This window comes from Musa acuminata, chromosome BXJ2-8 (genome assembly GCF_036884655.1).
Source record: "Musa acuminata AAA Group cultivar baxijiao chromosome BXJ2-8, Cavendish_Baxijiao_AAA, whole genome shotgun sequence".
NCBI lineage: Eukaryota > Viridiplantae > Streptophyta > Magnoliopsida > Zingiberales > Musaceae > Musa > Musa acuminata.
Genome location: NC_088345.1, coordinates 10205808 through 10276891, shown reverse-complemented (window position 1 = coordinate 10276891; position 71084 = coordinate 10205808). Strand labels below are relative to the sequence as shown.

The window sequence follows — 71084 nt, the reverse complement described above, 5'->3', positions numbered from 1 at the left end:
AGAAAGCAGATGCATGGCAAAATTAATCAAAAGTTGATATACGTTTTTCTGCCTAAAGTAAAAAGAAAATCATCCAAATTGTATAGTGTTTTAAAAATGTTGTATAGAGTTTTTGTTTTAAAATTACTGTATAGTGTTTTGCTTTCAAAAATACTATATATTATTTTTTATTTTGAAAACACTATATAGTGTTTTCAAAACAAAGACACTATATAGTATTTTTAAAAAAATAAATAGTGTTTTGTGGATATAAACTAGCCATCGTTCTCATGGTGATCCTTATTATGAAAGATTAAAAATAAGGATCACCATGAGAATGATGTTTGAATTCAATTCTAAGAAGCTATATAAATCTTACAACTTTTTGAGCTTGATGTTTTATTGTTGATTCCCTTAATTATTCCTTTGGTATAAAGTCACTGTTGGCACTTGATCTTGATAATATTCTGATAACTATTTGAAGTCAATATTCACTTCATGGAACATTTATATCAATGATGCCACACTCATATGTTGCATTTATATATGAACATGATAGATATCCATAAACACATTGTCACATGATGGATGGTTGTTGGCCACGTGGCCCATTTATTTAGCCTATGGTATGCTTTAATAATTCACAATCCATTTTAGTCATTTAACTAGTTCCCTATTAATCTAGACAGGAAAAACTACAAAAGGGTGGTTGGGAAAAATTGCAATGGTGGCTCTGGGTGTAGCTGAAAAAAAAAAAATCACAGCAATAATGATTAAGGGCAGAGGAACAAGAGAAGAAGAAAAAGGAAGAAGATGAGGGCAACCTAAAGGTTATTCTCAATTATCCCAGTAGTATTCTTACCTTAGGTTTGATTATATTTATAATGGATTCTTGCTGTAATCACTTGGAGAGAGATCGGATACGTGACATAATCCTTGTATCTCTATTATTCTATTATGATTGTCATTCGAATTTTAGGCAAGAGACTTTAAAATTTGTACATTCATTATTTCTAAAGTAGTTCTTTGGCTTACCTCGTGATTTTTTTCCTACGTCTTATGACTTACTCCTATTTGTAAAATACAAGTTTTTTTTATCCTATCAATGGATATAGCTAGAGATTGCCCATTAATGGGCCAAAAGGAGAGCAGTCCATGTTAAGAGTTCTTATTCCTTGGTTGATGATATCTACAACATGGTACTAGATTTGTAAGCTCGCGTGGATCAAGAATAAGATCGTGGATACAAGGACTTGGAACGAGAAAACATCGAGGCATATACAAGAACTGGACGACGAGATCTAAATATGCATGGATGGAAGTGGAACATGCAGTCTAATGAACTCAGGGGGTTGCTGATTGGATAGGTGAAGGCATGTAATGCCCACTGTTAGTGTTGATTAGCTACTCAATAGTTGACATGATAAGCCAGATCTAGAGATCACCAAATCCATCAGCAGCACAGAATCCTGAAACCTCTCCAAGTAGACACATCTAACAATCAACATCCAGATGCAAATTTTTGGTGAACTGATGCGCCATGGCTGATGAGTTAGCATGGCCTGGTCCATGGGTCGATGTCAGGAGTCTTTGATCGGTTGAGCTAGATGCCGAGGTCGGTCGGACCCTCGCGACGGGGTGTTGATCAGCATTTCTTGATCCGGGCGCCGTCGATATTGAGTAATGTCTCTCTGTCTCCAGGCTGGTTAACGGCTCACTTTGTGCACTGGATAACAACTCCCAGATCGGGACGCTCGTGGCTCAAGGGTGGTCGCTTTCCTGTAAGAATGACTTTCGTCGGGTGATTTCCGACTTTGGCCCCTCCGACGAGCAAGTCAATAGTTGTTTTTCTCTTTTTGTCCTCTACCCTTACCGGATGCCGACCATGGGCTTTTATACTACTATACGAGAGTCGGTCGTACGTGGGTTTGGCATGGTGGCCGATCCTCGAGGGATGACTTGGTATGGATTTTGACTTGGCGCATGGGGGTGCTCCCCTTGCTGACTCGGCTGTAGCGCTGCGTGGCATCGATTGTGACGTATCTTGGATCCAAAATATACCTTATCACTTCTCCCCCCTCCCCCCATCAAGGCATGCCGTGGTGTCACGGACTTAGCTGGTTTTGCCTAAGTTGTGCGGCACCCTTGCATGTCCATTCGCAAAGGTCAGCCTCCCCGAAGCCTCCCATAGTCCCTTAGAACTCACAAAAGATAGAATAGGATAGAGAAAACGTCTCACTCAGGATCCACAAGCAAACATCTCCGAAAAACACTTCATAGACAATGCAAATTACAAACAGATTTTACAAGCTCTGAACGGTTGCACAACGGGTAAAATGGTCCATTACAGACCGAAAATCTCTCACACGTGTCCACATGACACAACCTTTATTTACAAGCCTAAAGCGACCACCAACCCAACTAAAATGGGACTATTAAGCCTTCGGTCGTCCCTCTACATGTTGTACAAAGCATGAACATACCAAAAGACACGGACATACATAAGCATTACATCAAACATCCTGTTTAGAAGTTTATCCGTGACATTCTCCCCCACTTCTTCCTTCGACGTCCTCGTCGAAGCCTTTGTCGACACTGCAACTCCTCACCTTTGCCGAGTCTTCAATCTTCTGCTCCAACTGCAATGCATCTCTGGCCTCCCAGCTACTCTCCGCTGCTGTTTTTGAGTAGTCGAACTTTTGATCCGCCATGCTGCTTCAACTCACCAATGACTCTGACTCTGGTGTGGGGTTGGCTGAGTTGTGTTGATCCTTATTGATTCCTACGGATCCTCCAAATGAAGGAAAAGATCATCCTTACTGTGCTAGTCTCTCAAATGCCTCAAGCTGTTTGAACTAGGTGGATGCTTGTTGGAGTTTTTAACGAGCATCGTCTCGCAAACTTCTGAAGTTTTGGGTCCTTCCTACACAAAATTTGCTCATTGACTCTTCTTTCACTTAGTTGTTACATCCAAGTAGGTTCGCATCACTTCTGCTTTCAATTGGCATTTCGTTGGGAAATGAAGCGGACAATCTACTCTCAGTAACATTGATCACCATTGGTAAGGATTTGACAACTATTGTCTTCCATTATCTTCGAAAGGTCTTTGAACATATGCAGAGCTCCTCTGTTGGATAGATACGAGAATTGGGGTACTCGGTTTCGCCCATTCTCTTAAGAGTTGAGAAGGCAAAGGTTACTTTACTTCGCCCGCCTCCTCGAGGTTGTACTCCATGCATCGAGCTGGTTACTGGCCTTCACCTACTCTTTGCTCACACTACTGAAGCACTTGAAGTGTTTGCACTCCTTGCATTGAGTTAGCTATTGTGATTCACCTTCTCAATGTCATCGAACTTCTGGAACGCAGGAAGTTTTTACCCCAACTTGGAGTAATTCTCTAATAGATTTGGTCGCCTCTGGGATTGTACCGTCTTCTCCATCAACCCTATCGCCTACTCCCCTGAGTAGCGAAGATACAGCACCGCGTAGTGCCTACTTAGTTCCTTGGTCGTGCACTCTTGCATTCCCCGAAGTCCTTCACTTTCGGCTATCTTGATGAGAAACTCATTGACACCGATCTTACGAAGTTCCTTGGCCTCTGCCCTTCAGCCTTGTCTCGGTACTTGGAGTTTGCCTCTGCATGCTCCACCTCCTCGGCCCCTTTCACGACCAAGCACTCTCCCTCCATGAGAGCAAGGGATCAATGACTTTCACGGAAGTCCGACCTCTGCGGTACCATGGCACTGCCATGCCGATAGCACTACTATCCATCGCCTCGCATCTCCATCCCTTTTCTTCATAATCAGTAGATATGTCTCTGTGGTACTCCTCTGAGTCCACCTCCATTCTAACTGATGCTTGATTTTGGGTAGCTAAGTCCCTCTGGACTCGTCGTCGCTTCCTCGCCCCTTTCGACCCCCTTCTTCAACACCTCTGTGTTCTCCAAGTAGCTCCCTTTGGTCGATGGAAAGACAGACTGCAACTCTCATGCATGGCCTCTGCCATCACGTTGTAGGGTTTGCACCGATTCTGTTCTCCTTAGCTTCCTTGGTAGTAACGTTCGCTTACTCGACCTTGTCCTCTGACTTGTCGGGCTCCCTTAAGCGAATATGAGCTCTGGAGTAGTCCAACTCTCCAACTGCTTCGATCATACCGCTATATGATCAAGTCCCTCCCATGGGACTCACTAGTACTTGCATTCGAACTTTCCCTTGGTGGAACACAGCCCCCATATGCTGATGACCAAGGCTTTCATCTAATGCAAAATTCGATGCACGCACGGAAGACCCGCCTCTGCGGTACCATGGGCTTCACTCCTTAAATCTATAGCCCTTCTTGTCGTCGTATTGTTCACCGAAATGGAGCTTCTAATAGCTCCCGATCATACCTCTATATGATCTAGTCCCTCATGGGGCTAGGTTGTGTGTATCGCATTGCCACGAACTATTCCACCACGATCCGCTACACCGTGTTGCCTCCTGGTGACATCTCTATTGCATTCTGATCCTTGTGGGATGAACTCGAATTGTGTTCCCTTCATGTGTGGCCTCTGCCAATACATCGCAGGGTCTCTTCCACCTTCGATTTTATTTGCTCCTTTGGCAATCGACCTTCATCCACCCACTCTTGGGTCACACCTAGATGAAGCACCGCTCTAGGACAGTCCGTCACCTAGAAGCTCCCGAAGTCCCCTGACTTTGCTACAATTAGTGCACCATTGTCTGGATCCTAGGCCTCTACCCCTACCAGCACAATCGTCGCTGTGCACCGCTTCCTTTATAGTAACTTGAATGACAACACTGTGGCATATTCTTCAAGAGTACCTGCTTCTGCATCCTCTTGCCTTATGCTAAGGCCTTCTGAACCCAACTTCGCCTCCGCAAATTGAGTCGCCTTAGTTCCTCCATCAAATGCTCCTCCGAGATAAAGTGCATGTGCCCAGAAGCTCCCTTCGTCTTTGGCACCATGCAAGATGAGTCCGCTCCGTCAGAATCAATGACCCATGGAACAACATGATCCTGCTCTTGCCTCTGCAAGAGTTCATGTCCTTGACCTCTCTGTCCAAGGAAAGCACTATGCCTCCGCTCCATGTTCCATCTTCTATACTGGCTCCCTTCATGCGGCTTAGGTACTTCGCCAAGTTACACCCAATTTACTCCGCTCTTTGTTTTTGCATTGAGTTGATAGTGGCCCTTGCGCCCACCATTCACGGGTCAGCCCTCCCTTGAGTCTGATCTCCATATCGACTCCAAGTGTGCCTTCATTTGTGTTGCTTTGGGTCGCTCCCTCACTTGATCTCGCAATGCATCCACCAATGCATTCTCTCAAGCGAGATCATGCGACGAATCCTCGCCGCTTGCTTAGTCCATTGAGCTTCGTGGAGTTGTTGTTTGTTGAGGTACTCCTCCTCAACTTGTGAGGTCCGTCCCACATGATTCTCCCTCTGGAGAGCCGGGACTTATCCCTCTTGGATAACTGTCCCATTGGAGCAACATCTCTCTTCGTTTCGGAGACCACCATCCCCTTGGACTACTCTGATCTGTTGAACAAACTGTGCATTGTTCTGCCTCCTGCAAACACACTTGCTAGATTACGACTCCCCATCAATACAGCCCCCGCTGCACCACTCAAGGCCTAGCAACATGCTGAACTCGTTGCACACTTCAGCCTCCAACGGACGTATCCTTCCCATGCCAAAGAGAAAGTTTCAATGCTCCATGGCGCCGAGTTTCGGTCGCCTTGGGATGGCCACGAAGATTCCATCATCCGCATACAAGCCCATGTATGAGTAATGAATTCTTTGAGTTAGCAATTCCCCTCACCTCTGTGAGCTTTGCACAACTCTTTCGGTCGCTGAGTAACTCATTCCACCTTGGATGGTCTCATCCTTTACCAAGCGCCTCGCTTGCCTTGAGCACCATCAAGTATGGTTGTCAACATTGAGCCATAGCTCAAACTCAGCCATCCCAACCTTTGTGCGCTCCACATTCTACCAAGCTTGTCTGTTCTCGTGGTGCCTCTTGCGTGAAGGGTTGGCCATTCCTCTGAATGTCAATCTCATATGCCCACTCCTCCGAGCGACTCCTTTTCCCTACATCTCCATGCTCGTTTTCCCCCAAACGGTCGCGTGTGTGCTGACTGCCCTCAACACAGCCCCGCTAGGTCCCCCACGTATGCATGCTAAGTGTTTCTATGAGCGCTTGTCCCGCTCTGATACCATCTATCACGGACTTAGCTGGTTTTGCCTAAGTCGTATGGCACCCTTGTGTGTCCGTCCGTAAAGGTCAGCCTCCCCGAAGCCTCTCATGGTCCCTTAGGACCCACAAAAGAGAGAACGAGACAGAGAAAACGCCTCACTCGGGATCCACAAGCAAACATCTCCGAAAAACACTTTATAGACAATGCGAATTACAAATAGACTTTACAAGCTCTGAACAGTTGCACAACAACGGGTAAAATGGTCCATTACAGATCGAAAATCTCTCACACGTGTCCATATGACATAACCTTTATTTACAAGCCTAAAGCGGCCACCAACCCAACTAAAATGGGACTATTAAGCCTTTGGTCGTCCCTCTACATGTTGTACAAAGCATGAACATACCAAAAGACACGGACATACATAAGCATTACATCAAATATCCTATTTAGAAGTTTGTCTGTGACAGTGGGGTCCCTGCGAGGGGGTGAGAGGCATGCCCGGGTCAGAGTGCTACGGAGGTATTGGTTACTTATGAGGAAAAATTATATTGGCTCGTCGCGAGGCAGTTTGGAGGGGCGGTGTTCCGTGCCTCGAGAAAGGTTGGCTCCGTTGGCTGGGACCAGGTGAGATGAGACCGACGTGTCGTAAGTCGGATAATCGGTTTGGCATGGCTCAGAGTTAGGGTCGGCAAGTCGCAAGTCGAAGATCGAGCTGGAAACACTCGATAAGAGATTTGATGAGTCGCAAGTTGGAGATCGAGCTAGAGCGACTTGGTTAGAGATTTGACAAGTCGCAAGTCGAGGATCGAGCTATAGTAATTCGGTTAAAGATTTGGTGAGTCGCAAGTCGAGGATCGAGCTAGAGCGACTCGATTAGAGATTTGGTGAGTCGCAAGTCGAGGATCGAGCTATAGCGATTCAGTTAAAGATTTGGCGAGTCGCAAGTTAAGGATCGAGTTGGAACGACTTAGTTAGAGATTTGGCAAGTTGTAAGTCGAGGATCGAGCTGGAGCAACTCGGTCAAAGATTTGGCGAGTCGCAAGTCAAGGATTGAGCTAGAGTGACTCGGTTAAAGACTTGGCGAGTCGTAAGTCGAGGATCGAGATGGAGTGACTCGGTTAGAGATTTGGCGAGTTGCAAGTCAAGGATCAAGCTGTAGCGATTCGGTTACAGATTTGGCGAGTCGCAAGTCAAAGATCGAGCTGGAGCAACTCGGTTAGAGATTTGGCGAGTCACAAGTTGAAGATCGAGCTGGAGCGACTCGGTTAAAGACTTGGTGAGTCAGAAGTCGAGGATCAAACTAGAGCAACTTGGTTAGAGATTTGGCGAGTCGCAAGTCAACGATCGAGTTGGAGCGACTCGGTTAGAGATTTGGTGAGTCGTAAGTCAAGGATCGAGCTATAGCGATTCGATTAAAGATTTCGCGAGTTACAAGTTGAGGATCGAGCTAGAGTGACTCGGTTAGAGATTTAGCGAGTCACAAGTGAAGGATCAAGCTGGAGCGACTCGGTTAAAGACTTTGCGAGTTGCAAGTCGAGGATCGAGCTGGAGCGACTTGGTTAGAGATTTGACAAGTCGTAAGTCGGGGATCAAGTTGGAGCGACTTGGTTAGAGATTTGGCGAGTCGCAAGTCGGGAACCAATCTAGAGCGACCCAGGCGAGGTTTGGACCTATGGGCCAAATGACTGATCTCGAGCTCAAGTTTGGTGTCGACGAGTCACAAGTCGGGAACCGATCTGGAGCGACCCGGGCGAGGTTTGGACCTATGGGCCGAGTGACTGAACTCGGGCTCAGGTTTGGTGTCGACGAGTCACAAGTCGGGAACCGATCTGGAGCGACTCGGGCGAGGTTTGAACCTATGGGCCGAGTGACTGACCTCGGGCTCAGGTTTGGTGCCGGCAAGTCACAAGTCGGGAATCGATCTGGAGCGACCCAGGTAGGGGCTGGACCTGTGGGTCGAGTGAAGGCTAGGTGGCATCATTGGGCGATGCACCGGATTTGCCCGGACGCCATCGTGCCATGTGGCGAGCCAGGTGGAGCGGCGCGGGACCTGGCGGGAAACTTTTTGTTTCAAATGGCCTTCGGTGGGAGATTTCGGGTGACGATGCACCTCTGGCGAGAGCTTCGAGGCCGACGAATCTGGCGAATCCGAGGGGTTATGATGGGTTTTAAATGCTGCGATTATCTCTTTCCTCGGGAAGCCCAATCGTCATCTCATAGTGGAGTAGCCTGCCCTTTATAAGCCCCTTCCAGAGCAATTGCCATCACTTTTGCTTCAGTCCTTCATCCCGCGCCCCGACTTCTTTCTTCCAACCTTGAGTTCGGGATGTCTCCATCTTCATCTTCATCTTCTTCCTCTGGGGGCCCGTGAGCTGAAGTCGTTAGTGTGTCCTCCGTTAGCGCTCCCTCGAAGGCCACAGGGAGCTCTACCGCACTTGAAACTCTCAAGTCGTGGCATGATGTGGACTCGGTGGTGACCGAGGACCTTTTGAGGGTACTCCAGGATCGTTATCGCATCCTGAAGTGCTATGGCGTTCATGCCCCTTGGCCTGGACAATGGTCGTACGATCAATTTCCCAATGGGTTCGGGCTGACTGTAGGGGCCTTTGAGGTGGGGATGCGGTTCCCGCTGCACCCCGTCATCGGGGAGTGCCTCCATAACTAGGGCATATCGCCATCTCAGATGGCATCAAACTCTTGGCGCTATCTGGTGGCCTTTATTAGGGAGTGTTGGGGGGCTGGGATCAAGCCGACTAGGACCCTCTTCCTGGCCTGCTTCCATCTGTGTAAGCGGCGGGGTGAGTATTACCTAACCGCCCGCAGCGGTTTTAAGATTAGCGGTGCACCTTCCAACAACAAAGGTTGGAAGAGCCACTTATTTTTTGTCAGGGGTGGGGTTTTAGCACTGGATAGGCCTTCCGAACCATTGATAATACCTCCCTGTTGCTCTCTGTCGGAGAAACAGTGGACGTGAATCGGTTGAGGAGCATCTTGTCCTCTTCTCGGGCAATCAGAGAGATGACTGAGGAGTGGTTGGTCGAAGCATAACTAAGCCCAGCCACTGGGGTTATGGTCATTCGCATATGATGGATTGTCCGCTTGTCCCGAGCTATCTGACCGACCGATTTTTTTTTTCTTTTTGCAGAGATGGTGGATCTTCGATCTGTGAAGAAGACACCTAGCGCCAAGGCTGCTACGTCACCGCCTCCTTGTGAGTAGCTTTCATGGGATTGGGCTATCGCAAGAGACTCTTCTCCCTGATTTGGAGGAAGATCTCTGTACAAGATGTGTTCAGAGGGAGAGGCGGGGGCCTCGGGTGCAGTAGCTCTTGTCGATCGAGCCTCTAGCGGGGTTGCACCGGGACTACTGAGGTCATTCCCCGGGATTGTTCCGCCCTTGGCCTCTTCCTGTCCATGCACTTTCCCACCACCAAAGCTTCGGCAGTGATGTACTAGTTGGCACGCTGGAGCATCTCGGGGATGTTTACTGGCGGCTTCTCGATCAACAACCAAAAGAATCTTGAAGGCCTCAAGCCCATCAAAAATGCCTGCATGATTAAAGAAGGGTGAGCATTCGGGAATCCCCAAATTTCAGAGGCGAAACGTGCCACGAACTGAGAGAGTGGCTCATCTTTATGCTGGGATAACGCAAGCAAGGTAGCCATGGAAGGCCAGGGTCACACACTAACGAGGAAATTCTTCTCGAACTCTCTGGTGAGCTAATCGAAAGACGAGACCGAGGATGGGCGTAGCCGGCTGAACCACACTCGTGCCGGTCCCCTGAAGGTGGTCGGGAATGCTCGACACATCAGCGTATCGAAGGTGCCATAAAGGGCCATCTGTGCCCGAAACGTGATGATGTGCTCTGTGGGATCAAAGCCGTCGTCGTATATCTTCAATGCCAACAGTCTCGAGTTGAGGGGTACTGGCTTATCCTATACTTCCTGAGCAAAGGGGGATTCGGCCGAGCTGCCTTCGTTCAACTCATTGTGTGACATCTGAAACTCGTCCAAGCATTGGTTGACCCGGGCAGTTGGATCTTGAATGAGTCGCCCACCGAGTCGGACGATATGGTGTCAGGCTCAGAGCAGAGAAGTGTGATTCGGCAAGTTGCAGGTATGCTCTGCTCAGGCAGACCTCTCGGGTCCATCGTTTGCTCTCGGGCTTCTCTTGTCCCAACCTGCTCCTTGCTTGGCCTTTGCTGGGTCAGGTCAGTCGGGGGAGCTGCTAGCCCACAATCTAGGGAATGAGTGGCACGAGTGTCTGCATCATCCTCGCTATTTCTTGTACTTGCTTGGTCAGGTTGAGGAACACCTCGGGTGACACGGCCGAGGGTCCTGTGGTAAGTCCGGGGGGAGAAAACCCCGGATTATTAAACAATCATTAGTAACGATCTGGTGTCGAGGCCGGGATTCCCCCGTCTCTGAGGATGGGGAGGGGCTGATCTCCGAGCCCGGCAAAGGGGTGACCGGTCGATGGTTCTCCCTCGGGGAGAGCTCCTGCGGGATGCTCCTGCAACATGGCCCTCCTTCTAGCGCCAAAAATGTTGGTAAACTGATGTGTCGTGGCTGATGACTCAGCATGGCTTGGTCCACGGGTCGATGTCGGGAGTCTTCGATCGGCTGAGTTGGATGCCGAGGTCGATCGGGCCCTCGCGACGGGGTGTTGATCAGCGTTTCTCAGTCCAAACACTGTTGATGTTGAGCAATGTCTCTATGTCTCTAGGCTGGTTAGCAGCTCGCTTTCATACACTGGATGGCAACTCCCAGATCAGGATGCTCATGGCTCGAGGATGGCCGCTTTCCTGCAAGAATGACCTTCGTCGGGTGATTCCCGACTTTGACCCCTCCGACAAGTAAGTCGGATGCCGGCCATGGGCTTTTATACTATTGTACGAGGGTCAGTCGTACACAAGTTTGGCGTGGTAGCCGATCCTCATGGGATGAGATGGTACCTTTGTGCGGTCGCCGTCCCGGGACGCGCGGAACGACACCAAACGGCACTATCTCGAGCTTCTAGAACGGGACATACCAAATAACGCCTTGGTACGGATTCTGAATTGACGCGTGGGGGTGCTCCCCTTACTGACTTGGCTGTAGTGCAACGTGACATCAATTGTGACGTGTGTTGAACCCAAAATATATTTTATCACAAATGATTCGATAAAAGATGATAGGGAGTCGTATGGAAGGTACATAAGAACACAACCAGTTTAACAAGACAGTGAAGTGACAATTACTAGTCGAGTGAACTGAAACAAGGAATGGTAATCATTGCTAACAAGCTATTTCTTTTCATCAGCATCATAGTTTCAATTCCTTTGAAGCACTTAGTTTTCTTATATAGTTTGCTCATAGAGTGATACATTTTTTATGCATGCATCATATGGCACCAAACAAAAAAATTCATCATTTTCTATTTATGTGTATATAATTTTTTTTATTTCTAGTTGTATGAGATTTGATTCCTTTGTTCTATTTGCTTTCAAATTTGATTAGTCAGAAAATAAAGCTTCATTTGGTTGGAATTTAGGCCAGAAAATATCGAGTGTTTTCTTGTTCCTGTAGAGAAGGACGGGAAACCTCTACAAAGGCGTTTGTTCTTCTTGTAAGCATGACTCCTTTTCCTGAAAAATGATATGTTTCACTGATTCCATAAATTAGGGTTCTGTTGTGTGCACCGTCATCCTACATCAAATTGTAAGCCTCGGATGCTGGACAAGGACTTCACGTCGAACAGAATTCATTTTGCATGTCATTTGCTTGACTCTTACTGCATTAACAGTAAACACTGTTAACTATGGATTCTTCTTTCACAATTAACTGTCCCTACATTGAATTCACACATACAAGCAAACGAAATCTGAACAAGTAATTCCTCTCAGACCTGCCGACAAAGGCAAACATAAATAGGTGGGTGATGCTCTTTTACATCACCAAGCAAATCCACAGGATTTAGGCAAAAAACACTTTCCATTAACCCATCATTTTGCCGTTTAATTTGTGTGCCCACTTGATATTGTCTGCAACCGGTGGAGAATCCATAAAGGAAAAGGTTTACTTAACTTCAACTCTTAACAGTAGCAAATCTACTTTCTTCCTTCGAGAAAAGAGAAAAAGAAGGAGAAAAAGACTGCCATTTATTCTCTATAAATATCAGTCAGTCAGTACCCACCGGACCACCAGCTCACAGTATAAACCTTCATATCTCTCTCAGAAGCTTCCTTTCTTGTGTTGGTGAGAATTCTCTTATGCTTTCGAACGATCTTTGTAGTCGAATATATTGTCATGATGTATGCGTCTTATGTTCTTGCAGAGAAGCCAGAGAAAGGATGAAGGTGGTGGTGGTGATTCTGTTGCTTGGAGTTCTAGTTATGAACTCACGTTCAGTGATGCCAAGGAAGGTGTTGATGGAAGACGACATCCATGGAGGAGGCCAAGCCGATGAGGGAGAACAAGGAGTGGAAAGGTTTGGCTATTCTGATGCCGACACCAATAACCATCACGCCATTCCCAGAGATCAGTTCAACAACTGGGTCAACAGTCCCGGGTTCGTCCCTCGAAATGGCGGAAATGTGGGTGGCACAGGATGAAAACAGAGTTCCCAAAGCTTGCTTCAGCTGCATGAGATATCGAATATGGTAAGAGGACACGCATAGGCCACAAGTGCGTCGTACTACGCCTGAGTCTCGACCATGCATGCATGGACGTACATGTCAACTCGATGTCCCTTAGTAAATAAATGGTGGCTTCTAAAACGTGGAACAATCTCTCTCTCTCTCTCTCGCTTGCTTGCGTTCCTCTGACGGACTCTAGGGTTTTGTTGTGCGCAATCCTATTTCACATTCTTAACTTAGCTTCTGACCGGAAGAAACATGTTCTGGAGACATCCATAGAGACGCATGTAAAGATCATGGGCCACGCATGTTGGTGAAAGGGTTGGCATCAGACATTGAACTGATTCAGAATCTATCACCTGATCTAAAGAGTTCATTTTGTGTGCCATTTGTTCAATTCTTAGATATTAAGGATCAAATTCATATTTTAGATATGAATTAATACTTTTAATTTTTTAAAATCATATTTACAAATACTAAAAATTTTAAATCAAATGCTATATGCTAATATTATCCTCGAATACTATCATTTCAGTATTTACAAGATACTAAAAAATTTTAAAAACATTTATAAAGTATTTTGTTAAAATTATAAAATTATAAGATTACCTGTGTATATTAGAAATCCTAACCCTTTGATTTTTATGGCTTCTATAAGGTGAAATTTTATATATTTATTTTTAATAATTATTTTATATTTATATTATTTATTTATTATATATCTGGGTCATATGAAATTTTTGTAAGATTATATTTATTCACTCATTAATTCAAATAAAAATATGTATTTACATTTGAATAAATATTAAAAATGTTATATGGTTAGATTTATCACATAATATTCAATAAGTTTTTGGAATATAATTTTACCAATCAATACTTATATCAATATATATATTTATAATATTTTTTTATTTATTATTTATCAAACACTCAAACTATTTTATAGTTATACATTCACTCAAATTTCTTTCTCCAAATGTATATTAAAAATTCAAACGCACCGACTGTTAATTCTTTTGTTAATAGAAGATATTCCTATCAAATATGGTGACAAATGCAAATTTAATTAGGTGGGTAATGCTCTTTTACATCACCAAGCAACGCCACAGCTCACCTCCCATTAGGCTCCCGATGATCTAGATGAAAAACACTTTCCATTAACCCACCATCATTTTGCCGTTTAATTTGTGTGCCCACTTGATATTGTCTTTAATTGGTGGAGAATCCACGAAGGAAAAAAGTCTATGGAATGCCAACTCTTAACGGTGACATATCTTCTTCTTCTTCTTCTTCTTCCTTCAGACAAAGAAGGGACAAAAAAAAAAAAGGAGGCAGTAACATTTCTTGCCTATAAAAGCAGCCCCAATACTCACTAAACCACCAGCTCGCAGTAAGAACCTTCATACCTCTGTCTGAAGCTTCCTCTCTTGTGTTGGTGAGATTTATCTTATGCTTTCAGGTCTCTCAAGTTAGGTATATTGTTGTGATGTTGCCTACATCAATCATTCTCTCAGAGTAGCCAAAGAAAGGATGAAGTTGGTGGGGATTCTCTTGCTTGGAGCTCTAGTGATGAACTCATGCTTAGTGATGCCAAGGAAGGTGTTGATGGAAGAAGACATCCATGGAGGAGGCCAAGCGCAGGTGGAGCAAGGAGAGGAAAGTTTTGGCTACTCTAATACCAACACCAATAACCATCATGCCATACCCAGAGATCAGTACAACAACTGGGTGAATAGTCCAGGGTATATGCCGGGAGATGGCGGAAATGTCGGTGGCACAGGATGAAGCCATGGTTCCTGAAACTACGGTTGGAGTAAAGCAGCATGTGAGATGCCATACTTGCTAAGAGTACATGAATAGGTTACAGGTGCGTAGACCACGCATGGATGTCAACGCCTGCTCTGTGAACCTTACGCCCTTCCGTAATATAAAAACAACCTCTCTCTCTCTCTCTCTCTCTCTCTCTTTCTCTCTCTCTCTCTCTCTACACATACACACGGAGGTCAAGGTTTGTAGAAAGAAGTTAATAATACGAAGGAAAAGAAGTTGATACTATCATGCCGAATTAACTATTTACAAGCATCATCAAGCAAAAATGCATATATCTGTCTTTTCTCGAGATCGTTTCTCCTCAAATCTTGGTTTGTATTGACAAATTCTTGATAGCGATCTGGCGTTGAAAGATGTATTTTACTGAATGATTAACCCAAGAAAATAGTGAATTCAGTGATGATTGACTATAACTTCGCATGCAATTCTCCACAATATGTGATATTATTTGCAACTTCTAAAGCTTCGTTTAAGCTTTCGGTTTCCTTTTTCTTCAAGCATGAGATCTGAGCTGTTCTTATTGATCTTACGATACATAGCAAGTACTTGATACATCTGGACTTCACACAACCTTAGCTGATTCAAACTACACTCGAAGATTGCATTTTATGAGTTAAAATCTACTCCTTCAAAGTATTTCATGTACTTGTGGGAGAAAAAATTGCACTCATTTCTTTATACAACTTCCATCCAATCTGAATGCAAGCAAAGCATATGCCATCATAGACGAAATGGAAACATTATCATCATTGAGATAACTACTGCATTCATCCATAACGTCAACAAGCACAACAGTAAGTGTCATAATACAAAGTAGTGAATCATTTCTCATGTACTAAACTTACAAATGAATCGGCTGCAATTTAAACTCCGACATGGTGTCAGGCCGAAGGCCTTTCTCACCATATAATCAGGTTCTGTGTTTAATTTGAGCTATTACTTTGGTGCCGAGACGAATTATAAATCCAACAAATCTCGTTCTGGCCATACCGAACAGAATACATCGACTATGAAGTCGTTGGCTCACTTGCTGGATCAGCGAGGTAGTATCACCATACCAACTATCTTATGCTAGCACACGTTCTGACCTCCCAAGTTATTCTTCTCTGGTACACATGAATCCTTGTGCGAACCACCAGGAACTGTTAGCATGTCACCGGTGCAGCTCCAAGAGCCTCTCAGCAATTATTTGCATCTACTGCTTCATTCTCCTTTGTTCTTCCAGTGTCACATCTTGCTCTCATTTCCTTTCCCTGAGTAAACATAAGAGTAAACTAGCCCATTCAAGATATATAATAAAAATGACAGGAACAAAGAAATTTTGGTAAAACATGAATAGAAAGAGATCCAATTAGGAATTAGATAGATGAAAAGAGTCCAAAAGAAAATATCAAAGTGGAAGTAAAGCAAAAGGCAACGAGGAAGAAACAAGCCAAGACATCCACAGCGGCATGCACTTAGGATTCAAAATGTGGATGAAGTGTGAGATAAATAGATTTTCATTTCCATGAAGAAAAACTCGAGTCTATGAACCTGTCTGATCTGTCCTGCTCCATTTATCCTATAGAAGACGATCATCATAGGATAAGCTCCTTGTTTTGCTGACAAGACTGTCATCTTATAGCATGATTAGGAAGGTATTCCAGCTACCATCCGACACCCTAGTTTTTCAGCTAAATATCATCGCATCACGGACGGAGCCATCTCACTTGTCATTTTTTCAGCCACCAAATGATGGAGCCATATCTTTCTCAGACAGAAGCAGTAGATTTGCTTTTCGATGCTTCTGTTCTTAGTCAAAAGCAGATGATCTACTCTGCCGGTTTCAGCAATGACTACCATCAGAAGCAAAACAACATTTGGAGCGTTCCAATCCTCTCAGAAGGAAAGTTGTAGAGTCTCAAGACAAGTGGAGTAGAGAACATGACAAGAAACAAGAGATAAGTTTCTGTTGAACTCGAGGAAGTCTTGCATGCACAGGATTCACTGTCTAGAATCTTGAAGACTATCAATTGTGAAGGTATCTGAAAGCTTATTTATACAGAGGAGACCAGAAAGCAAATTGAAGTGGTATTGATTAAAATATTAAGGGCCTTCCACTCAAGTCAAAATCATAAGATGGTGGGTGGTTATACATCACCAGAGAAGCATATTTTAATAGCAATAATTGATTAGTGCCAAGATCTTGAAGGCACTGAGCAAGCCTCTCAAACACGTATCTACCAGCTTGCTAATTTAGGGGCTATCAGAAATCGGTCACCAGATATCCTCAACCTTGCCTGATGCAATTTGCAACATGAGTGGCCTTTAAGAAAGGCAGGATTCCACAAAAGGAAAGGCATAAAGATGACCACCCTTGGTGTATTATTTAATTATCTTCCTCTGCTGCATAGGTTGTTCTCTTATTGGTATAATAAAAAATCAATTTGTATAAAGGAACATAAAGGATGCTACAAGTTTGGAGACAATAACAGAACTAGTACCATTGTAAGCCATAGGTACTAATACAACAACAACTGCATTCACCATAACTATAAAATTCATGTTCTTATGTTACTTCTTTTCTGTCCTAAAGCTTCTTGAATAAGCAGATAGTGTAACAAAGTCAAAACAGGGTTTTAGATAGAGAAATTCTTGATGAAACTAGCATTCAACTGTTATTCTGATCTGCAAGGAGAAGCATGTGAAAAAAGATTATTTTGAAAAAAAAAAAAACAAGAAGGAAGAATTTACATACTAACCTCATATTGACCACACTGTTTCTATGGATAACTCAGAATGTAGAATGCCGAGCAATCCTTCAAACCAGGACAATTACTAAATCAACTTAGAAATACACTTGAAAAATGAAGCTTGTGAGATCAGCATTCTCTAATGGTATATATGCATAATGACATGATAAATGAAATACATACATATATATATATATATATATATATATATATATATATATAGGAATGGGAGACAAAGAAACAAATAGGTGTTAAGAAAGGGCAAATAAACTAGCACCACCTATTTCATGTGGAGTTACATAGGACAAAAAGTTTAACAACTTGATTTGATCCACCTTTCTATAAGAGTAGCACAATAAATTGCACCATATACATGATTCTAGAAGACATCTTTGCAAGTTCTAGATGACTGCATGAACTCTTAATAACAGCGTATAAACCTAATTGACCACAAAACCTATAGATGACACAACATATATAGCAACTATAAAAAGATGATATACATGCAAGATAATAGTAATCAAGATGGCTCAAAGTACTGATTGCAACCATAAGCAGTCATTTCACATGTTAATTCACACCTAAAGCTATTTGAGGGAGCCTCACCAGTCATTAAAAGCAATAAGATGATAGATGACTAGTAACAATTGTATTATGAGCAATAAACAAAAAAGACAAGAAAGAAGGAAAAGATAAACACCTGTTTCAAATGTAAACAAAAACACAAAGTTATTTAAGGGGAGAAAAAAATCAAGTACAAACTGCTACTTGAAAATCAACAAAAGGGCTACCGAATGGTAAGATACTTCACGGAGCCAAGTTACTGGTTACCATACATGTAAATAATGTGGAAAAAATTAGTATAAGACTAATCTAAAATAATAGTACTGGATTATACAGGTTTTCTTCCCCCTCTCTGAACAGTATCAGCCAACTGGGCATGTAAGCTTTGCAAAATCCCTAAGAATGTGAAGTCCAAGTCCAAAGGCATAAAAAAAATATACCACCTAGAACAACAAAAAAAGAGTACAACTTAAAAAACAAATAATACAAAAGTTAGTAGATGAATATATTTCCTCAAGCCACAGAGAATTGCTACTGCAGTGCTACAGGCAAGCAAGGAAATCATAGTCCATCTGTAATATATGATGTCTATGGTGCACGAGATTTTTTTAACTGCAAAAGTTCCTCTTTTGAAATGAAAGTGTACTCAATACAGCATATCATGATCCATAAGCGACATGTCCGCACAGACATACACTGACCAGCAGAAGTTTCTTATTTTAATTAACTTTTATTATTTGAATGCGCCATTCCAAAGTAAAAATTCTAGACAAGCAATGTTTTCCAACCAACAAATTCATGATGAGACTGAGTAATGGGTATTAGGAATCAAGGTTGTAGAGGATTTACACTCTTCATATCATTTTCCAAGTATACCAGAATGGGAGTTCCACATAAGCTACTTGGTCATTTGTAGTCTAGCAAACTTCATAAGCCTATTATGTATTTTGTTGAGCTCACATAGTTGCTCAAGCTCTAATCAGCAACACTGACATTATATGTAAAAAAGCTTGATCAAGAATTAGTATTGGTTATAACCGATATATATGGTATAATTTAGAGAACACAATTTAGGTCGAAATGGCCATGTAAAAAGACCATCCAAAATTAAATTTTAGTGCAGATTTAGATTAAAAAAAGACCATCTTATTCCCATGTTTTCCCACTAATGTTGAGGTTTCCATGCACAGGAATTTCCCTTCAGTCTTATAGTATATATGATGACCTTTTAACAAGTTAAACCTGAATAAGCATCTAGATTTCACAATCATTGCTTTTCCATGAGAAACTTAAATATTCAAATTAATGCCTATATATCTACATGCTGGTCAAATGGAGAACTTTTTCTACAATCCAAAATTCTCCTTCATCAAAATTTACATATTGATGCTAGCTATCTAGTTCTCTTGTTTTTCATAAATAGGTTTCTTTAGTTTTCCTAAACTTGATGCAGCTTTCACATAATTAGCTTGGTGACTTTCAACCCCTCTAGAGATATATCCAGATATATGCCCAAGAATTAAATTAAAACCAATATGATGATTTTGATTTGACATGCTAATGATATAATATGTTAAAGAAGATAACAAGATTTTGCAATAAGAGACTGACCACTGGAAGTACTGTATATGAAACTACTTCTATCATTCAGAGTAATACTGCATTACAAAATACCAAGCTCTCCAATTTACATCAATCTTAGTCAGAAATAGTTTATATTTTGCATCTGCTAACACTCTCAAATTACATATTTATTGAAATATAAAAAGTAACTCTCAACAGACATTCATCAACATGTTGTCCACACAAAAACCATGCACCTTAACATCCCAATGCAGTTACTAATTTACACCACCACCCCCGCTTCCTTGGTTATTTCCGTCGTCCCCATATGAGGGTTGCTGGCCAGTGCTGCCACTACCACGGCTGTTATATTGTTCTCTAGGTATGCTATGATGGTTATCAATACCACTCCCAGAGTATCCGAGTGTGCTCTTAACATTTTCCATCTCCGTGAAGGTCATTTTATGTGTGGCCAAGATGCAAATCATCATCGAGAAAACAAGAAGAAGCCATAGAAACCTTGATTTCATCCTTGATTTCTCTTGCTGCTTCACGAGGACAAGCTATCGAGTTCAACCAAAAAACAAGAACATATAAAGTATTAAAGTTAGTCCTGGAGAGTTTCCTTACATAAAATCTTTCAGGGTGAAGAAAAACAAACAAAGATGTGAAAAACAACCCACCAAGGAGTAACCAAGGAGATTGGATGCCTTATGTTAGAAATTAAGGGAAACATCAGCATTTTATAGTGAGAGGTGAACAACAGGCTTGTAACTGTAGTCTGCACCATTGGCAGACATTGCTTAGTGGGATGGCCTCATATTTCCTCAAACGTGTAATAAACTAATTAATCGATGGACAAAGGAATTCAGTGATGTGATATGGCACTCCAAATACTAACCTGCTTTTAACCAGTGTTTGCAATGTAAAAGTTGATGTGGGCCAAATATTTCCTTAAATCTTCCATTTTATGGCCATCAACAAATATATTCCTCATAAAATTATCTGTCAAAGGTCAGAGATAACTACTGGTTTTAGCTTTGTTTTCATGTAAATAGACTAGTTTGAACCTTTGAGGAGATAAAGATGAACCCCAATAAGACAGGAAAAGAGAAAAAAGAAATAAATACTTCCGTCTTTCTTCCATCAAACCCATAAAACATGATCAAATTATAGAAGTTGAAAAACTAACTTAAAATGAGTTTACCTATTCTCCAATATTGTTAACCAACAAGGTTTGCTAGTGCTAAGACAATCTGTATGTTTTTTTTTTTCATTTTAACTATTTAGGTATTGAGAATCAAAACTATCTGCATTAATATATGAAATACCTAGTTTTTGTTTTCAAAATTTATCATTTTGAGAACTACTGGTGCTTCCACGTACCTCAAACGATTGCCATTTACATGCATGACTGGGCTTCAATGAAACAAGACATAAAAAAATTGAAGCAAAACTAAGGTGAAAAACTAGAAGCAACTTTAGTTAGTTTATAGTGCTAAAAGAAGTGAGTATAATAAGCAGTTGCTATGCCATAACCTTTTCATTAGCACAGACCTTATTTCATGTTGCATTAAAGGGTCTGAAAGGATAGGTCAACAAAAAAGAGAGTAAATGGTACATAGAAATGATCCAGCTCAATACATGAAAAAAAAAAGGAGACGGTAGTGAAGGCTAATCCAAAACCAGAACAATAAGACTTAAGGCCCTTGTAAAGGTTTACCTTATTGAGTGAAAAAAATAGAACAATGGCAGAAATTTAATGGGAGAGTTTAACAAACCGGTTACACATGTATATAATATGTGCCAAGTAGTGAATAAATAAAACATCAGGCACCAAAATATTCAATTAATAGATGGCATTTTCCTTTACATTAAACTTAAGTATTTCCTGAACATACAGTAATAAGTTTGGTACACCCATTATTCATGTCAGAGCAGTATAGTAGTTTAACAAAAATAATTGCTTCATTAATATATGACCAATCCAAAATAATGACAAATCAGACAAACTAACCTTAGTGCTTTATTCCGAGGGCATCAGCAAGCATCAATGCATTTATTGGTCAATCATAGTTTGAGATTTAAGCCTCTTTTGCAGATCACTTGTGAAAATAATCTCTTTTATTTAAGTAGTAACACAAACCAGACAAACAGACTCATGGTTCCATAAATTCTTCCTCTCCACTCATACAATTTTGACCAATGTCAGGTAAACAACAATCGAGTTAGTGGGTTTTCTTTTAGATAAACATATAATTATCTTTAAGTCATCATAACTTCTTCCACTAAGTGAATGGGCTCCTTCACTTTCTGAAAAGCAAGTACAAATTAAGTTACCTCTAGGGAAAGACCACCATCCAAATCTTTACTATGCCCATAGCATCGGTTAGTGCTGTCTCAGCCCCACCATGAGATAAAATTAAACACTTAACATTGTAAAATTTAGTGCTAAACAATTGATTAGGTATTGAAATCTTCCAGATGGTTGTTACCAAGCCCACCAAACCAACTTATATGTCTTCATGTCATAAACTTGGCACGTTTATACAAACTCATTAATCATACCAATCCACATTCACATTCCCTAGCAAAAACATATACCAAGTCGATGACCTAGTTTGCTTCTGTTAATGTAAACACCTTTTCTTAGCCGTGACCCGGGGGGTCGTCTCGGCTCGTTCGGGGGTCCGAATGGCGGGAATCTCCCTGGGGCGTTGCTCGTCTCTACTAAGGTGGTCGGGTGCGGCCTCGGACTCGGGGCGATGCTGCGACTTCTTCCGGGCGGGGACTTCTCGCCTGCGCGTCCGGACGGGGGGCCTTGGCTTGGTACCTGCACAAAGGTCGGGTCGGGGTGCTCGACCCGACCCCTCCGACGATCCCAGTTAGAGAATGATGTGGGGGCGATTTTTAGAGGAGGAAGAGTTTTCTTCTTTTTCTCCCCCCCCCCCATACTCCCTCTGGCTAGGGGACGTTTATAGGGGGGCTCGGCATTACCGGGCGCGCCATCCCGTCGATCAGGGCCGTACCTCTGATAGCGTCCGACATCGCCGAGGATGTTGCGTGGGGGACCAGGGGATCGCAGGGTATGGGCGAGCTTCAACCGTTACCTACTTCTGTCTCGTCCGACTGTGCTGGGTCAACCGAGGGGGCTGTGGGCTCAGTGAGGCTGACGTCCGGACGCAGACCGTCACCCTCATTGCTCCCCCTGGGGCGCCGCGCCTGTCCACGTGCGGGGGACGTTGCCGGGAGTGGGGTCTGCCATTTTTTGTCATATCATATCCCCCCCCCCCCCAAAGGAAGCCATGGCTCGGCATCGGATGGAGGGGATTCGAGGCGTGGCTTTGATCGGTAAGCGGTGGTTCTCTTCGCGGTTCATGATTGAGACATATGTCCGGGGCGAAAAAGCCGCGCTGCGGAGGCGCTTTGGGTGGCATAAGGCCGGGGAGCACGTCTCGGGCGGGCTGGCCGGGCCGAGGAGGTGGTCTCGGGGACATGCGGTCGAGGAGCACGTCTCGGGCGGGCTGGCCGCGCCGAGGAGGTGGTCTCGGGGACATGCGGCCGAGGAGCACGTCTCGGGCGGGCTGGCCGCGCCGAGGAGGTGGTCTCGGGGACATGCGGCCGAGGAGCACGTCTCGGGCGGGCTGGCCGCGCCGAGGAGGTGGTCTCGGGAGGCGTAAAGCCGAGGAGCCGAGGAGCACGACGTAGGCGGGCAGGCCGCGCAGGCGTGGTCTCGGGTGGCGTAAAGCCGAGGAGCACGACGCAGGCGGGCAGGCCGCGCAGGCGTGGTCTCGGGTGGCGTAAAGCCGAGGAGCCGAGGAGCACGACGCAGGCGGGCAGGCCGCGCAGGCGTGGTCTCGGGTGGCGTAAAGCCGAAGAGCCGAGGAGCACGACTCAGGCGGGCAGGCCGCACAGGCGTGGTCTTGGGTGGCATAAAGCCGAAGGGCCGAGGGGCACGTCTCGGGCGGGCTGGCCGCGCCGAGGAGGTGGTCTCGGGAACATGCGGCCGAGGAGCACGTCTCGGGCGGGCTGGCCGCGCCGAGGAGGTGGTCTCGGGAGGCGTAAAGCCGAGGAGCACAACGTAGGCGGGCAGGCCGCGCAGGCGTGGTCTCGGGTGGCGTAAAGCCGAGGAGCCGAGGAGCCGAGGAGCACGACGCAGGCGGGCAGGCCGCGCAGGCGTGGTCTCGGGTGGCGTAAAGCCGAGGAGCCGAGGAGCACGACGCAGGCGGGCAGGCCGCGCAGGCGTGGTCTCGGGTGGCGTAAAGCCGAGGAGCCGAGGAGCACGACGCAGGCGGGCAGGCCGCGCAGGCGTGGTCTCAGGTGGCGTAAAGCCGAAGAGCCGAGGAGCACGACTCAGGCGGGCAGGCCGCGCAGGCGTGGTCTCGGGTGGCGTAAAGCCGAAGGGCCGAGGGGCACGTCTCGGGCGGGCCGGTCGCGCCGAGGAGGTGGTCTCGGGAACATGCGGCCGAGGAGCATGTCTCGGGCGGGCTGGCCGCGCCGAGGAGGTGGTCTCGGGAACATGCGGCCGAGGAGTCCGTTGGCCTTCCCCTGCAGTGACCTTAGGTCCGCATTTATGATAGGGTGTTCGTTGGCCTTCCCTGATGCGACGAGTGAGGGTGCGGATGAGCTGTCGGCTGCTATGGGGAGACGAAGGGACGTCTCTCTTGGCAGGATTTTTCCTATATAAATGGCGCGTTCGTGACCCTTACGTTAAGAAAAGGTGTCCAGTCCCCGCTGCCCGAACGAAAGCTTTCGCGAGAAAGACCGCTTGTACAGCCGTCCTCCTTCTTCAGAGTACCACGCCTGCGTCCGACGCAAGCGTCGAGCCGTGGTTTCATTGTCGGGTAGGGTTCCGTCCCGCTTGAAGCGTAGCATCTCCTGTACCCAAGTGGCCGGCGCGCCGCCCGTGACTGTCGCGACGATCTCTATGGCTCGGCGAGGGAGCTCTTCGGTCTCGGGTCGAGCCCAGGGGGCCGAGCCGGACGCCAGTTTTGCCAGAGTGTCGGCTCGCTGGTTCTCGCTCCTGGGAACATTCGACAATTCAAAATGGGCGAACTTGGTGGCAAGGCTTTTTACCTGTGCCAGATATTTCGCCATGGTCGGGTCCCGGGCTTCGTATCCGCCGTCGAGCTGCCTAGCCACCAGCTGTGAGTCGGTGATGACGCGTATGTCGGTCACCCGCATTTCCAGTGCCAATTAGAGCCCCGCTAGGAGAGCTTCGTATTCTGCTTCGTTGTTGGTGGCCCTGAACCCGATGCGGAAGGAGCGCTCAATCGAGCGGCCGTCAGGTGTCACCAGCACCAGCCTTGCGCCGGCGCCCTTTGCGTTGGCCGACCCATCTACGTGGAGAGTCCACGTGTCACGCGGTGGCTCGAGTTCTTCGCATGTGCTCGGGGTCAGCTCCGCGATAAAGTCTGCCACGGACTGGGCTTTAATGGCGGTCCGAGGTATGTACTGTATGTCGTGCTCGCCGAGCTCCACTGCCCATTTGAGGAGACGCCCTGCAACGTCGAATTTAGACAAAACATGCCGAAGCGGCCGGTCAGTTATTACCTCTATCGGGTGGGCCTGGAAATAAGGGCGGAGCTTTCGTGCTGACAGGACGAGCGCCAGCGCCAACTTTTCGATTGGCGGGTAGCGTCCCTCTGGCCCGCTCAGCATGTGGCTGACATAGTAGACCGGCAGTTGGTCGCCGGAGTTTTCCTTGACCAGAACCGAACTGACCGCATGCTGGGAGGCGGCGAGGTAGAGACTCAATTTCTCCCCCGGGGAGACTGAAGCGAGTCGGGGGAGGTTGGCCAGGTGTTGCTTCATCTGCTCGAAGGCCCTCTCACATTCTGTCGTCCATCGGAAGTTCTTCGGATCCTTCAGGGCCTTGAAGAAGGGGAGGCAGCGATCTCCCGATCGGGAAAGGAAACGTGATAGGGAGACTAGCCTCCCGTTAAGGCGCTGCAGGTCTCTGATCGTCCGAGGGGGCTGCATGTCAATGATAGCCTGGACCTTTTCCGGGTTGGCGTCAATCCCTCTCTCGTGTATGATGAATCCGAGGAATTTCCCCGAGGTTACGCCAAAGGCGCACTTGGTAGGGTTGAGGCGCAGGCTGAACCTTCGCAGGGTGTCGAATGTTTCAGCCAGGTCGGAAGAGTGAGCTTCCGCTGTTCGACTCTTCACGATCATGTCGTCGACATATATCTCCATGTTTCGTCCAATCTGGCGGGCGAACATCCTGTTCACCGTCCTCTGGTAGGTGGCCCCAGCATTTTTCAACCCGAACGGCATGACTTTGTAAAAATATACCCCTTGTTCGGTGAGGAAGGCTGTGTGTTCTTGGTCTTCGGGTGCCATCCTGATTTGGTTGTACCCGGAGAAGGCATCCATAAACGAGAGACGGGTGTGGCCGGCCGTGGCATCGACTAGCTGGTCGATCTTCGGTAGGGGGTAGCAATCTTTTGGGCAAGCATTGTTGAGACTGGTGTAGTCAATGCACATCCGCCAGCTTCCATTAGGCTTTTTGACAAGGACTACATTGGAGAGCCATTGTGGGTACCTGGCCTCCTCTATGAAACCGACCGCCAGAAGTCGGTTTACCTCTTCTCGGATGGTCAGTTGTCGATCTGGGGCCTGCCGCCTGGGCCTTTGTTTCACCAGACGGGCGTCGGACGAGATGTTTAGGTGGTGCAGCGCGACTTCCGGGTGGACTCCTACTAGGTCAGATGGCGTCCAAGCGAAGATGTCGGCGTTGGCTTGCAGAAGGCCGACGAGCTGTCGTTGCTCCTGTTCGGGCAGTCCCGACCCGATTTTGACTGTTTGGTCGGGGCTGCCTTTGATCAGCGGCAAGTCGATGGTGGATTCCTTCGGCTCGGGGCGGGGAGTCAGTTTTTTTCCCTCCCGGGGGTCTTCCAGCGAGGATTGGACCCTCGCTCTCTTGTTTAGCGACACGGCAGTCAAGTAGCAGCGCCTGGACTCCCAGGAGTTCCCCGCTACTACCCCGACCCCATCGTGGGTCGGGAATTTGATGGTTTGGTAGTAAGTTGAGATGACGGCTCGGATCTTGCTGAGGGTTGGCCGTCCGAGGATGGCGTTGTATGCCGTGGGGAGGTCGACCACCAGGAAGGAGGTCATCACTGTTTTTGTCTTCGGGAAAACTCCCAAAGTCAGGGGCAGGGTGATAACCCCTAGTGACGAGATTGAGGCACCGGTGAACCCCGTGAGCGTCGAGCATACCGGCTTCATGTTCTCCTTGACCAGGCCGAGCTTTTGGAAGGCGTCCCAATAAAGTATATCGGCCGAGCTTCCGGTGTCGACCATGATCCTTCTCACTCGCACGTTGGCGATTCTGGCTGATATCACCAACGCGTCATCATGTTCGGCTAGCCCAGGTCCCCCGGTCGGGAAGGTGACTTCGGGTCCTTTTGCATGTTTGGAAGCTTCGGCTCGGGAGGCCCTGGCGCGTGCCTTTCCGCCCGCCATGGAGTTTCCTCCGGACGCGGGCCCGTCGGTTATGACATCTATGTGCCGCTCGATGGGACCCTCCGGGCGTGGTGAAAGCTCCTTATCTGGCCGGAGGTATGGGCCGAGGTGCCCTCGGCGGATGAGCTCCTCAATTTGCCTTTTTAATTCTCGACACTCCTCAGTGTCGTGACCGGGCTGTCGGTGGAAACGGCAGTATTTAGAGCGGTCCGCGAGTTCGCGCGGGCTCCTCATCGGGTGGGGGTCTTTGAGAAGGCCTTTCTCCTTAATGTGGAGAAATATTTCGGTCCGAGAGGAGTTCAGGCCCGGGGGGGGGGGGGGGGGACCTAGGTACCGCATCGTTGAGGCCGTTGGCCCTACGCCTGGAGGTAGCGGGCTGTTGTTGCCGGGACTGCTCCGGCTTGACCCTCTTGCGCTCGTCGCGCCTCCCGACCATCCATGCTTCAGCAGCGATGAACTGGTTCGCACGCTGCAACATTTCGGGTACCGAAGTGGGGGGTCGCTCCACCAGAGACCAAAAGAATCGGGTAGGCCGCAGGCCCATCATGAATGCCTGCATCATCAAAGAAGGGTGAGCATCAGGCAGCCCGCGAATTTGTGTGGTGAAGCGGTTCACAAAGTGAGAAAGGGGCTCGTCCTCCCTCTGGTTGAGCCCGAGGAGCATTGCCACCGACGGCTTCGGCCTAGCGTGAGCCAGGAAGTTAAGCTCGAAGTCTTTGGCCAACTGGTCGAAAGAGGCGATGGTCGCGGTCTTCATATTGTTGTACCACGCTCGGGCTGGGCCTCGCAGGGTTGTTGGGAATGCCCTGCACATCAGGGCGTCGGACATCCCGTATAGCGCCATCTGGGCGCGGAAAGTAGCTACGTGGTCCGCCGGGTCGGTGGCTCCGTCGTAGGCATCCAATGAAGGGAGCCGAAAATGCGACGGGATCGCTTGCTCTTGAATCTCGGGGGTGAAAGGGGACCCCTGGCGTTGCTCGGCCCCCGGGTCTCCCCTGGTCCGGCGAACCTCACGCTGCACCTCGTCCAGTCGGTGGCCTACGAGGTGCAGCTGGGCCCATAAGCCCTCCGTCGAGTCTGAAAGCGGGGCCACGGGCGTCGGGTGCGCCGCTGGATCCTCCGCTCCTCGGCTCCCGGGTCGGGTCGATTGTCCCGGAGGTGAAGCGGGAGACTCGGGAAGCGGTGCGGGGGTCTGAGCGGCGGACCGTTGCCGTGGTGGAGGTAGGGTTGAGTGTGAAGACGTCGGATGAGAGACCAGTGGGATGATGGTCTGCATCACCCCCGTAAGAGCCCGGACCTGGTGTGTGAGGTCGTAGAAGGCTTCGGGTGGCACGGGTGACGGGCCGCCGGGATTGGCGATGGGTGGCGATAGACCCGGGTCGTTGAACAATCGCCAATAGCGCTCCGAGATCGCAGCGGGGCGCTCGTCCCGAACCCCCTCCTGTTGGGGATGTTCTTCCGTTGCGTCGGTCGGGTGCGACCTGACGGCTGGGGGTTCGTCGGAGTGAGCCTGTTGATCGCTTGACATTCGGACCGGCCCTCCTTCTAGCGCCAATATGTTAATGTAAACATCTTTTCTTAGCCGTGACCCGGGGGGTCGTCTCGGCTCGTTCGGGGGTCCGAATGGCGGGAATCTCCCTGGGGCGTTGCTCGTCTCTACTAAGGTGGTCGGGTGCGGCCTCGGACTCGGGGCGATGCTGCGACTTTTTCCGGGCGGGGACTTCTCGCCTGCGCGTCCGGACGGGGGGCCTTGGCTTGGTACCTGCACAAAGGTCGGGTCGGGGTGCTCGACCCGACCCCTCCGACGATCCCAGTTAGAGAATGATGTGGGGGCGGTTTTTGGAGGAGGAAGAGTTTTCTTCTTTTTCTCCCCCCCCCCCCCATACTCCCTCTAGCTAGGGGACGTTTATTGGGGGGCTCGGCATTACCGGGCGCGCCATCCCGTCGGTCAGGGCCGTACCTCTGATAGCGTCCGACATCGCCGAGGATGTTGCGTGGGGGACCGGGGGATCGCAGGGTATGGGCGAGCTTCAACCGTTACCTGCTTCTGTCTCGTCCGACTGTGCTGGGTCAACCGAGGGGGCTGTGGGCTCAGTGAGGCTGACGTCCGGACGCAGACCGTCGCCCTCATTGCTCCCCCTGGGGCGCCGCGCCTGTCCACGTGCGGGGGACGTTGCCGGGAGTGGGGTCTGCCATTTTTTGTCATATCAGCTTCCGTGTTTCATAATCAGAAACAAAATTGATATTGTGAACCTTTTCCTTTTTCGAGCATAAATATTGTACATCATACTTTATTCAAGTAATAGTAAAATTGTAAGAAGAAAGTTACAGGTTGATATGAAGAATTCAGTAAAAAAAAAATTGCAGCTTTTATTTAACAACTAAGAAGAAAAAAGCAAAAGCATATGGAAACTAATGGCAAAGTGTGTCTCTGTGGATGCCCATAACTCCGTGCAGTTCCTTTTGCTAAACTTGACATTATGCAACTCTAGGTGATAAGGATACACACATCCAAACAATTTAGAGAAAACACCGATGATTTGGTCAAATTGTTGATCAAGAACTTTCGTAGAAAATTCTCCATGACAGCCTACAGCTGGTGGTCACTCTATTTTTATTTATTGGAAAGAAACATTCAAATTTGCTTATCAAATGTGATTTCTTGGCATATTGTTTTCAGATATCGCAGAACAACAACACCACACGTCTCCCAGATTCCCTCCTGTATAGGTACAAATATCAATTTATGAACTTCATTCTCTGATCTTTTGGTCTAAAAACAGAAGCAACCCGTCTCTTCTCTACTCCCTATCTCTAATAAAGAAACAATTGGTAGGCTCTGGAATTCGTCTTAACAGAGGTCATCAACTACGTCCCTTGTTGACAAGATACAAGTCATCACTTTTGGCTGGGAAGGAAAACAAAAATAAATAGTATCACCAGGATATGAGAAAGGGGGAGAAAGGCCAGAACAGAAGGCAGCCAACAGATGAGACATGATAAAGGAAAGAAAGCAAAATAATAATACTAATAAAAGATCACTCTCCCTCCCATTGTATAGATAAATGAGACTGGGAGAGAGGAGAAAGATAACCGAAACATCTTTCTTTTCCTCTACTTTTGGCGAGAGAGATCAGAATGGGGTTCAGAGAGATCTTGGTCCTTTCCACTTCTCTCTTCCACCCTCACTTTCTCCGCTCTCTCTTCCCTCCGTATCTCCTCCTCCAAACAGGCATCTTTGTCGGATGATCTTTGGGTTTCTCGTCTAGGGCATCAAGGAAGCAACCCCCAAGACCAAAATGACGCCATACAAGATGGGGTCACGCTCCGCCAATGCAGGCAAAACATGGTGGGCATGCCAATTCAAAACCCTACAACGCTGCGGGTTCAAGATTCCACCAAAGAAGAAGACTGCGCGTTCCAAAAATACCACAAGCTAGCCACAGGGGTTAGGCAGTGACCTTTCACCGGGAGGCAATTCCTCGGTGCGCAACACCTACGCCATTTCCCGTCTCGCATTGAGCTCTCAGAAGAACACGAAATCCAGAGATCTTTCGTATGAAAAAAATGTCGGGTCTTCTTGATTTGGGCGAGGCTGCTGCGGCCCCCCGATTCGTCCCCTTCCCTCGGCCGCCTCACGCACAAATGCCGCCGCTACCTTGGACACCGACATGGTTCGATGACGAGTTGAGAAGACGAGGGCATTCTAATCTACCATGATCGACTGCATACCGAGGGAGCCGCTTCAGCACCGACTTAATTGACGACCAAAGAGCGATGCGCTGCTCCGTAGTTGTCAGTTAAGTCGGCTCGTATGTTATTTTAATAATTTTGCTTTCGGTCTAATATATTCCTTTCTACCAAATAAAACGTAAAACATGGGTGAATTCCCATAAAAAGATATAAACTTTCAAAAAATTCTCACAGGCTATTACTGTGTAAAAAAACATTTTATTTTAAAAAAAAATTTCTTGTAGCCCAACCCTAATCGCATTTCCATTCACGCCTAGTTGCTCACCCCATTCACGCCTAGTATTCAGGTAAGGTAGAAGGGAATGTGAGGATCATAGTTATCTTTGCAGACCCTATTGGTCCCCTGTAAATCCGTCATGATCTTTTCCCTTTTCAAACTCTTCTCCCTTTTCTATCATCGATGATCATCAACACAAGGCTCATTAGGTAACCTCTCCTTCCTCGCACGAGGCCCAACAGGTGAGACTATCAAGACGAAGGGGGGCGGAGGCACAACCAAGCACAACGGAAAGTGAAGCAAAAATGATTATTTATAAAAAGATGATGTTTTAAAATTTTTAGAACTTTACGCGTTTTATGAGAAAATATAAAAAGACAGGGATTATTTTCAAAAATTTACCCATAAAACATCTAGGATATCTAAATTTTATTTTTCTGAATTATTTTCCCATTTTATTTGAACTATCCCACCACGTATTCCCTCTATAGAGCTAAAATTGACGTGCGCAACTCTTGTTTTGACTGTGTTAGGTCCAAAACCTTCGATTTCTAACACGTCTTCATGGTTGAAGTTTGAATTAATCTCAGCTAGACACTTATCAGTCACAGTAATGCCATCCATAAATAATCTCTGCCATTAAAATTTACCTTAGTATGCTTATAAGCTAATCCATTATCAGAAGAAAAAAAAAAAGATAAAAACTTAAAAAACTAGTGATAGGAAAGCACTTAAATACTGATTTTGTCATCACCAAAACTAGAAACAATGTCATTATATGTCACTATATATTACTTTCTTATCTAAAATTTACTTGTTGTTAAATTATATTTTAATTGTCCAAATTGGGAACTGATTCAAATCAAAGTTAACCAAAGTCCTCCTTTCGAATTAATCTCAAGTTAATATCATTGACACCAGACTAATCAGACTCTAGTTGTATTGATTCCTGCAAAACTATGTTAAGACCTTCCTGACAATATCTCTCTTATGTTTAAATTACGAAGTAATTCTAACGATTCAATTAGTCTTTTAACAAGAAAGATTATATTAATAATGTATCTGAAAAATCATTTTATAGTGGACTTAGGTGATATTGCTCAATAATATCTTTTTTATGCTTAAATTATGAAGTAATTTAGATGATTCAATTAGCCTTTTAGCATGAAAATTTATATTAATAATGTACCTAATAAGTCATTTTTATACTATAAGCTTCAAGTGCTATTACCTCCATAGTAGGTGTTGACCACTAAAGTTATGATGTACTTTCTTTGAACTTAACTTAGTAGTAGTATACTGAATTCATGACAATTTTTAGCCCACTTTGTCATACGTTGATAATTACACTATGGTAAAATATCAATCACATAACATTAAGAAATCAATCACTTAGCGTCAAAGTGTCAATCATCTATCACTCAGGCATCGAGGTATCGATCGCTTGGTGCTATAGTGTCAATTATGTCATTATAATTTTATCACTTGTGAATAAGAAATCTATAGTATTCTTTTAAAGGTGAATCAAGATCGTATGGCATACTATGCCTGACTTGTCTTACTCTCTTAGATGAACTAGTTGCTAAATGTCCTAAATGCACTTGCATTTTTCGTCCGAATAAGGTTTTGTTTAGACAATGCTAGCAAATGCATGAGTGTTTATATTCTTGTAGTACCTCAATTTACCTCATATCTAATGGGCGGGAAATTTTAAATGGACGTATAATTACTAGATAGTCTATTACCATTAACTTAAATAAATAAAAGAGGAACACATCAAGATCATTGTTCAGTTGGTAGATCGTGTTGAATGTACTTATAAATACTATATGAGTTTACAACTACTAGTTTAGATCTGAGTAGTTTAAGTTAGTAATTTAAGATCAACAAGTTAACTGAGTTAATTTTTCTCATCAGAACGGATGAAATATATCTTAAATATATCGGAAAGGTCTCGACAAAAGACAAGCAGTGGAGAAAAGCATCACCAGTAGGATCTGGAGAGTGCGCCTTCTGGTGTATCGCCAGCAGGCATCAGTGTCATGGCAAGCTCAGGAAAAGCTTTGTCGATCGATGGCAAGCTTTGTTGTTGCCTAACCTCGAGTGGCAGAGTTGGCCTACGAGCACTACTGGTGGCCATCACCGACTCTCAGGTGAGCTTAAAACAAGTTAGCCCGGTGGAGATGACTGTGCGAGAAAAAGGAGTGGCGTTTGTGTTTGTGTCGGTAATCTCTCAAAGTTTCGGGTACGGACTATTTAGTTGTTCGTGACCGGAGTTTGCACTGAATCGAAAAGGACAGCAATATTATATTACTACCGAGGAATTAGATCGAACACAATGTGAAGTGCTTGTCGGAGAGCCTCCTCTTTGATCCTGCTTTTAACCGGAATGATATCATATTTTTCTGCAGACTGTATGTTGATGGGAGTGTTCGAGCAATAGAACAACACTGGTATATTCAAAAGCTAGAGAGAGAGATAGAGAGACAGAATTTAAAGCAGAAGTTGACAGAACTAGCTCAACAATTCACAGAGAATCCATTCAATATTGTTTAGACCACGAGAGAGAGAGAGAGTTTAAAGCAGAAGTTGACAGAACTAGTTTAACAATTGACAGAGAATTCATTCAATATTGCTATTAGAGAGAGAGAGAGAGAGAGAGAGAGAGTTTAACGCAGAAGTTGACAGAACTAGCTTAACAATTGACACAGAATCCATTCAATATTGCTTATATATATATATATATATATATATATATATATAGAGAGAGAGAGAGAGAGAGAGAGAGAGAGAGAGAGAGAGAGGAGAGAGTTTAAGCACAAGTTGACAGAACTAGCTCAACAATTGACAGAGAATCCATTCGATATTGCTTAGACCACTTCAGATCCTTTTGTGTTGTCTGCTTTGCCACACATGTTCTTGAACGTGTCCTGGCTTCCTCCTATTTCTTTTCCAGGAGCCACAAAAGAGGCCACTTCAGGACTCATCGTTTCCTTCTCTTGGTCTCTTTCTTTGCCCCAGAGCACCGAGTACAGTCCGATGATGACAACTATTCCCCCTATGATGCTACAGCAGGGAAGAAGACAACAATTTGAGCTCAGAACAAATGGAACTTGAAGGAAGCATTTGGGCGTTTAGTTTGTACCTTCCCAGAAACAATCTTTCACCGAAAACAAAATACGCTAGAAGTGCAACCATTATCGTGGAGAGAGGATTGAACATGGTGACAAAAACCGGTCCTTTTGCCTCTGTGCACCATAGTTGTATGTAGATTATTAACCCAGAACATACGACTCCCTGAAACCGAGTCCACAAACGCAATAAGTACTCTGTACCGAAGGATGAACAGACGCAGTCGTGGAAACTTGGACTTACAGCGTACAAGATACTCCATAGTTTGACATCTAATCCGATCTTCCACGCTGCTGGTTTATGCTCTACAAATGCTGTAAAAATAGCTGATTGTGCCGCCCCGATGAAGCTCATCCACGTAGTAAGAGAAAGTTGTGCCGGATATCGTTTTAATGTGATCGCCTGTAGATAGAAGCAACGATTACAATGTTCTTTGGCTGAGAGGAGATCAGAGGAGATCAGTACCTGCATGATATACCACATGGACCATGTGATGCAGCTTGTGATTGTAAGAATGGATCCTTTTAGCCAACTCTCATGGATGGCATTTCCATGGATTTGAATCAGAGGTCCCCAGAAGTTCTTCATGGTTGGCCCTTTGTACAGCGTCATGGTTGTAACACCTGCCAACGACACGATGGTTCCGACAGTCTTCGCCACACCTCTTGGACTCCGGAGATAAAGATGCTCCATTCTAGACCAAAGAGACGGGCATCGGAGCAATGAGTTGAGCATTTGATCGTGAGACTGTTCGCAGCCAAAATGCATGAGTACCTGAGTAGAACGGCGATGACAAAGGTCATGGCAGCAATGGTGTTGACCATGGAAGCGACGAAGGTCGGGGAGGTGTACTTTAAGCTCGCGAAGTACATGTTTAGAGTTAGGCTGACCCTGTAGAATGAGAAGATAACCATGAGACGAGGTATTGGCAGCATTTGAACTACATGCATAAGATGTTGTTTCTTCTCACCCCAGAAAGGAAAGGGCACATATCTCCAGAAACAATTTCCATGTGAGCTTTGGCCGTAATTTTCTGCGACAAGGAACAGGAGAAAGCATGAGAAACTGTCTCAGGTAATGGTGATGGAAGTTGTATGTAATTAAATGCCATGTACCTCTCGAGGAAGTAAGCAAAAGGCCACATGACCAAGGCACCAACGATATGTCTGTAAGTGATGTAGACATGGGGATTCAATCCCTGGTTGAAAGAGGCTTCCGTGATGAAGTAGAGAATGGTGTAACCTATCTGTGCCATGGTCATCAGAAGGTGTGGCTTAAAACTCCTGCATGCCCCTCCGACTTGTGCCATGGCTGCTGAGCAGAGCACTTGTCTCTTCTCTGCTGCTGCCCTGGTTTTCTAAACAGGATGACAAGTGAAGGTTGCAGCGTACGCCTATAAATAAACGGGCGCATCTCCTGTGATTCTTCTTGCATGTCGGTCGCATCGAATTCTTCCATCACCCATCACTTGAATAGAAAAGAGAAAAGAGATCATCACAAGGCCAGCCCTTTAGTGGGATCACCACTCATTACGCACAATCTTTGCTACGTTTGTTTCTTATTTCTGTGGCTGAAGGACTGCTGCACTTCTATCAGTGTCTCAACGTGGCATTAGAATCCCTGGAGAAGCGTGCACCTTATCGGCCAGTTGTTCTGAGGAGTCCACTTCGCTGCACTTCTGCCAAAGGTGCATGGACCTGCGAACGCTTGGTGGTGACTAAGCCTATCAGAGTATATTTCTTCATTCATTTGTGCAGCCAAGAAGCATCACCAGTGGGATCAGGGGAACGCTGCAACTTCTGGTGTATCACCAGCACGCATCAGCATCATAGGCTGCAAGAAGCATTCCCCATAACCATTATATTCCATTCGAGTTGCGTCACTGCCGAAGCAGGGATTCTTCGCACCAGGAAAAGCTTGGCCGTAAGCATCCAAGGTTTACCAAGGGAATCGGCCTACATGTACTACTAAGAACCATGGCAATGGCCAGCTTGCTTCTCAGGTGACATTGACGGTAAGTGTATCATCTTTCGGTCCTTGGATAGGTCAGCTAAGTGGATGTTTGATGCAACGGAAATGATGCTGGTATATATCCATGCATTGGATCAATTGGATAGAACAGGATGCCAAATTGTCTGACAACAGTGGATGTGGGCATCGGTTGTTCTTCCTTTAGATTCACATAGTATAGATCATGTCTTAAATGACTTCAATCGTAGATAGAATGCTAAGAACAGAGACACCTTGCGACTTGTGTGGTGGCAGAACAGGAATGAATTCCTTTGTCCTCCGCGAGAACATTCCAACATTGCAGGATTTGTTCTGCCCACCGATTCTAATGGCACCACCGCAAGCGACAAACACCTTTGGACGTGGAATGCTGGTGCTGATATGCTTAAACCAGTCACTGCTTCCACAAAAGTTGATTATCATTTCTGTACTTTGGTCACGCTAGATTTTTGAGTGCCTTGCTTGTATTTTTGACTGCCTTGGTCAACCAACACATGGTGTGTTGGAGTAGTACTGCTGGGGGAGGGAGAGGAGGAAGAAGAGAAGGCGGTGAAGGAGGAGGAGATACCAGAGCATGCGACAGGCGGTAGGCGCTGGGCGTGCGAAGGCGGCGGCGGACGTGCGAGCAGAAACCAACGGACGAGGGGCATACAAGCGATGGAGAGGAACGGTTATGAAGAAACCTTCCGGTTTTGGTAGTGGGTTGTTTCTTTTCTTTCGAGTTCGAAGACGGTTATGTAACGAAGCCGATTGGCCATCTCGATTTTAAGTGATACGTATCTTGTAAGGTCGATATATGTGGAGCTGATAACGAGCTTACACTACAAATATTATGCATTTATTTATCTAAAAATAAAAGAACGAAAAAGATCGTTTATCATCGTCTCGATCGTCCACATCATTTGATAATTAACGAATCTTAAAGCACCCTGCAAGTAGAAATCAAAGTCCTGAAATGACGAATTGGCCAAGATCAGCCTGTCCTAATTACGGGTTTCACCCTTTATGAGAACATAAATTTAGCCAACTTCACAGAAATTGAATTCGAACCAAAAAAAACCAATTTGAATATATATATATATATATATATATATATATATATATATGAAAAAAAATTTAACTTTAAAATTTTTTGAGATAATACTCCAATTTTAAAAAATTATCACATAACATCTTTTTTTTTAAATAACTATTCTATTCTTTCATTGATTGCCACTCATATCATCGTCTTTGTTATCGTTAGATCAACTTATTGCTTGCGTGTTGCTTTTATCAAACCTCAATAACTTATGGCGATGATAAAAGGTGACGATTAATCCGTGCACGAGGGTTACATTAGAGAGAATGCCCAACCATTACATAGGGCTATAATAAATGGAGACAGTCAACTCTTATACAAAGATTATAAACAAAGGAAAATAATCAATCCTTAAGGGTGCAAACAAAAAGGGCAACCCCACATATAATGGAGAGGAGCAACCCCTTCTGTTATGAGGGAGTGACCAACTCTTGTGTAAGGACTATAAGCAACAATGAGATGATAGAGACGATAATAGATTCAATGAAAGAAGAGATAAAATAATTTTTTCATATAATTAGAATAATTATTTTAAAAAAAATTTAAGTAAAAAATTCTATGAAAATTTTTGAAAAGTATGAGCATTTTTCGAGAATTTATTATTATAATATATATATATATATATTCTATTCAAATTCATTTCTGATCCAATTAAAAAGCACTTGATTCGATATAAATAATTAGATAAATTATAATGAGTGGCAATATGGAAATTTAATCTCAGGTTAAGGGAAGTTTCCCATTCTGCCCTCGTCGGAGGTGTCTCGGCCTCTGATTTGACGCCTCCGTCGCTCGGAGATGGGATTCGTGTCCTTCGCTGGGAGAGTCTTCTTCGCCTCCGTCTTCCTCCTCGCGGCCTACCAGGAGTAATGCCGCTCTTCCCTCCTCTCTTCGCTCCGTTTTTCTTCTGGACTCTCACCTCTTCTCCTCAGTCTTTAGATATGTTGTTTTCGTCACTGGATCTCGTCTCAATCGTGCAATTCCTTGCCTTTCGACTCCAAACTTGGGGGTTCTGTTTTGATCTGTGGACTAGGGTTTAAGATCTCTTGCTTGTCGAAGGTTGGATGCCCTGAAATTGACTCTGACCGGTGCTGAAGGGCGGTTTCGATGTTTTTGTTGCCTTCTTGACTGCTGGATTGCCAGAGACAATTTCATTTTATGCTAAACTTGTGTTGATCTATTGGTTTTTCCAATAATTATGTGTTTAGTGGTATTCTTTGATTAAAGCGAAGTTAGATCTTGAATTTTCTGCTCATGTGAATGATCATTTGGTATTCTAAACTGCCTTTATCTGTTAACGTTATCGATGGCGAAATAGGAACGGAACAGCTGAATAGAACTTTTTGGGATAAACTTTGATGATCATAGTCGTTAGGAAATGTGCTGGGAAACTATCATTACCTTCAGTTCTGGCAGTTACGGCAGAAAAAGAGCGAATTAATTCGATTGATACTTTAGTAGTATTACCTATCAGCTAAACATGGAATTAGATCCTCCCAGCTATGACTTTTCCCTGCACTATTGACATCTTCTGTTGAAGGGTTGAAGCTCATTTAGTCATGATATGCTAAAAGCTTCATTAATGCTTATGGTCAAGACTTGGTCAATTTTTAGGAGTTGGATTGGATGCGTGATATTTGTCGAGCGTGTAGCATTGGTATCTAAGTCCCATCACTTCCTTATGTGTATGAAACAGCTTTACTTATGTCCATGTGAAAATTCTATAGCCAAAGCGGTCATCGTTGGAAGAAAGCTAAACTAAAAATTCCTTCCCCATTTGATGGTTATGAATGAGTTATAGGAAATATAACTTTCTTTGTTTGGAAATTTGCCCTCGATATTGTCCCGTAAAACAACGGAATTATCACTATTTGGTGTGACCCAGAATCTCTATAGTGCAGCTAGCATGCACTGAGTTAATAGGACTATGATATTGAAACAGAAAGTAGATATACACTGAGCACCATGGGATGCCCTCTGACTCATGGTAATAGGTTCACTTGACATTTTGTTTTCTGATGCTCTCTGCCGGTCAGTGGTTGACATGCTTTGGTCTGTTATTTGAGTGTTGACAATGTCTTTTACTGTTTCAGTTGTGCAAAAATTGGTGCATGGTATATTGCAAAATCATTTTTTCTAAATTGGCAAAACAAATCTTTTGAAGAGTCTCTTTTTGTATTATGGATTAACCGCTGGTTAAACCATCAACGTGTAACTTTGAATTCCATCGAGGGTATGGCTTGATTAGTCTGATGGGTAGAGTTTCTGGTGGAGCATTCTCTTTAGTCAACTCTAATGCTACATTGATGTGGTTGGAGTCAATAGTTATGCATTCACTTTCATAGATCACTATCATACACACAAATACAATGACTATATTGATTAAATTATGCAGGCATTATAGTTGTCATTTGAAAGAAAATTAACTTTAACCTAAAAGATTGATATGTCGAGAATATAGTAGCTTTTCAATTACAATGATGAAAATATAATAAACCACCGAAAGCCTATGCACCTGATGGAAAATGGTTGGTTTGATTATCATACGGTAAAAATTTGGCTATGTCTGACATACTATAGTAGAGAGCTAATCTCAGTGTAATTTATATTTATTTATGCATATCATTTCTTGAGCAAATATTAAAAATGGCTGAAATATTTATGCATACTACAGGAGCATCTTCCATTGTATTTGTCTGTTTGACATGTTGTACTGAGTTAAGCTTCTTGGCTTTCTTGATTGCTATATTTTCTAGAGGCAAATATGATGAGTTTCCATCATTTTGTGTGTTTTTAGCTCCTGTAATATATTAAGTTTGTAAGTAAATTACTGGACTAAGCATTGGTTTCTGCATACATCTCATGAAGTTTGCAACCAGACAAACATCAGTAGTCATTACTAAATTAAAATTTTAAGCCTGCCTCTTTTTACTGTTTAGATATTTGTTTTCATGTGATGCTTATAATAAAGACTTCAAAAGTTTTAGGGAATAGTTTTCACTCTCATGTTTAAAACTTGTGTCAATTAATTTAAATTCTTTTAGCTGATATATTTGGTTTTGTCAGGTTTAGTGAATTTGGAGTTGATGGTGGACCAGCAGCAAAGTCTCTCTGGCCAAAGTACAACCTATTCATGAAACATGTCTCTTCACATCTTGGCATTGTGGTGCCAAATGTTGAAGTAGGAACCCACTCTTCCCCCTACCTCCTTTTGTTTCCCTCTTCTATATTAGTTAATTTTCTTCATCACTTTACAGATGAAACATGTTATTGCAAGCACCATATTTCTGAAAGGTTTTGGTGGCCTCTTGTTCATCTTCAGCAGCTCTTTTGGAGCATATCTTCTGGTACATAATACATATGTATATAAATAATTTATCAAGTTCATAATCCTTAGTGTCTTCTTGAGCATGTTTATAGGAGTACAAGACTTGTTCGAAATTGCTAACAAATTTGTGAATATAAAAAGTCAACAGGCCTAATATTGGTATCTGGATCCTTCTAGTTAAAATTTTGAATATAGGTAGGTTGTCAGCTCTCTGGAGTAACTCCTTGTTATGCTCCAGCTATGGCATCTACCAGATGTTAATATATAATTAAGGAGTCCATCTCTTGCATAATATAATTGGACTAGTAAAGTACATCTAATTTGTAATGAAGAGTCATGCTTGTGCAGCTTCTGTACCTAGCTTTCATCACACCAGTTGTGTACGGCTTCTACAATTATGATATAGAGAAGCCAGAATTTGTGCAGCTTTTCAGCAAATTCGCTCAGGTTCACTCCTATCATCACGTGTTCTGGCTATGTCAGTCCAATATTCTGGAAAAAAAATGTTGAACCAGATAAAAATTAACCGTTAGCAAGTTCTTGTAACAGAATCTGGCACTTTTTGGCGCACTACGCTTCTTTCTTGGCATGAAGAATTCAATTCCAAGACGGCAGCCTAAAAAGGTTCCCAAGTCAAAAAAGAAATTAAACTGAGATGCTTGGTAGTGCATACTGTGCAAGTTGGTGGATCAGGTAATGTTAACGATTCACACTTAAGGATTCTGCAGCATGTTCACCATTCATTGTCAAGAAGCAGATTTTTTGGGGAAGCATACAACCCTCACGAGATGTGAATTGCGGATTAGGATTGTGTTTCTAGTGTATCACTTTTGTCATTTTTCTTGGTTTAGAAGTCTGGACTGGAGTTGTCTGTTAGTTGATATTTACAAATTCATACATTTATGTACTTTTCGTGTCACTTAGCTGGCTGGATGTTTTGCAAATTTGAATCGTTGTTATGCAGCAAGCATTGGTTGGCGGGTTATCTCAACAGCTTGTATGTCTTGGCCTTGGTAAAAAAATGTCCATGGATGTCCATAAATAGCTAATCTGTTATTTCAACTTTCAGGTGCGAATTTTATGCTCTTCTAATATGAGAAAGAAATTTATAAACCTCACCTTCCTGTAACATTTTATCATGATTCTAACTGTGTACCCACATTCAGCTGGCTGATGTATGTAATCTCATGCACAGAATGCAAATGCATTTGGTTTGAGTGCAGTTTCAATGCGCAATGTGAACCCAAGTGGATTCATCTTAGTTCTGTTCAAAATTGAATTCGGTATGAATTAAGATATTCTATGTGATGATTTTTTCCTTAATCAGTAAATTTCTTATCCGCACTGTTTGAATTTCTGATATGTTTTTTAGCATAATTTGGTTACTAAAGTTGTCCGACTGGATTTTTCTGATATGTTTTTCAGCATAATTTGGTTACTAAAGTTGTCCGACTGGATTTTTCTGATATGTTTTTCAGCATAATTTGGTTACTAAAGTTGTCCGACTGGATTATTCCACGATGGCTGGCCGACTTAGCTTGAACTCTCAGAAAGAAAGTGATGGTAATTTGGTTTAAGGTAGATGGTGGTTGATTTGTTGGACTAGTAAGCAATTAGTTTAGAGTGATTTATCCTGATTAATGTAGCTCTGAGCTAAACGCAGCTGTTTTTTATGTTCTTCCTTAATCAATTTCTCTCTTCTTTTTGTGGTTGCAATGTTGTTTCGTTGCGTGTGTGTGTGTCAGTGTTTGGGTCTGCAATCTACAGTATTATTACCTGTGGAACATGTTTTGTAAACCTTTTCCAATTTCCATGCGCGATTTCTTCCTCTCTCTCTCTACCTTCTTCAATTTCTCTCTTCGTTCTTGTTTTGTCAACGAAAGGTAATTCCTCTCATCTACTTCCAATCCCCACTCATGAGAGCTCCTGAATGTTCAACTCTTCCTCGATCCAAGTCAATGTTCAACTCTTCCTGAGCACAGAAAGCCTCCACCTTCCCTGACAGTTGTTGACAGCACCATGACCATCACAGGATCACACTGTGGGGCTCCCTAAACCCGTCATCTTAACAATGACAGGGTCCCAGACCTGGAAAATCTGCCTCCACATCAAACGACATCACTCTCATCCAATTCAAGCTTAAGCCTGCAATGCATTAAACGTATAAATCACACTAGAAAACAGCATAGTTTGTTTGATTTCGATCAATGGCATAAAGAAACCTACAATGTGGCTCGAAAGCGAAGGCGATACGGTCGTGTCCCGCCACCGTCAGGCAGCTCCTCTCGTGTGCGCTTCTTTGTCTCCCTGGTTTGGCTGGTGACGTTAAAGGGGAAGAAGAGGACAAACGAAAACAACTGTTAACAATATTAACCGCTGCATCCAAGGGCTAAGCCTCCATACCCTGCTATTTTAAGTCCAATCACACGTGTGTTGGACCCACATGCAACGCCGTGTCGGCTTGACCGGTCATGGTTCGATCCAGCCACAGCTCCTGCTAAGTTTGACCAGCTACTAAATTTTAGGCAGCCATTAATCCTCAAGATAAGGTTTCTTCGTAGGTGTGTTTCCCATTCGAATTATTGTGTGTGGGAGAGTTAAGCCTATCATATGTTGTAAGTGTTTCACTTGAGAGAAACAAGAACATGAAAACAAGGAAGTCCAACTTAGCCGGTGGCTGTGTAGATCATCATCTACACACCACAGTCACCGACGCTCTCCAGCTCTTAGTCAAGCCACGCAGGTCTTTTGCCATCTAGATTTGCACAGCTAGCATACAGCTCTCTCGTGGAATCATGTAAGCACCAAATCATCAGATTCAGACGTTCATTCCTTGCACTTGTCAGTTTGAGCTTTGATCATCACGTGAAAGAAATATTGACAAAGTGGTTTCTTCTTCTTGACTTGAAACTGTATCATCATCTTGCAGGAACAAAAATGAAGGTAAAAATTAGGTTAAGATAAGATGATCTACACGGAATACTTTTAACCCCAACCCAAATGCAGAAAGTTCAAGCTGCCACTGTTTTGGTAATGCCTGATGCGTTGAGTAGGAGCATCAATACAATGTTCTTCATGTCCTAATTACCAGGATAACACAAATAGAAGGCTACATCATAGATGGGCGGCATGCTTAGGTCCACACGAAACTAGTTTTCATGCCTTGTGTGATTTCGTCAAAGTCCGGTTCTTTCACGCCTTCTCTGAGGAAACAGCTGTGGCTTAGTCATAGTATACGACCTGTAAATATCACTTCACAGTAACACTTATGTATGTATCTCGTAAGCTTCATAATAAGTTTCTGAACTTTTGTGAGAAGTTTATTCTATGCTTCGTTCTGAACATACATACATCATTTTCCTTGTCTGCAAGCGTTGGCAAAGTATTTTTCTTCATGTCTATCAAGTAGATCTTTTTGGACATCCCCATATTTCTAAGTGCCAAACTACTGGCATAAAGAAGAAGAAGAAGAAGAAAAGCCATTGGTTGTAATTAATATATTACGATCATGTGTTGATATCTGATTTTGCCTATTCACCAACCATAGACCAGTCATGTTCCCTTGGCCTTTTGCTACACCCAATGATGGAGAAAATAACCAAGTCTTATGTGCATTGATATATACATATCAAATCTAATACATGTGCAGGTGCATCAACTTTCCATATGTTAATATGATAAGCGTCCCTAATAGAAGTAATTAAGAACACCGATAAATTTAGGCCTCGGGATGCAGATAGTCTATGATGCCTTTTAGCGGCACGCTAAAGAGACCGGAAGTGATCTCAGCAATCAAACAATCTATCTTCGTCCTCCTCATTGCTTGCTTTACCTTTGGAAGCTGCACCGCTTTCGCATCTCCGGTTTAACGTTTGTCTCTTCTTGGCCTTGCTTGACCCAATTCTCTCCTCTCATTGTTGATCAACAATGACTTGGGAATCCATCAGCTTCGTGTTAGCGTTAGCCGGTGGGTCCTTTGGGATTTCTTGAATGGAATGTGAAATGTGTATATAGAACATGCACGACGCAGATTAAAGTAATGAGAGGTTGTCGGTCATCGGCAAGACAAGGACGCATTAAGTATCGAGGAAATGCTATCGACCCACGTCGGAACCCGGCGTTTATAAGCGAGCCAGGTGGTGCGTCTCGAATAGCTCACCGGTGAACTGCACCACCTAACGTTTCCGAGGGTGGAAGATGGCAGGACTTGGCTCTCCCTGCGGAGCTTGCAAGTTCTTGAGGAGGAAGTGCGTCAGCGGCTGCGTCTTCGCACCGTACTTCCACCACCAGCACGGCGCAGCCCACTTCGCGGCCATCCACAAAGTCTTCGGTGCCAGCAACGTCGCCAAGCTGCTCATGCACCTGCCCATGGCGGATCGCCCAGAGGCCGCCGTCACCATATCCTACGAAGCACAAGCGAGACTCCAAAACCCTATCTACGGCTGCGTCGCCCATATCTTCGCCCTCCAGCAGCAAGTGAGCAACCTCGTTCGTGTGTCACTTCATCCTCGGTGACATTAATGCTTGATCTGCCTTGCTCTGTAGGTGGTGAATCTGCAAGCACAAGTAGCCTCGCTCGAGGCACAAGCCGCGCGAAGACGTGGGAACGGCATTCCCGCCGGTTCCATCGGTCTACTAGAAGACATGCTCTGCAACACAGGGCCACCCCATCGACAAGATCTGCAGGGCTTCATTGATCAGGCTGGGGATAGGAAGACGCCACCTCAGTTTGCTTCGACTCTCTCGATGGATGTGAATTGCTACCCCAACTCTGTTTGGTCCTTGGAGGAGAGCACGCCTCCGACCAACTTCGACATGGCCGATGAGGATTTCTCCTTCGAGGCTTTCTCTCTGACGTCCTGTTTTGACATGGAGGACGAGTTTTGGAGGTCAGCATGCCATGGCAATGGAGACCTGCAACCAGCAGCCTCTGCTGGTGCTGGGCGTTCATGGGGTCGTGGGATTCATTGACGTCTCCGTTCCATTCTTTACTGTCGATGCCATCGTTCTTTACTGCCGATGCTCGACATGCATGAGATTTGATTCCAATACAATTATATACACTTAATTAGCAACAAGGTACCCAATTGTTCTTAATAGGAGAATCTAAGGATAGATTCAGGGCTTCTTTCTCGTACCTGTCTGTAGAACAGTGATTAATATGGAATCTTGTTCTTTGTGAGATTAGGATGATCAGGTGGAGTGCTACCTCTGCAGTTGGATGATATATGTGAAACACTGAATGCTCAGTGTTATGCTAAACGCCTTTGAAGTGAGCCGAACTCGAGTTCTATTTGGGGCAGCAAATCTACTGTAGCAACACAAAAACAAAAACCTTCAGATAGCTGAACTTGAGAATTTGCAGACACTTAATGGACAAAAATAACATGGATTATCTATCCAGAACTATAATCTGATTTTTGCAACACCAATTTGACAATATTAAGCTCATATAATAGTGTTGTATCCTTTTGAGTCCATAGCAGCAGTTGATATCCTTCAAACTCACCACCTGTGATGAAACACCAAAGAAAGTGGGGAATGCTCGGATCCTACTCTTGTGTCAGAGCCCCCTTCTCATCATTCCCCTCCTTCCATCTCAAATCCATCTCCTAAGTCCACTCTTCACCTGACTCTCTAAATCCACCACCGCCTTGCGGCACACATGATCAGAACACTATTCCGGCAAATCTACCAAATTCCGGCCCATGCCAGTCCTCGAGTCCATCCCAATCACTTGTTACTTCAAGAAGAACAAATCATCCTCTGTAGCAGAGATCCTAAGCCCACGCACCGAAGACTGACACTGGGCTGGACCATGTCGTGCGCCTATAAACTGAGGCCTACTTCTCCTGTTCTTGATAGAATCAACGGAGGACCAACTCTAGCGAGTCTTAATTGTTACCGTAGTGTAGCTGTCAAGTGATTCATATGATATCAGATTGAACCGAGAATGGATTGTTGATGTCGTAACACGAAGTTTAGCAGCACAGCAAAAGCAGAAGAGACTGAAATGCCGACATCAACTGACGCTTTCATCCCACCTTTTGACTTCCAATAGCTTCAAAAGTTAAGAACACACCAAATCCCACTAACAGAACCGACGAGAAGTACACCACTTCGGCTCGATTACGGCAACTACAGAAACACCACCCACCCATCTCTGTAACTTTAGAGAAGAGGAAGAAGGAAGGGAACATGGTGACAACGAGAGACATGCAAAAGGCTGGAAGAACACAAAAGGGTGAGGCCCCAGTCTGATGATGTTCTCCACTGGGGGAAAACTCCAAAGAGAAAGGAGCTTAATTATGAGATGGTATGAAAGCCAACCTGTACCATTATAAACCTTTTGACGTGATCTATTCATGCTTGGCTCTACTTATATTTGTGGGGTTCGGTCAGCGTTGGGGACCAATATCGTATGTGATGCTTCATTCCCATCATCACCATCAGAAGAAAAGGTTATGGATCACATACATCGTTTTGGACTAGAGAAGGCCAAGTAGATACTCACAGAGGAGACGTCATTCCATGCGTATAACCTGAGTGAACTACATCTAATGCACTGTGCTATAGATTTTGCTTACATCTTGATGAGGAGATCTAACACTATACAATTACTAAAACATTATGTGAGGTCCGGACTTACAAGGCTTACGATATGATACCAATTAGAGAATTGATTCATTGGTGACTCAGCCGCTGCCCGAGTCTGATGAGGCCAAAACATGAGCACCTTCGAGAGAGCACGTCAACCCTTGCAAGTTCTCGGAGTGATTCAGCCGCTTGCCCGGCACAAGTCCAAAGAATAACTGACGCTAACTGCGACCTGACCCGACTACGGGGCCCATGTCTTGCACCAATCAACTGAGGAGTACGCGATCGGGTGCCGCGTCGATGACTGAAGATGCATTATAATTTTCCACCTGACAGGTCGACTTCTTGCGATGAGGTCCGATAAATGAAATGGCACCATAAACTGCCGTCGCTGCTCTCTTCCTTCCTCCTCGTTTAAACGCTCTCCCCGTCCTTCCCTCATTTAATTACTGCCCTTTCTCTCTCTGAAAGGAGGAAGAAGGAGTCCTTCCGAATGCTCTCTGCCAATTCGAACTCCGGAAAGCGACTCCTTTCCTCGTCTCGTCCGTTCTTCTGCCCCCACCCATCCCTTCTGCAGCCCTCGCTAGGTTCTGTTGAGTGCAGGTTTGAACTGTGTTCTCCGAGTGGCTGGCCGACTGAGATTAATGGAGTTCGGGTGGAAGCAGGAAAGATGAGATCTTTGGAATCGAGGAGGAGAATGGAAAGATTCCATTTGTTCCTGCTGAAATTGCATGCTGGCGAACTTCCTATCCGGTAAAGATCGGTGCTTTCTTTGTGTCCCGGTAGGTCTTGGATTCTTACTTGATTCTGACTACTGATTTCATTTTCTTGTTTCTTTCTCCTTGCAGAAGCCTAGTTTGAATGTGATAGGAGGCGCAGAAAGAGCCAGGGACTTTGCTAGATCTGTCCACGGCTCGTCTGAAACCCTAGCCATGGTGGCGGAGCCCTGGATTAACAAGATGCGGACTTCCGTCGCCGCCGCCAAGAGAAAGAAGAAGAATGACGGCTCAAATCCGTCGCCTTCCGCCGTCACCGTTGGGATACTCTCCTTCGAGGTCGCCAGCGCCATGTCGCGCGCCATCAGCCTATACCGCTCCCTTTCCGAATCTGAGATGGCCAAGTTCCGTTCCCAGACCCTCGCCTCCCACGGCGTCCGCCACCTCGTCTCCACCGACGAACCCTTGCTTCTGTCCCTCGCCCTCGCCGAGATGCTGGACGACCTCAACGGCGTTGCTGCCGTTGCCTCTCGCATGGGCCGCCGGTGCTCCCACCCGGCCCTCGTCGGCTTCGAGCACGTCTACTCCGACCTCCTTGCCGGCCGAATCGACCCTTCCCGACTCGGCTTCCTCTCCAAGGACATGGATGGCACTATCCGGAAGATGGAGCGCTTTGTCTCCGCCACCGCAGCGCTCTATGCCGAGTTGGAGGTCCTCACGGAGCTAGAGCATGCTGCCAAGAAGCTCCACCAAAACCCAGTCCACGATGAGAGCCGACGGGCCTTTGACCAGAAGATCGAGTGGCACCGCCAAGACATCAAGCACCTACGCGAATCTTCCCTTTGGAACCAGGTTTACGACAAGGTCGTCCTCCTCCTTGCCCGAGCTGTCTGCACCATTCATTCCCGGATATGCCTGGTGTTTGGGGAGACAATTAGCAGCTTGGATTGCCTAGTTGCTGATCAACGTTGCCAGCTTTCGGAGCAAATCATTAATTCAGTTCATCACCCAATTCATTCAGGGTCCCTAAGATCAGGTTCTATAGATGGGAAGTCCGATCAGATTCCTAAGGTAGCTTCTGATGCTTTTACTGATGTGAATTTCCGGAGGGCGGAGGGCCTCCGATTCCATTGTGGGGCAAGTCCCGGTAGGCTTTTCATGGAGTGCCTCAGCTTAGGCAGCTCTGCTTTATTAAAAGAGGGCACTGACGAATTCAAGAATGAGAGCCGCATCAGTCGTCCTGCATCTGGTCCTTTAGTTCCAGTTAGTGGTCAAGTAACACAGCACATGAGTGGCAAGAGATCAAAACTTGGACCAATTAGTAAGCTTACGATGCTCGCCTCACCCTCCACGGTGGGTGGTTCAGCTCTTGCATTGCATTATGCCAATATCATAATCATCATAGAGAAGTTGCTGAAGCATCCGCATCTGGTCGGGGAGGATGCAAGAGATGACCTATACCAGATGTTGCCCTCAAGCTTAAGGGCAGGTCTCAGAAAGAGTCTCAAGTCATATGTGAAGAATCTAGCTATTTATGATGCTCCACTTGCACATGATTGGAAGGAAGCGCTTGATAAGATTTTGAGCTGGCTTTCACCAATGGCTTATGAGATGATCCGTTGGCAGACCGAACGGAACTTCGAGCAACAGCAAATTATATCGAGGGCAAATCTTCTGCTGCTTCAAACTTTATATTTTGCTGACAGGGAGAAGACAGAGGTAGCTATTTGTGAGCTTCTGGTAGGGTTGAATTACATTTGCCGGTATGAACAGCAGCGAAATGCTTTGTTGGATTGTACTAGTAGTTTGGACTTTGATGATTGTATGGATTGGCATATGCAATACATATCTTAGCTTCGCTTGTAATTTATTCAAATTTAAATAAAGATTTGGTGTTCTTTTTTCCTATTTGTGCTTCCTGTAGATGAGGCAGAGTTGCTGATGTTCTACTGTCCGAGGTATAGATTCTTACTTCTAATGCACGTAGACCCTTCTGTTCGGCATTCGATGATACTTACCTGTCGAAGTTTCACACTTTTGATTCAATGTGATTCTTCATGCCTGCACACCGTATGCCCTTGCGTTCTGCATTTATTCTCTTCATTTGCTATATTTAAATTGATCGATACATCGCTTTGGGAAAGAATTTCTGGTAACTCAGAGAACTAAATTTTATAGTTTTGATGGAAAAACTCGTGCTTGCGACCCACCCTATTTGACATTATTAAATTTCTCATTTCTAGGCATACCGACTCCTCAGCGAGTATCTTTCTTCTGACCCTACAGAAGGAGACCATCCGACATGCTACCATGCCAAGTGAGTTTTTATGCACACTCAACTCTCCCACATCTTTACATATCTTTCTCTATTATCTTCTTTGAGTACTCGAGTGAGTCTACAGTAAGTTTACATAGGCTTTCTGTTGTACAGCTTTATCATTTCTAGGATTCTTTAATCATTCGTCTTTATACAAATCACAAATTTGATAATTCGTTAGCTAGCACCTTTCGTGGTTAATTATGATTCCAGATTGAGGTTTCCCTTCATAAGAATTCAATACATTAAACTGTTGTTTCATGGTCAAGGTTTTTCTAAAGATTCTCATTGTTGTAGCAGGAGCTTTAGATTTGATTCCTTTGATCTCACTATATTATACACAAACTGAGATTTATTCTTACAAACTATGAACTAGGCAGTGGACGGGTTTCAAGTTACTCGATTATAGGCATCTTTCTTGCCTATATTAAAGGCAATTTATGTTTTTTTTTTTCATTTTGGATTTTGCTCCTTGGAAAAATTATTGTTTCTTTAAAATTTTTGAAGGCACATTTTTTCCACATTGAGTATGATCTTACTGCTGCCAATAATATGTTACAAATGCAAAAAATCAGCATCAAGTTTCCGATATATCAAAGGTACTCTTCCCACATCTTGTTATTTTTGTGTTGATAGTTAGTGAGCTGACAGCTGAATAGGGAGCATCGAATAGATCAATTTTATGGTTCATTTTTTTATGTTTTCTATCCTATTTGCACGCATTGTATAAACCCTTTTCTTCATCTAACAAATTGATTCATGGACTTCTTATTTGTCGTGTTTACATTTTTTTTCCCCCTTGTATTATAGACCCGTGATCAACAAATATGCAGAACCTGTTTGTGGAAATATGACATGTTTTCTTCTATTTCTCCATAATATCTTGGCAAATGATCAAGCACCAAAACATCTGTTTGCTTCATGTGTCTATCACTTGACCTCTCTACTGGAGTTTGATTTCTGAAATCTGAACATCCAAGTTTCCATTCGAGAGCAGTCTTGGTATGTGTCCTGTTGAAGTTGTCAGAGAAGCAGCCCCATTAAATAGTTTTCTGACAAGGTATGTTTGAGTAGTGCTAACATTAATGTATGCCCACATACAAATCCAGTATCTTGTGTTTATGTGTCAGGTGTTCATCTTGTAAGCAATGAGATTATGGGCTGGGCAAAGAAGGTGCAAGAAACAAGTTGAACTTTACTTGCTTGTAGGTTGGTTGGCAGAAGTACAAGGATTTGCCCACCACATTTAAAGCTACTCGCCATTAACGCGAGTCTTCTCCACTTGAAAACATTTCATGGAGCATTCATGGCTCTCCAGCCGACTCTCCCTCGATGTGGACCCTTGCAGCTGAAGCCTTCACAAGTGAAATTAAAAGCTGGATATAAGAGTGACAGGCGTGGGTGGGAAGGAGGGAGACGAGCATTCTCGTGTGATAGCTTTTGCTGTTGATTCAATGGTGCATTAAAGATCTCCCATCTCCTGGTGAAACCTGTTCGAGGAATCCCCCTCTCCCGGACCTTGATTTCTCCCGGCAATGCTTTTGAGCTAATGGTGGGTCAATCTCCTGCGAAGAAGTAGCATTGCACAAATAATGAGGTTTCGTCCGGAGGGAGGATTCATGATGAGGCCAACTGTCGCTTTCCATGGCCATAGAGAGCAAGCTTCTCTCTGGCCACTGCTCTCTGTATGCCAAAAGCTTCCAGCGGAAACACGCGACATTGTCGAGCTATAATCAAAGACATCAAGTTGATTACACCGAGTGGGCAAAAGCTTTCGGCCATCAAAGGATGTGCTTTCGGAAGGCATCAGCCATTGTCTGTTTGTTGGGCATTGGGGGCCTCTCTTTGCTGGGAGAAGCGTGCTCTGCTTTTGCAGCCAACTTTTGATTATGGCGCCGCTGTGCTCCAACTTTTTTCTTGCTCGTTTCATGAGCTCTCTCCATCTGGAAAAGAACAACATCAGTAGATAAAACAAAATCATAATCAATCATTCTGTTGAGTATCTACTGCAGGCTGCAGGGCGATTTCTGGTCACGACCAATGTGTTACTACGAATTGGTGTCTCTCATTTATGATGTTACTTCGAAGAATCCCATCTGCACACCTTAGCCTTTGTCGAGGTTGAATCATCATCATCTTGCTAACCCTGTTCTTGCAAATTTACTACATGCGAGTTTTTATTTTGGCCTTTCTCATGAGGTGCCCCACTTTTTAATTTTATCATTTGGATGCTTTTTTTTTTTTTCTCGAATATCTTAAATGTTTCTCCTTGCGATCACCTCCACTTGTAAGTGAGCATTATCGATCATTGCCTTCATCCCATTGCACCCTCACGGTTCCTTTGTCACCCTAGGTTATTCTTATCCCCATCTCATGAACCCTAAGTTTTCCTTATTCATATTTTCATTGTTACGGAGAAAGAAACCCCTAAAAAATGAGTGGCTTAAGACATTCCTCGGTACTGTTGATAGCCTTTATAGTGACACTATCATTTCACTAATCTTTGTCCAAGTCTACTTCGAAACGATGATACAAAACTCTGTTGAGATCCTACGAATGTGAAGGAGACAATGAGGTCGAAGCAGAGGGGCGAAAACAATAGAGCTTACACGCAAGGTGAAGGCGACAAAATAAAATAGAGACAACGATAGACAATATTTGCCCAAAGGAGAAAATGACGACAACAAAAGGTATTTATAATATTAGAGAAAAAATATATCAAATTAAAAATTATGAACACCTTTCTAGAAAAATCTTTAAAAAAGATTTTTTTTTCATAAAAATCACCCACAGGCGTGTGCTATATATATATATATATATATATATATATATATATATATATATATATATATATATATATATATATATATATATATATATATATATATAATAGCAAACTATCATCTTTGGAGGTTGCGTGTTTTTAAAACAAGAATAGATGAAATACAAATCCCAGATTTTGTAGTGCATTCACTAAAAATTTCAGAATTAAATGACAGCATCTTTAAAGCGAGAATTCAACGATGGATATTTAGTGCTAACCAAATCCTCCACACCTTAATCGAATCTGCTTTAACAGCAAATAAGCCCAGTAGATCACAACATAAACACATCAAGATGGCCATCGATGGGGGTGGGCAATGCCTCTTGGGCAGTTTGATTGATCCAAGTAACCATAGCAAGCACCTGATAACTCTGAAGTGCCAAAATTGGGTTGAAGGGCAAAGCTTGTGTTCAATTCTAAGGCTAAATCAAAGCCATCATCTGAATCCTGTATACATGCTTGGGAGTGTGCATACTTATATCCACGGTGTTACAAAACTCTGTGGAATACAAAAGGAAAAAAAAGAAAAGAAAAAGAAAAAAAAGAAAAATCAGATTTGGACAGAAGGAGACCTCATGAGTGCCCCATGTTGCATTACAGCTGCTTTATGAGTTCTGAAGGACCCTATAAAGCTCATCTCCCATTGACTGTAATGTTACAGGTTTTCTAATTAAACCATTCATCCCGGACTGCAAGCACTTCTCCCATATATCGCCGTCAGCACTTGCTGTTAAACCTACAATCAAAGGCCAAGACCTGCTTCTAAACTTCCTAATCCTCGTCGCCACCTCAAACGCATCCGTTTGGGGCATGTGAAGGTCCAACATTATGAGTTGGAATGGTGTAACTGGGGCACCATATGAGTTCAGGCACTGAATTCCAGAGGCAACAGATGAGACATGGCAACCCAGTTTCTCGAGGAGCTTGCGAGTAACGGCCCTGTTGATGCCATCACTCTCAGCTAGCAGAACTCTGAGGCCTTTGAAGTTGGGGGTGGCAGATGTAGAATGCAGCTCAAAAGATCCTCTGGCCTCAGGCATTGCCATCAACCGTTGTAATTGGAATTGAAGAGCAAGTGTTATACTTTCTGACTGGCCTTGCAGGGTTTTAGCTTCCCAGATATTTCCCTGCATCATCTGCACATACAAAGAAAGTGTTTCATGAGCCACTCTGAAATTAGCTGCCTATCTGATGTCCTTTTGTCAACCATCCTGTCAGGGTCGAAACAAATGCAACAAGCAATTACTTAGGGCATTGGGTTTAGGCTTGTAAGGTTTATCAAAGGTCAAAACATCAGAAACTTGGGAACTAATCATTGTCAAATATGACATGATAGATTAACATGCCAGGTCTTAGCATATATTAGTATGCCAGAGTCCAATAGTTAAACAGTTGCTGAATGCATGGAATTGGTTGTAATTGTGGGTTAAAAACCACCATCCATAGAGAAGAATAAGATGGCAGACTGAGTTTCGGACAAGGTTTTCCAATTTTGATGCGCTAGGTTATCAGTCATAAAGATCCCTGTATTCACTACTTTGTTCTGCAAAAATGATTTCATCCCAAGCATGCCATCAAGTGTATCCCCATCTATTTCTCTGTCAATAAAAATTTATGGCTTCATGCACTGCTAACTTCTGCATATTGCTATAACATGATTAATAACCAACCAGGATACATAGGTGGGTTATGGAGGTCGATGTCATGTAAGCAATATGATACGAGGAACGAGGCTAAGAGTTTGTGGCACTGTATTTTACATATTTCTTTTAGCAATTTCATATCTAAATGCTGCCACCTATCAAGGTATAACATGATTCTTGCAGGTTATGAAAGATGCTACAGAATACGATGTTTTAAGACCCACGATCGGCATCTATAGAGCTTAAAAATATAGAGTTCCAATGCACCAAGAGATCCAATGCACTGAATCATTATACATAAAGGAACTGAAAGATCCACTGCACTCTAGCAAGTTTAAGAACCTTTTAAAGAGTATTCAAAAGATTAAAGTGACCAAACTGCACATATAGTTCTTTCATGTGATCAATCTAGGAAGAGAAAGAAAACCCAGTAATTTTCTTAGTGAAAATTTCAACTTGCAATGTCTCACTGAAAAGAGGTTTCTACTGCCAATTTATTTTTTTTAAGGTACTTTCAACTTCCAAAATCTCATGAAGAAGAGCAGAAGCCAAAACAAGACAAAAATGGACAGATCAGAAAGGAATGCAGTAAGTTGTAAGTTGCCCATGAGTTAACAGTAACATCAACCGTGTAATATGCAAAATGCTTTTAAGGTCATTGAGTAGAATTTTAAGGGAAATGGGAGATGATAAATAGTACCTGCACAAGCCTCTTGAACATTCGAAAGGTAAGGCCCATCTCCAAACCTTGAGAATCTGGTACCCGAGAAGACTGAACTGTCGATGAACTCACTTTATCGGTTTCTGATCCTTTTAACCTGACCTCAAACTTCACACAAGCATACCCATCAGAAAAGTTTGATTTCCATGGGACCCATGCCTGATCTTCTTTGTCACTGACCCCTTGATAGCCCATAACCCGGAACATCAGAGAACCTTCATCACACCCATTTAAAACAGTACCAACCATATGCAGTATCACATGAAAAATTCGCTTCTCATCACCAACAACCTGATCAGGCACTTCATTTTCTACCTGGAAACTGAAACCAAATCGTCTAAAATCGCAAAGACATCTTGCAGCAGTAATGGCTTCCTTGATCATAGAATGCAAGTGAAAAGGTCTCATTACCAAGGACACTCGCTCACTGTTTACAGTAGAAATTTCCATCACATCATTGACCAATGTCGAAACCACACTGCTGCTTTTTGTGATAGTATCTATGATGAGCCTTTGTTCGGGACTTAATTTGTCTTGTTGCATCATCGACAACAAACCCAAGATGGAATGAATGGGTCTTCTCATTCCCTGACTCATGGCAACTTGGAACTTGTTCCTTGCTTCACTTGCCCTCACAGTGTTCTGTCTCGCCTGAAGCAGATCTCGATTCTGTCGCACCAACTTCTCCCTCATCAATTGTGATTCCTCTAAAACTGCAGCATGGGAGAGGGCAACAGCGACCTGATCTGCAACAACCTCCACAATCTCTAGTTCCTGATGGCTCCAAACCCTTGAAGCATCCCTAGGGAGGACTAGAACCAGTAACGCATAGCTTGCTTGCACATCTTCTGGTGTTCCACCTTTGAAATTGGAAACCTTTAGCATCGGCATCCGTGTTGCGGCCACAGCTCCTGACTCAAGCATACCTCCACTACTTGCAGACCCGAGCACGGAGCCAGTACCAAGTATCTTCACACCCTTGGTTTCTTTGATTTCTAATATATCAGGGTCGTCAATAGAAATAGAACCGCTGTACAAATCCGAGGAGCTCCTCTGCCTTAGCTGATGAGTTAGTTGCATCTCCTTCTTATTCTCATCAGGCATCCACACTACACAGTTTTGCAGGCCCAATGTTTTTGACAGTTCGACCATAGTGGTGTATAAGATAGTATGCCTGTCAAGTGACTTGCGGATTTCTTGAGTCAGCATTCTTACATGCCAACTGGCCTCTTCCTGCATCTTCATCATGCCGACCTCCCTGTTCAGTTCCCGAGCTTTTAGTCTCAAGAAATTCTCCCTCACCTTCACTCGCAAGAGCTGAGGGATCAAGGTCAAGAGGGTTATTGCTGTGGCAAAAGACACGAGGGCAGTGAAGAATTTGGAAACGGTCAAGCTCAGCATCAGGAGAAACGAATGTTGCTCGTAAGTGAACACATTTAGCAAGTGTGTCAGTCCACACAGGACTATAAAGGCGCCGAACTGGAAGACGATCCATTTGAAGGGGAAGAGGTCGGAGCATGTGGCAAAGTACAAGAGCTCGAGGGGGATGGAGAAGTAGGCAGCAGCAATCAAGAAATCGCTCGCCTTCTGGCACCGGAAAATGTTCTCAACATTCCAAAAGGTGTCCCCATCGCAGTTGCATCGTGAGTAACCGATCCCAGTTGCAGATGCAGACAATAGAATGGAAGAGATTAGAAGCCCATGGAACAATGCTCTTAACATTTGAGCTAGGACACCAGGTTCATTTCATTTGACTAGAAACCCCAAGCTTGTAGTTTGCTCATAAGATCACACACTGCTAAGTCCCTAAAAGATAAAGCTTCCAGCAGTTGATCCGGATGCCTAGAATCAAATGAAAACAAATTTGTTATGAACTGAAAAGTAATCGGGAAAGAGAAAACTAGCATCAAAGCATACTTCATTCAAGAAATTACTAGGACCCTTCGAACTCCCAAAAGTATGTTGATTTAGTATCTGTGACCCAATTCAGAAGGCAACAATAAGATCCCACGATAAATTTATGATCCAAATGGAAACTTTACGTCATTAATCTTATCCTAATACGAACAAAAAAAAAAGAAAGACCGAATCTTGAATCTCAGAACCGAGCATCAAGAAGCTCCTCCCGATAACATGCGCTATTCAGAAAGATGAAAATTTTAACGAAGAGAAAACCTACAAAATCATTTCCCAATCTTTTCAGACGAATCTAAAAGAAAATCCATTAAAGTAACCAAAACAATCCCAAAAAACTCGAGATAAGATTTCGAAAGGCAACCCTAACCGATAAAATTACACCAAAACAAAAGAAAATGAAATCAATGGATCCTAAAGTTGCAGAAAACAAAACCAAAAGGACCATTTTATTATGGATCCACCACCGAAAGAAATAAATCTCACCTCTCGCACATCTATTTTCCCAAATTCTCTGCGTGCCAGAAAAAAAATCCACAAGAACCATCAATTCCAAGCCAAAAGGAAAGGCGACGCCCCACCCGAACGCAGCCAGCAGCAAGCGAGAGCGAGGACCATCACCCACGAGACCACCATCTCCAATCCGTCGCCCCGTGCAAGGAGGACTGCAACGACCGATTCAGACCATCGTCACGACCGGGAGCCGCAGCTCCCTCCAAGGAGGAAAAATCGTCAGCCAGTCCTCCGATCCTCCTCCAAGGCTTCTCCGCTTTTTTCCGCCCGCATTCCGATGGCTCGAGCCGCTGGAAACGGAGCAGCAGCGCAAGGAGAGGAAGGAAGGAAGAGAAACAGGGGGAAGGAGCAAACAGGAAGGGGGAAGAAGGAGGTCCAAGTAAGCGAGAAGCGTCCTTTTTCTATTATCACCCACTCTTTTATCTTTACCACCCCTCACACTCGGGTCTCCTCGAGAGTTGCATCAGTCATCAAGACCCAACTCCACCGTTCATTTTGATCATGTGCAAATTTTCGAAGCGTATTCTGTTGGGAGGGTTTCCCAGGAAGCCCTTCGTATGGGGAAGGGGAGGGGTGAGGATAACAGTACGATGGGGATGGAGATAAGCGAACGGGGTCGCTCAAAACCAAGGCGGAAGGGGGAGGGGAACCAGGCAGGGATGCCGCCGTGGGGCCCGCAGATCGACGTGGGTGTCCGGCCGCCCGGGTGTTGGTTAAATCCCAAACCTCGACTACCCAACGCGAATCGTGGTTGTTTTATATCGACGTGAGGCGAACCTGGACGCCCCCCCCACCCCCCCGGGCCCACCCGTCCCCATCACCCGGATATTTGTCCACGGAGGCCGCCCTCATTTAATTCTTTTCTCCTTTTTCTTTTTATTGTTTCTATTTTTCGGAAAATGAAGCCTCTTCGTCCTCGTCCTCCTCGTCCTCCCCGTCATCGTAATCATCACCAGGATGAAGCCAAACACAAAGGATGACGAAGGATTTGTCTCTGCGCTGCCACAGGAGTTCGTATGCGCCCCAGCCCCACCTCGTTCGGACGCAGATGCATGTAAAGAATGCTCGGAAAGATGGAACGAAGGATCTGTATTCATAACAACACTAATGTTTTTTCCTTCTTCAGACCAATGGTTATGAAAACGTCAGAATAATAAAAGATATTAATACGAATTTCGAACCAAACAACTGTCGTGCATCGTCGTAGCATTTCTATAATACTGTCTTAAGAGTGAAATAATATCTTCTTTCCCCTGCTAAGGAGATTTATGATCGTATGATATTGCCCATATTTTCATAGGTTATTCACATCGAAATTCCTCCTTCCTCTCCCTGACTGGTACAGTGCCAAGCCATGTCGCCATTAATCCAGTTCCTTCAGCGGTGGTGCATTCCCCCTGCTAATATGGAGTAGGTGCTGCAGTTGAGCTGCTCGTGGTCCTCGTGGTGTACGGTCAGAGTGCTTGGGGGTGGGGTACCGAGGGACCTTTTTGAGAGCGAGAACACAAGTCCAACCTATCTGACCCTTTGAGCGAAGGTATATATATATATATATATATATATATAGGAATTTAAAGGGAGTCTGTGTGCAAGTGCAAGTAGCTCCATGTGGCTTCTACATGTAGGTTAAGGACACAAGATCCATTAGCTGCAAGCTGATGAAAGTGGATGCATGGTTGCAGCAAAAGTTGCTCCTCTTAACATAGGGTGAAGCCAAGTTGCTTCTAACCCACTCCTTTTCCAAAGCCGATGCAGTCCCCTTGGTCATGTTGATACAGTCCTGAGGTGTTATAGGTCCGAGTACGGCATCCAGGATTTAATAATTCCTCTTGTTGACGGAATCACAACCCTAACCCTAGACCAAGAGAGACTTGTAGATTGTATGATCATATTTAATTCGATAAAATATACTATAATTTTAATTAAATTTTGATTAAAGTCATCAATCAATAAAAAAAATAATTATAATATTATTCTTTATTAACGATGATATTAATGAGAGGGATTCTCCTACTTATATATTATATTTTTATTTATAAATAGAAAATATCTCATAAGGATTATATATAAAAAAGAGATTATAAATCTACTTTCGTCACTTCTGTATTCTATTGTTTATATTTATAGTGATCCTACAAAGGATAAGAAGATAATAGAATATGAGTCTAATTCTCCTTGTAAATCCATTCCTTTGGATCGGACGATGATGCATTTATAAATCAGAAGAAAGGCATTCTGAATGACATCCAGAGGCATGCATATTAAGTTTAATCTATTGTTATTTGATTTCATATTCTAATATTAAAGTTTTTTCATATAAGAATAGCATGATTATAGTTTTTATCCTTACAATTGGTATCAATATTATTTTGAAATCAAATACCCTGGATCATAAAAAAATTAGATTTATTTTATATTATTTGTTTTTTGTTATCGTCATTTGCTTGTGAAAAGTGCTTCAATATATTTTGTTTATCTTGTAGTCATTTGCTTGTGAGCAATGAAGGTTTCTCACCCACAAGTGGAATCATGGACGAAAGGTTGCTACCTAATCTTGGTCGACGAGCTGTGTCAGTAGTTTGCTGTCAACGATAACACTATGAAGACCAATGGCCTACCTTGGTCGCTGGCCCTACCACATGTTGAATCTTGGATTTTGATGATATAATCAATTGGTGGGTTAATTGATCTAATCCATATTATTGAGTTAAGTGCGTAGGATTAACTACGATAACCAGAAAACATAAAGCAAGGATACCGGAGTCGAGCTCGATGGACGTTTAAGAGACCGAAGAATCATCGGAGATGCTGCCGGAACCATCCGAGAAGAAATCGGGAACGTGTCGGAAGTTCGCCGAAGAAATCGTCGGAGGCTCGCGGAGATCACCGAGAAGGCTCGGCTACTCGTTAAAAGTCATCACAAAGATTGGGAGCTTGCAGGGAGTCCGTCGGAAGAAGTTCGTCGGAAAGCTCGCCGGAACAAGACTCGACGTTCGCGGTTGAAAATTTACTTAGGATGTGTTTTGGTTATGTAGTCCACTTGTAATTAGGATTAGGATTAAGAGATAATCCTATATCCTGGTTAGGGGCCAACTGGGCCCAAAGTTAGAGTTGGTTTAGGCTAAAAATTAAGCTAAACCAGCGAACTAGAGAGCCAAGATTGAAGCCCAACTAGTGGCTGAAAACACTATAGTTGGGCTGAAAACACTGTAGGCGGTGGCACCGCCTAGTTGGGCGGTGGAACCGCCCAGCACCCGAGTGCTGGGCGGTGACACCTCCTTGGCTGGGCGGTTGCACCGTCCAGTACCCGAGTGCTGGGCGGTGGCACCGCCTGGCTGGGCGGTGGAACCTCCAGCACCGGGAACCCTAAAAGAATTCAAATTTTGAAACCCAAAATTTGAATCCTCTTGAGGCCTATAAATACCCCTCAAATCTCAACTGAGGTTACAACTTTTGAGAAGCATTTTGATTGAGAGAAAAGTCTTAGAAAGTCTTAGCAAGTCTTGTTTTCAATTTGCTAGAGAGTTCTCCTCCTTCTTTCTTATTGAAAATTTGTAAGAGGTTGAGCTGCTTGTAAAAGGTTGTAAGAGGGGTGTTTACCCTTCCATTTCAAGAGACTTGCTAGTGGAAGGTGGGAGCCTCATCGAAGAGGGGCCTCGCAAGTGGAGTAGGTCATTTGACCGAACCACTCTAAAAATCGGCGTAATCTCTGGTTTGCTTTTTATTGTTGTCATTTACATTACTGCAAATCTTCTTACTGCTTTAGTTTGTATTACTCTTGCTGCGCAACTTTAAGAATACGCCTTCAAGTTAAATTTCTCAAGTTTCGTTCTTAACGTACGAAAGATTTTGATTAAAATCGAAGTTTTAATCCGCTGCACTAATTCACCCCCCCCTCTTAGTGCCGCTCCGATCCTAACAAGTGGTATCAGAGCAAGGTTATCTCTCATATTTGGTTTAATACCCAAGAGAGATGGCTTACTCCGGCATGCAAGAGGGCCATTCTATTGCACGACCACCTTTGTTTAATGGGTCGGATTACACATATTGGAAGACTCGCATGAGAATCTTCCTCATTTCTATGGACTTTGAGCTTTGGTCTATTGTCGAGAATGGATTTCAAAAATCTTCTCTTCCGATGAGCGAATGGAATGAATCGGAGAAGAAGGTTTTTGCTTTAAATGCAAAGGCTATGAATGCCTTGTTTTGTGCACTAGACAAAAACGAATTTAATCGTGTTTCAATGTGTGATTCGGCTTTTGATATTTGGAGAACTCTTGAGGTCACTCATGAAGGCACTAGCCGAGTGAAAGAGTCCAAAATCAACATCCTTGTGCACTCTTACGAACTTTTCCGAATGAAACCAAGTGAGTCCATCGGAGACATGTACACCCGGTTTACGGATGTCATCAATGGACTCAAAGCTCTTGGTAAAGATTTTACTAACTTTGAACTAGTAACTAAAATCTTAAGATCCCTCCCTAAAAGTTGGGATCCAAAAGTTACGGCCATTCAAGAGGCCAAAGACCTTAAAGCATTCCCTCTTGAAGAACTCATTGGGTCTCTAATGACCTACGAAATGACATGTCAAGCTCATGACGAGCTCGAGAACCCCCTTCCAAAGAACAGGAAGGATATGGCACTCAAATCACAAGAAGACCACTTGAAAGGAACATCAAGTGATGAGGACAGTGACAATGACATTGCACTTTTGACTCAAAAGTTTAAAAAATATTTAAGAAAGAACAGATTTAAAAATAATACAAAAAATAAATTTGAACAAAAGAAAGACCAAGTGATTTGCTATGAATGCAAAAAACCGGGACACTACAAGAACGATTGTCCTCAAGCCAAAAAGAGGACATCAAAGAAAAAGGCGTTCAAGGCAACGTGGGATGATTCAAGTGCATCCGAAGAAGAGGAGTCCAACACCGAGCAAGTTGCTCATTACGCGCTAATGGCGTTAGGAGAAGAGGTATGTGATTTATTTAATGAAGATTTATCTTTTGAAGAACTGTCTATCGCTTTTCATGAATTATTTGATGAATGTAGAACTGTTAGCAAGAAGTTAAGTATCTTAAAGAAAGAGCATGCTTTGCTACAAGATAAGTTTGATAGTCTTCAAACTCCTCCATGCTCTAAGTGTGAGCACTTAGAAGCAATAAAAAATGAAAATATGCTTCTTAAGGAAACCTTAAACAAGTTTAAGGTTGGTAGCAAAGGATTAGATATGATCCTTGCAAACAAGGGTCACATCGCAAATAGAAATGGAATTGGATTTGTAAAAGGATTACATCAAAATCCCACCACTTTCGTAAAAGGACCTACATTACATGTTTCCTCTTATGTGAAATGCAACTTTTGTTGCAAATCCGGACATATTGCCTACAAATGCCCATTTAGGAAAATTAGTTCACAAAAATTAATATGGGTTCCTAAAGGAACTATAAAGAATTCAATCATAAATAACAAAGTTAGTGGGTCAATTTTTGAGGCACCCAAAATCAAATGGGTACCTAAAAATCATCCTCTTTTGTAGACAAACCCACAAGCTAGGAGCAAGAGATGGTATCTCGATAGTGGATGCTCAAGACATATGACTGGAGATCCATCTCATTTCTCTATGCTCACTAGCAAAGAAGAAGGGTACGTTACCTTCGGAGACAACAACAAGGGCAAAATCATTGGCAAGGGAACTATTGGTAACAAATTTAATTTTTCCATTGATGATGTCTTACTAGTTGATGGATTGAAACATAATCTCTTGAGTATTAGTCAACTATGCGATAAAGGTTACATCGTTAGATTTGAATCAAATATGTGCATTATTGAAAAACCAAATCATAACATGACTATGATTGCTTTAAAACAAAATAATGTCTATACCATCAATCTTGATGAACTAAGTAATGAAATGTGCTTCTCCGCCGTAAATGATGATGCTTGGCTTTGACATAGGAGATTAGGCCATGCAAGCATGAAAACAATATCTAAGATCTCATCTCAAGAATTAGTACGAGGAATTCCAAATATAAAGTTTATTAAGGACAAAGTATGCGATGCATATCAACTAGGCAAACAAATAAAAACAAGCTTCAAACCAAAAAATCAAATTAGCACTACTAGACCATTACAATTGATCCATTTGGACTTATTTGGACCAATTGATACAACAAGTCTAGGTGGAAGCAAATATGCCTTTGTGATTGTGGATGACTACTCTAGATACACTTGGACCTATTTCTTAGCTCACAAAAGTGATTGCTTCAAGTGTTTCTCTAAATTTTGTAAACTCACTCAAAATGAAAAAGGCTTCATGATTTCATCAATTCGGAGTGATCACGGTGGTGAATTCCAAAACCGTGACTTTCAAAATTTTTGCGAAAGTAATGGGTACAATCACAACTTCTCAACTCCAAGAAATCCTCAACAAAATGGAGTAGTTGAAAGGAAAAATAGAAACCTATAAGAAATGGCAAGAACTATGTTGAATGAACATAGTTTACCTAAGTACTTTTGGGCCGAAGCCGTAAATACGGCTTGCTACATCATGAATAGAGTCATAATAAGACCATCCATATCCAAAACTCCCTATGAATTATGGAATAACAAAAAACCAAACATCTCCTATTTTAAAGTTTTTGGTTGTAAATGCTTTATTTTAAATGAAAGGGATGCTTTAGGAAAATTTGATGCTAAATCCGATGAAGGCATCTTTCTTGGTTACTCTTCCGTTTCTAAAGCTTTTCGGGTTTTTAATAAAAGAACTTTAGTAATTGAAGAGTCTATTCATGTAGTTTTTAATGAAATTTCCGATTTAAAGAAAAATGATTTTGATAATGATCTTGGTTTTGATAATTTGAATTTAAATGAACCCTCTCCTCAAAATAGCCTTTTGAATGCATCTTCTTCCGAAATTTCTTTACCAAAAGAATGGAAGTATGTAGATGCTCATCCAAAAGAGCAAATTATAGGAGATACATCAAAAGGGGTTCAAACTCGTTCTTCTTTCAAAAATTTCTGTGCTAACGCCGCTTTCCTTTCTCAAATTGAACCTAAATGCATTGACGAAGCCTTAAAAGATGATTTTTGGATCATTGCAATGCAAGAAGAATTGAACCAATTTGAGAGGAATGAGGTATGGAAGCTTGTTCCTAGACCAAGTGACCACTTAGTCATAGGTACTAAGTGGGTCTTTAGAAACAAGCAAGACGAAAATGGTATCGTGGTTAGAAACAAGGCTAGATTAGTGGCCAAAGGTTTCAACCAAGAAGAAGGTATCGATTACGATGAAACCTTCGCTCCCGTGGCTCGATTAGAAGCCATAAGGATGCTCCTTGCCTATGCTAGTAGTAATAATTTTAAACTATTTCAAATGGATGTTAAAAGTGCTTTCTTGAATGGTTTTATTTCCGAAGAAGTATTTGTCGAACAACCTCCCGGATTTGAAAATTCTCTTCTTCCTAATCATGTATTCAAATTGACTAAAGCTCTCTATGGCTTAAAACAAGCTCCTAGAGCTTGGTATGAAAGGCTTAGTTCCTTTCTTATTTTAAATAATTTTACCAAAGGCAAGGTTGATACTACATTGTTTATTAAACATTTTGAAAATAATTTTCTTATTGTGCAAATTTATGTTGACGATATTGTGTTTGGCTCTTCGGATGAATCACTATGTGAATCATTTGCCAAATGTATGAGTCTTGAATTTGAAATGAGTTTAATGGGTGAATTAACTTTCTTTTTGGGATTACAAATCAAACAACTTAGTGATGGTATATTTCTTAACCAATCGAAATATACATTAGAATTGTTAAAACGATTTAACATGGATAATTCAAAAGCAATAAACACCCCTATGAGTACTACGACTAAGTTAGATATGGATGAAAATGGTGAAAGTTTCGATCAAAAAACATATAGGGGAATGATAGGTAGTCTACTCTACCTCACTGCGACTAGACCGGATATTATGTTTAGTGTAGGACTTTGCGCTAGGTTTCAATCTAATCCTAAATTATCTCATCTTAAGAGTGTTAAAAGAATATTTAGATATCTCAAAGGAACTCCAAATTTAGGATTGTGGTATCCAAAATCTGAAAAATTCGATCTAATAGCTTATGCAGATGCCGATTTTGGCGGATGCAGGATAGATAGAAAAAGTACATCCGGAACATGCCAATTTTTAGGACATGCACTTGTTTCTTGGACTTCTAAGAAACAAAATTCAGTCGCACTATCTACGGCGGAAGCCGAATACATTGCTGCAAGTGCATGTTGTGCACAAGTAATTTGGATGAAAAATACATTAGAAGACTATGGAATTCACTTTAAAAATATTCCCATAAAATGTGATAATACTAGTGCCATATGCCTTACTAAAAATCCAATTCAGCACTCTAGAACTAAGCACATCAACGTTAGGCATCATTTCATACGCAATCATGTTTTTAACAATGATGTTGTTCTAGAATTCATTGACACAAAGCATCAATTAGCAGATATATTTACAAAAGCTTTGAATGAAGACCAATTTGAATTCATCCGAAGGGAATTAGGTATGTTAAATTGTCCCTAAACAATAAACTTGTTTGATTGGATTTTCCGTAAAGTTTTTCATCTTCTTTCCATCTCTCATTCTCCTTCAAATTCCATATGACATGTTGTGAAATCTCGAAATCGACTTTGATGACTTGATTATGAATTTCAAGTTAGCGATTTGATTTAAATAAGTTTTATCTAAATCATAATCTTGATCTTGCAAAATTGGAATCACAAATAATATCTCTTGGCATTCATGAATTGATACTTACAAATATGAAAGTATTGGCATTCATGACTTGAATTTGATTGAAACATTGTATGCTTAAATTCATCATTCTCCTATGTTTCAAAAATTCTTTAAATGCCTTATGTGATGATTAAAAAGTAATGTTGAGATTTTCATGAATTTGACGATTTGAATGAGTTTGTATTCGAATTATGATCTTGACTTCGTGAAATTACTACTTGAATTTTTTTATCCCAATCTCTCTCTTATACATCTACAATTTCTATTATTCATAGAAAGAAGAGATTAGATAATATGAATGCATGCTGAATTTTCCTCTAAAATGAACTCTGCGTAAATATTTTTGCATACTTAATTTTCAATGATAAAATCGTTGTATGACAAAATTTGTGCTTCAAGTCTCATTTTCCTTTTGTTGATGACAAAGGGGGAGAAGTGATGACTTATATGACATGACTAATATGAATTACAAAAACTTGTGTGATATGAATGTCTTATATGACTTGCAAATCCTTGAAAATATCACAAGATTGATATCATGAAATTTATATTGAAAATCTTTATCTTCTGTGTGATATGAATGTCTTATATGACTTGCAAATCCTTGAAAATATCACAAGATTGATATCATGAAATTTATATTGAAAATCTTTATCTTCTGTCGTAGCAAAATTCGTCCCGTATCATTTAACTTATGATTTTCATCGAAGTTTCGTACTTACTATTGTTTAATGAGGATAACGATAAAGTTCTACGATTAGAACTTATCGGGTTATGCTTGAATCCAATGGGATGGAATTCAAGTGTTTTTTATCTTCTCATAATATGGCATATAGATAGGGGGAGTTATGTTTAACTCCGTCATCAATTGATTGTCATCATCAAAAAGGGGGAGATTGTTGAATCTTGGATTTTGATGATATAATCAATTGGTGGGTTAATTGATCTAATCCATATTATTGAGTTAAGTGCGCAGGATTAACTACGATAACCAGAAAACATAAAGCAAGGATACCGGAGTCGAGCTCGATGGACGTTTAAGAGACCGAAGAATCATCGGAGATGCTGCCGGAACCATCCGAGAAGAAATCGGGAACGTGTCGGAAGTTCGCCGAAGAAATCGTCGGAGGCTCGCGGAGATCACCGAGAAGGCTCGGCTACTCGTTAAAAGTCATCACAAAGATTGGGAGCTTGCAGGGAGTCCGTCGGAAGAAGTTCGTCGGAAAGCTCGCCGGAATAAGACTCGACGTTCGCGGTTGAAAATTTGCTTAGGATGTGTTTTGGTTATGTAGTCCACTTGTAATTAGGATTAGGATTAAGAGATAATCCTATATCCTGGTTAGGGGCCAACTGGGCCCAAAGTCAGAGTTGGTTTAGGCTAAAAATTAAGCTAAACCAGCGAACTAGAGAGCCAAGATTGAAGCCCAACTAGTGGCTGAAAACACTGTAGTTGGGCTGAAAACACTGTAGGCGGTGGCACCGCCTAGTTGGGCGGTGGAACCGCCCAGCACCCGAGTGCTGGGCGGTGACACCTCCTTGGCTGGGCAGTTGCACCGTCCAGTACCCGAGTGCTGGGCGGTGGCACCGCCTGGCTGGGCGGTGGAACCTCCAGCACCGGGAACCCTAAAAGAATTCAAATTTTGAAACCCAAAATTTGAATCCTCTTGAGGCCTATAAATATCCCTCAAATCTCAACTGAGGTTACAACTTTTGAGAAGCATTTTGATCGAGAGAAAAGTCTTAGAAAGTCTTAGCAAGTCTTGTTTTCAATTTGCTAGAGAGTTCTCCTCCTTCTTTCTTATTGAAAATTTGTAAGAGGTTGAGCTGCTTGTAAAAGGTTGTAAGAGGGGTGTTTACCCTTCCATTTCAAGAGACTTGCTAGTGGAAGGTGGGAGCCTCATCGAAGAGGGGCCTCGCAAGTGGAGTAGGTCATTTGACCGAACCACTCTAAAAATCGGCGTAATCTCTGGTTTGCTTTTTATTGTTGTCATTTACATTACTGCAAATCTTCTTACTGCTTTAGTTTGTATTACTCTTGCTGCGCAACTTTAAGAATACGCCTTCAAGTTAAATTTCTCAAGTTTCGTTCTTAACGTACGAAAGATTTTGATTAAAATCGAAGTTTTAATCCGCTGCACTAATTCACCCCCCCCTCTTAGTGCCGCTCCGATCCTAACACCACAAACCATGATTATGCAAGCAGCAACATTGCATGCAACGACTATATAAACCGCAGCGACATTGTGTCCGATGGCAAAGGAGGGTTCTACGATAGGTGGTCATCGGTGAGCGATCATCGGTGTTGACAGACATCTTTTTATCCATAACAATATAGCATAGGGTGATGACTTGCTTTATCATCGACCTTGTTGTGGGTAACAAACTACTATTGGTGGCATCATAGGGAGTCACAACGATAGGACTCTATATGCTAATGCTCATGTGTGTTGGTTCTAGTGGTGGTTAAGGGTGATAGTGGCATCGCGGCATTGGATGCTATGATGAGGAGTCCCACAACCGTCATAGGGTTGCATCACAAAGTGTTAACAAAGACCTAGATAATAGCGATGGTGTGATAGCCCTACTGAGGGCGACAATCACACGAGGTCATGGCATATTACGATAGGAAGGAGTCTCATTGGGTGTCATTACGATGATGGGATTTGGCAATGGGAGCATTGCTAAAGGTTGTTGGATGTCGCAACGAGATAGGAGGTGTCATGGCAGGAAAAGTGTCACCACAGACGGTGCATTGTGAAGATGGTCATCAACACCGACTTGATGGTAGCCAGAGACCAATCCGGGTGTCATGGGTGAGGTGCATAGTGGGATAGTTTTTCATAGACATGTGCTTCTTCGTGGAGTTGTCTGAGGCCACAAGGCCCATGATGGTGGTTTGGGTGCTGCTCAGATAGCAACTCAACATTTGAATAAAAGGTATTGACACAGGAGTGTCTAATTTGCTATAATCTGCTCATATTGACCTTATTAATGCTATGATATATTTTTCAGCCCACAATGTTGTCTCATAGTTTTCAACTCAACACACTCAATTATGACAACTCATGAGTATATTCCCTACACAAAGTTACAACTGTCTCAATGTGCTTTTCTTCATGACCAAGGAATGTATTAAAAAAGTTAGTTACCAACCGTAAAACACTTAATTTCGAAATTTCCTATGCATAAAGGGTTGTTTCATACACTAGTACTTATTTTTGTGTTTAGGGGTTAAAAAGAATTTTAGAAACTAATGATATTTTAGTTAAAGTTCTCTTGGAGTTCTCCCTTAAACTCTATATCTCTTGGATGCTTCCTTTAGTAGTGAGTCTTTTATTTTCAGCTTTATATCCTTATTTAATTTCCTTTGGGTGGTGAACTTTTTGTATCCCTTTGTGATTTTAAACTTAGTGATGAACTATTTTTCTATTTTATTAAAGTATTATCGTGAGTTCATTCATTTTATATCTAAAAAACTATATCATCGATTTTCTTTCGAAATCTATTCTACTTCCCCCCCCCCCCCCCCCCCCCCCAATTCTGCATCACCCTAGTATTAGTTTGGTATCAGAGCTAAAAGCTATAGATCATGACAATGCGGAATGGAAAGGATATAGTTGGTGGAGATAGTTGTCGTGAAGATGATACTGAGTCATTGAAGTTGCAGCTACAAAGATAGCTGCGTAGTCTACAAGAAAAAAATGAAATAATCGAAGAACTTCAAAGTAGAAACAACTAGCATGAAAATGATGTCCATGAATTTACTTCTGATGATGATACACCTCCTCATCTAAGGGGGTCGAGAAGATTTCGGACAAGACATGGAGTTCAAGACGAGTTGCAAAATAAATACAACCAAAGATTGGATATTCCAGAGTTTGAAGGCAAAATAAGCATTGATAACTTTATCGATTGGCTTAATACAGTAGAAAAAAATTTTATTTTCATGAACCACCAGAACAAAAAAAAGGTAAAACTTATGGCACTCAAACTCAGACGGAATGCATCTTTTTGGTGGGAAAATATGAAGAAACAAAGAGAACATGAGGGGAAGAGTAAGATCATGATATGAGAGAAAATGAAAAGGGAGCTGAAAAAAAAAATATTTACCTCACAATTATAGGCAAGAGATCTTTCTCAAAATCTATAATTTCAAGCAAAAAAATCTTAGTGTGGATGAGTACACTACAAAATTCGATAATCTAATGTTAAAAGGAGAGCTTGTGGAACCAGAATAGCAAACCATTGTAAGATACTTAAGAGATTTGAAATATAAGATTGCTAAAGTGGTTCAACTATAGCCATATTGATCTTTAAATGATATGAGCAAGCTGACATTCAAAGCTGAAAAACAATAGAAGTTTAAAAAGAGTTATCAGTATGGTTTAAAAAAAGGATATACAAAAGGAGGAAGTTCCAAGCCTACTATCCAAAACAAGGTGATTATCTAAGGTGCAAGAAAAGGGTGAAGAATCTGCTAACAATAAAAAAACACATAATTCTTCTACCCCAAGTGGCTAAAAATGCTTTAAATGTCATGGTTTGGGGCATATTGCTTCAGATTATCTAAATA

The 71084-nt window shown here is 43.2% G+C and overlaps 5 protein-coding genes across 6 annotated transcripts; 3 read left to right on the top strand and 2 right to left on the bottom strand.

The window, feature by feature from the left end:
- Positions 1-33516: 33516 nt before the first annotated feature.
- Positions 33517-35438, bottom strand: LOC135618156 (WAT1-related protein At2g39510-like). The gene is made up of 7 exons (XM_065119012.1): positions 35175-35438; positions 35030-35092; positions 34834-34950; positions 34525-34753; positions 34303-34461; positions 34073-34224; positions 33517-33993 (listed from the first exon to the last, which is right to left on the bottom strand). The coding sequence occupies exons 1-7, from the start codon at positions 35366-35368 to the stop codon at positions 33798-33800; spliced, it is 1110 nt and encodes a 369-aa protein (XP_064975084.1). The 5' UTR covers positions 35369-35438; the 3' UTR covers positions 33517-33797.
- A 2447-nt stretch (positions 35439-37885) lies between these two features.
- On the top strand, positions 37886-41706 carry LOC103994518 (uncharacterized). The gene is made up of 5 exons (XM_065120837.1): positions 37886-38013; positions 40214-40328; positions 40405-40494; positions 40824-40922; positions 41025-41706. The coding sequence occupies exons 1-5, from the start codon at positions 37946-37948 to the stop codon at positions 41127-41129; spliced, it is 477 nt and encodes a 158-aa protein (XP_064976909.1). The 5' UTR covers positions 37886-37945; the 3' UTR covers positions 41130-41706.
- A 2936-nt stretch (positions 41707-44642) lies between these two features.
- Positions 44643-45814, top strand: LOC135618357 (LOB domain-containing protein 14-like). Its single transcript, XM_065119240.1, has 2 exons — positions 44643-44951; positions 45021-45814. Exons 1-2 carry the CDS (start codon positions 44673-44675, stop codon positions 45444-45446), a joined length of 705 nt encoding a protein of 234 aa, XP_064975312.1. The 5' UTR covers positions 44643-44672; the 3' UTR covers positions 45447-45814.
- Positions 45815-47684: 1870 nt separating this feature from the next.
- On the top strand, positions 47685-49694 carry LOC135619130 (uncharacterized). Its single transcript, XM_065120836.1, has 2 exons — positions 47685-47825; positions 47921-49694. The coding sequence occupies exon 2, from the start codon at positions 48005-48007 to the stop codon at positions 49640-49642; it is 1638 nt and encodes a 545-aa protein (XP_064976908.1). The 5' UTR covers positions 47685-47825; positions 47921-48004; the 3' UTR covers positions 49643-49694.
- Positions 49695-53314: 3620 nt separating this feature from the next.
- On the bottom strand, positions 53315-58094 carry LOC103994521 (ethylene receptor 2). 2 transcript variants are annotated; one of them, XM_009414884.2, is made up of 3 exons: positions 57694-58094; positions 55273-57135; positions 53315-54065 (listed from the first exon to the last, which is right to left on the bottom strand). In XM_009414884.2, exons 2-3 carry the CDS (start codon positions 57013-57015, stop codon positions 53535-53537), a joined length of 2274 nt encoding a protein of 757 aa, XP_009413159.2. In that variant the 5' UTR covers positions 57016-57135; positions 57694-58094; the 3' UTR covers positions 53315-53534. The 2 variants fall into 2 exon arrangements, with proteins under 2 accessions (XP_009413159.2, XP_064976907.1); XM_065120835.1 differs by having other exon boundaries at positions 57789-58094.
- Positions 58095-71084: the final 12990 nt, after the last annotated feature.

Coding starts and splice junctions, on each gene's coding strand:
- LOC103994518 (XM_065120837.1), top strand. CDS start 37,946: ATGGGATTCGTGTCCTTCGCTGGGAGAGTCTTCTTCGCCTCCGTCTTC. Junction 40,495..40,823: donor CTTTTGGAGCATATCTTCTG/GTACATAATACA, acceptor ATGCTTGTGCAG/CTTCTGTACCTAGCTTTCAT. Junction 40,923..41,024: donor TTTTCAGCAAATTCGCTCAG/GTTCACTCCTAT, acceptor TTCTTGTAACAG/AATCTGGCACTTTTTGGCGC.
- LOC103994521 (XM_009414884.2), bottom strand. CDS start 57,015: ATGTTAAGAGCATTGTTCCATGGGCTTCTAATCTCTTCCATTCTATTG. Junction 54,066..55,272: donor TGTTCAAGAGGCTTGTGCAG/GTACTATTTATC, acceptor TTGTATGTGCAG/ATGATGCAGGGAAATATCTG.
- LOC135619130 (XM_065120836.1), top strand. CDS start 48,005: ATGGTGGCGGAGCCCTGGATTAACAAGATGCGGACTTCCGTCGCCGCC.
- LOC135618156 (XM_065119012.1), bottom strand. CDS start 35,368: ATGGCACAAGTCGGAGGGGCATGCAGGAGTTTTAAGCCACACCTTCTG. Junction 35,093..35,174: donor TTTGCTTACTTCCTCGAGAG/GTACATGGCATT, acceptor TCCTTGTCGCAG/AAAATTACGGCCAAAGCTCA. Junction 34,462..34,524: donor CCATGTGGTATATCATGCAG/GTACTGATCTCC, acceptor TTCTATCTACAG/GCGATCACATTAAAACGATA.
- LOC135618357 (XM_065119240.1), top strand. CDS start 44,673: ATGGCAGGACTTGGCTCTCCCTGCGGAGCTTGCAAGTTCTTGAGGAGG. Junction 44,952..45,020: donor TCTTCGCCCTCCAGCAGCAA/GTGAGCAACCTC, acceptor CTTGCTCTGTAG/GTGGTGAATCTGCAAGCACA.